At 36.7% G+C, this 72,089-nt stretch overlaps 1 protein-coding gene across 1 annotated transcript; it reads right to left on the bottom strand.

Annotated features, from left to right (window-relative positions):
- Positions 1-4,657: 4,657 nt before the first annotated feature.
- LOC126832690 (cardioacceleratory peptide receptor-like) lies at positions 4,658-42,063 on the bottom strand. The gene is made up of 6 exons (XM_050563556.1): positions 41,910-42,063; positions 24,343-24,537; positions 9,520-9,662; positions 7,175-7,325; positions 5,832-5,960; positions 4,658-4,899 (listed from the first exon to the last, which is right to left on the bottom strand). Exons 1-6 carry the CDS (start codon positions 42,061-42,063, stop codon positions 4,658-4,660), a joined length of 1,014 nt encoding a protein of 337 aa, XP_050419513.1.
- Positions 42,064-72,089: the final 30,026 nt, after the last annotated feature.

Consider the following 72,089-nt stretch of genomic DNA (forward strand, 5'->3'; position numbering starts at 1 on the left):
AGTGAAAAGAAACGATTTACTCAACAAGCAAACGATAGTTGGATTCAGGATTGAAATCAATACCCCGGCGTGTCAATCAGGGGTGATGACGTTATTCGGAGTCCTCTTAATGGCTATTTATATTCAATTTAAACCGGCAACACTTCAGAAAAATATAATAATATTAATTTCTACACTTAACAGAATTTGGTTTTGCTTTGAAATGAAATCGATACTCGATAATATAATCAGGTTTATGTGTATTCATCTTAAGTGGCGTTTAGACTTTTGTCAATACATTTGAAGAACTTTCTGAATACAAATCGTTAGTTTTATACACGGACGTTGGGTCTAAAGTGCTGAAAGTCCTTAAGGCTCTAACCCAATATTATCTATAATATTTGACATTGAAAAGACGATTTAAAAGTTCAATATTGGTCCATATCAATGCATTTAGTAAAAATATAATCTATGTACCATAGAAATATATGTCTATTTATACATAGCTATGTTCCTGATATAAGACAACATATAAGACAAAATAAACATTTTAATATCCGTTCCCGTCGTCGGGCTATTTGTAATGTGAAGACAAAACATATCCCATAACCCAACACGGAAGGAATTAAAAATGGCTTGTACACTGAACTAACTGGGCGTAAACGTCCATCATTCAATCGGGACTGCTCGCGTATTTTACCCAACATAACTGATTATAAATGACACTGTACCATATTCTTTTAACAACTCGAAAGCAACTCAGTTTATATAAATTCCTAGTACATTAGTATGTGCTGTTAGGCCCATTCATATTACATTAATATGCACTTTTCGACTTATTTTAGGGGGGTTGGATGGCCGAATGGCCGAATGGTTAGCGCGTGGGCGCTGTTTAATAAATCTGTCAGTAAGTAAACTGGTGTGGTTTCGATTCCACGGTTGTACGTGAAAAGGAGTAGGGTCGCCTGTCCAACCTCGTGCGTTTTTTTCGGGTCCACTGGTTTCCTCCCACTGCATAACACCCTACGCGCAAGCGAATTATTGAAATAAAATTGAACCATATATGTTAGTCCCGAAATAACCTGGTTTGTGTCGAGTGGACGTTAAACCCCCACCCCTCTCGCTCTCTCCCGGCTTATTTTAGTCTATTTTAGGTTCCAGCCCTTTATAATCGAACTGTGGTTTAACTTCCTACTCTAGGCTAATGAAGATGGACATGCGCCATATAGTGTGCTATGAGGGAAATTTTGCCTGGACAGCGGCACCACGACCCTACTCTGAATTCCAGCTGCCAGAATTGCTTTACAAGCATGTCAATGTGTACATTGGACCTCGGTTTTTCGTCACATCCGAGAAACTATACCCTGTCCCTTGACAGGCCCTCTGTCCTTCACCACGGACCCTTTATAATCAGAAAATAGGTAAATATTAACCCCACATAAAGAACTATGTATTTGACTGAACCGAATACGTTTGATTTATAGACGATATTAATTGATGTTATAAGAATTAACATAAAGAATGTTATTAATTGATTGGGGGGGGGGGAGTCGCCGATCCCCAAAGGAACGAAAGAAAACAAATGTAAATCAATAATATTTATTAATTTATTTAATAAACAACGGAAAACAATAATTACATATAACACAACAAATCAATAAAAATATTTAAAAATAAAACTGAGATCGCCCATTGAAACTAGGAATAATGTGAGGTTCCGTTAGGACAAACTGAAATGTCGGAATTTAAAAGGGCTAAACTCAATATTTTCCATAATATTTGAAATCAAAAACACGAATTAGAAATCAATATTCATTTTGTTATCTTGCCGGGAAAATAAGGGATCCCAATATCCAATATTTAAGACACAATAAATTGTTTTATAAGCAATACACGAGTCGTGTATTTTGGGCGTAATTTGTAATGAGACAATGCCGAAGTAATTAGTAATGAGCGATTTACAGATGACAAAAATATAATATTAAAAAAAACCGTGTAGAATGGACTAAGGAGGCGTCAACGACCATCGGTCAATTTGGACTGTAGTCATTGAGTCAACTGGCGTGGTTTCGATTCGCCGGTTGTACGTGACAAGAAGTAGGAGGGCCTGTCCAACCTCGTGGGTTTTCTCCGGGTCCTCCGGTTTCCTCCCACTACTAAAGACCCCTACGCGCCAGAGAATTATTGAAATAAAATTGAACCATATGTTGGTCCCGAGGTGGCCTAGTTTGTGTCGAGTGAACGTTAAACCCCATTTGTTAATATTGGAACGGGTGGTCTGGTGCCTTATTAACTAAAACTTAAACTAGAATAGCTCTCCGACGAAAAGTCACATCCTTTAAATATTTTAGTCTACAGCTTATATGTATGGAAATTAAGATGAAATGAAATGGGGGTTTAACGTCCTACTATTCTGCTGGAAATTAAGGTTTTGGAGCAAAAAAGTATACATATATAACCGCAAATGGTTCTTTACAAGAGACAAAATCACGATTAGCAAATTATTCCACACAAATGACTAATGGCATTCCTTCAATGATTTTGAACATAGTGTCTTGTATGGTTTTTTGTGTTTGTTATTCGTGATTTTGGAACGTCAACTTCACAGGTTAACCTTTTCTGTTCTTTCGTTTCAAGGAATTTGAGACAAGATGAACCATGCTTGTATGAATTTATCGTAGTTCCGTTTTGATTAAAGTTTAATTCCAAATTAGTTACATCACGTCGTGTTTGATTGAAGAGGACCCAGATGATTCCAAATACGTTTTCAATTACGGATTCTTCACTTTATGAAAACCACTCGAATACTCAAATTATTAAAAAAAAAGTCAATGAAAAAATGATTGATTGAACAGTATCGGAAACCGGATATGTTATTTACTTTCAAGAATTATCGATTACCAATTTGGATAATTGTGACGTAATAGTTTGTTTACAAGAACTATATTGTAGTAGCTTGATTTCTAATTCGGGTTAAACAGGATCCATTTAAATCAAACACACCGTCCTTATAATTGATGACGTCATTCATTCCAATAGAAATATCAACCAAGAACCAGGTGCGTATTTAAATTGATATGAATGACGTGATATTACAGTATGGAATACCAATTTGATTTCCTGTTCTTCCGGAACACCTGTTAAAGTTTTCTTATTTCTTCAGGAAATGGACTAAATTAATACCAAATGTACTTGGCTGCACTGTTTAAAAGCTTTTAGTACCAAATTTTTAAGTTTTGACATTTGAAACAAAATAGCTTTTACATGGTTCAAGTCATCAAGACCCCAAGAATAGAAAATCAAATTAGTTTAGCCTTAGAACAAACTGAAATCCTCGAATTGTGTATACTTAGCCCAATTGATGATCTGCTCTTAAGCGATAAAATGTATGAAAACCTGGTTGGGATAAAGAAACACAGAATCGAGTTACAGAGAGAGAGAGAAAAATGGGGTTTAACGTCAACTCGACACAAACTAGGTCATTTCGGGACTAACATATGGTTCAATTTTTATTTCAATAATTTGCTTGCGCGTAGGGGTCTTTAGCAGTGGGGGGAAACCGAAGGACCCGGAGAAAACCCACGGAGGTTGGACGGGCGACCCTAATCCAGAATCGAGTTACAGACAAACAGATTTTTGAATTTTGAATCCTTATTTGAGTTCCAAGAAGTCTGATAATCTGTGTTATTGACCTTTATTTTGCATCTGCAGAATCGACCCAACTGGGTGGATGCGCCGATTCCTGGATCTGGAACCGGATTGGAACATCTTTAGACAACAAACATAATGGATTCTCTATCTGGCAACAATCTAGATGTGGAATCGCGCCCGATCACATCGGCTCAAATAAAGACCTATTCCAGATTTGATGGGTGGCATGAAGAAACTAAACTTTAGTACATTCAGGGAGTGGGGTGAGTGAACGGGGCTTGATGTCCAATCGACACAAATTTGGCCATTTCTGAACTAACATATGATACAATTTGATTTCAATGATTCGCTTGCACAGCCAACCAACTCTCGATGTGGTCTCAATCATCAAATATGGACAAATGAATGGAAGTTTTTCACAGTGAACAATCTAAAACCGTTTAACAATTAGCGACCACTCAAAATGCTATATATATATATACAGATTATATACAAACATGTTCAGCGAATAATAACCGCGCATGACACCAACGATACCGTATCAAAAGTGATGTCATGTTGCTCTTTTAGAAATAATACCTGGTAAAATATATGAAACGAACGGATGATAAGTCTGAAGTCTTTCTTCATAACTGGATAGGCAAAAACACTGATAGAAGATATAGTATGTATCTTTCATTTGAAATCAAATCCAAGATAACAAATGGTTATAGATGTTTATGTACGTATCTTTTTAAGAACACGGCGGTGTTTTGATCCGACATTACACAACACTTAAGTCCTTTAATCTCGTTTCCTTTTTGTCCTTCAAATATTCTTTATAAATTAAACGAAACGAACATTAGAACGCGAGTAATTCATAACTGAATACAGGAAATAAAATCGTTAAAACACGAGTAATTCATCACTAGATTCAGGAAACAAAATCGTTAAAGCTGTTAACAATCTCTTTATAGGAAAACCACGGTTCTTTGATTCCATACTATTCTCGAGTTTGAGTTCTTTAATCTCATTTCTTGCCTGTCTTTTAAATACTTGTTAAGTGGGTGTTGGACATAGGAGATCCTTGGTGTTTGGGTCGATAGCGAAGTAGATAGAAACACATTTTAGTATTAAAGAGAAAATATATAATGGGGTTAGCAGCACTGTTTAAAGGAGCTAGACTCTGTATAAAAGTACTTATAGCCACTGTTTGTTGATCTGACGGCAGATGATGATAGACATCCAATAAATCGAACACGAAATACGGACTCCAACAAATAATAAACACTGAAAAGACAAGAAAATAAAGATCTTAATATAAAGTTACAATATTGGTATGGGTTCGTATATTTGAAATCATATCTAACGGAATCCAGTTAATAATTAAGACTAGAAATAAAGGAAAGAGCATCAGAAAATAAAGATGTTAATTCAAAGAAAGAATATTGTTATAGATCTATAGATCCGCATAACTGTATAATCTTTACACAGTGTAAAACATTGTTGTTATCAAATAAACGTTTCAAATCTCCAATTCATAAATTAGTACTACAAAAATATAATCTGTTTACATTTAACAACGTTATCGAGACTTTTTGGCGGTAATTATTGGATACCGGAGTTTAGGAATTGTCACAATTTCAATTGCATATTTTGAATATAATTAACGAGAGATTAATAACAGCAAGTTCAGTATAACCACTATTCAAATAGCAGTCGAATAATGACGTGGAATATTCGAATAGTAAACTCAACATTTAATATAACCACTATTCAAATAGCAGTCGAATAATGACTTTGAATATTCGAATAGTAAACTCAACATTGAATACACTATTCAAATTTCAGTCAAATAATGACTTTGAATATTCGAATAGTAAACTCAACATTCAATATAACCACTATTCAAATAGCAGTCGAGTAATGACTTTGAATATTCGAATAGTAAACTCAACATTCAATATAACCACTATTTAAATAGCAGTCGAATAATGCCTTTGAATATTCGAATAGTAACAGACAATATAACCACCTTTCAAATAGCAGTCGAATAATGACTTTGAATATTCGAATAGTAAACTCGACATTGAATATAACGACTATTGAAATAGCAGTCGAATAATGGCATGGAATATTGGAATAGTAAACGCAACATTCGATATAACCGCAACAAAATAGCCAATTGTAGAATAATAAAAAAAATAGTCATTACAACTTACCTAACACAATAACGAGGGTCATTTTAATAGTTTTTAATTTTGCTTTAGGAATAAGACCACGTGAACTACAAGCAGTCAACATTTCTTTCTTTCTGTTATTACGATTACTTCTACTCGATATATAGGAACCTGAAAATGGACATTGTATATTAGTTTATGATTACTCATCTCAGAACACCTGGTACCACTTCTCAAGTGATATTTGGTATCTATTTGTCCAGTTTTTTCAGTTTGTCCGCGTAAAATCTCCCTCATAGCACACTGCATTTCGTAAGTCCGGATAGGATAAAAAAAAAAACGTAGGCCGTATTACCCCAATTAACGTCTAAGAGACACAACACAGCGAAGCAGCGACCAGTGTAAAGTGATGACAAATATCACGTACTATCAGCTCCCCTAATGTCAGTGTTCATGTGGAGATTTTCCGCCCCCACCCCCATCCCGCCCTGACCGCGCTTGCGAATCCTTCATACGAACCCTGTCATCATAGGCTTCTGTTATCCTGATTTAGAACCTATTTAACTTCTTTGGCAAAAACGTCAGGACTTCGATTGAAACAGTCTTTTTGTGAAGAGTGATTGATATAAAACCATATAACTTACTGAATTTAATGTCCAGCGGGGTAATTGCTCTGTTATTAGTCATTTTCGTGCTATTTCTTTATGCACACAGTGGACTATATATAATTTGAGAAAAGATCCCTGTCCTGGATGGCCTTCATATTCTATTTTGCAATGTAGTTCTAATCGGTTTTACACCTTTCATTCAAACAAACACTACATAGCCATTTTCAATTTTACGAAATGGAAGCAGAATAAATACTTCTTTAAATTCTCGTAGTCTATACTAGTGTATTCGACCAACATCCTCGATTAAAATGTCGGTCAACAAGCTTCATGTCTGTTCTCAAGCGGAGATAATTGTAAGACCAGTGTCTAGTCGTTCGGATGGGGCAACAAACAGAGGTTCCGTGTACACATTAGCGTGTTAAGAACTCTTTGACAATTGGAATTTGAAATAAGATTAGACTGTAGTGCTGCTGCCTGAGCACAATTTCCCTGATAGTACACTGTATGACGTATGTCCGTCTTCATTATCCCAGTCGGTGCAGAAAAGTAGGACGTTAAACCCCATTTCATTTCATTTTCAAAGTATGTTCAAAAACCGGTACCATATATTGGTGTTATCATATAAATAGAAATTGTTCTCGATTTTTCAATCCAGGACACTCTTGGTCACTAGCCCCCCCCCCCCCTCTGTGCGATAATTAAACTGGAAGGTTTATATATATGAACAAGGTGAATTAATTAATCAATTAATGTGGTATTAGCTGTTTTACTTACTATTTGTGATGTATCTTTTCTCTGAGGTAACTGAGTTGGGTACTTGTAACGACGTTTTTCTCCATAATATAACTACTATTATAATATAGCAGACTGCAATCAATACGGCTGGTATAATAAACAGTCCTATAGCGATTATCGTTATATACAGCTGTAAATAGAAAGATTAGGACACCATCATTTTAAATAAACACAAAAGTTAAACACTAATGGCAATATATGGGAAATGCGGTGGCTCAGTAATTGATGTGCTGGCTGGGTAACCAGAAGGTTTCGGGTTCGCTCACGATGTTGGTCGAGATAGTTCCCCTTGATTTTCTGGCGTGGCTTCCCTTTGCCAGTGGTGCAAGGAACAGCGTAATGTCCTTCGGTTGGGACGCAAACAGAAGTCTCGTGTACACATTTTCTAGCATGTAAAAGATTAGACCGTAGCAAAATTCCCCTCAGTCTATTTCGTTTGCATTAGCCCGGTAAGCCCAAAAAAATAGGAAGTTAAATCTCATTTCATTTTATTTCATTTCGAAAATCAATATTATGACAGTATTAGATACACCAACTAGCCATAATTTTAGACTTCTTTGAAATAAGACGTCATCTTTTTTTAAGGTATATGCAGAAGCAGAATATATAGAAGATTGCAAAAGACGAGATCTCTTAACATTAATGATGTAAGAGTAGCAACAATATTCTTGTGTCTATACAATTTAAGAAACATATAACATTATTGCCTATTCTAGTCCATTCACGACGCCTGCCATTAGAATTCTTCCAGATCTAGAGAATTTCTCTCATCTAATTAATCTCATTTCGATCATTTATAATTTCAATGGCCTTCACAACGTTGTGTAGTGAGGACAAGCAAGACGAATTTTTTAATTATAAAAACCGAAACGAAATAGGATCTATGTTTTCATCAGATTGGAGAATTTCTATTCGATATTTTACGTTATGGTGTGATATGACAGTCAAAAATAAATCATGATTAGCAGAGGATTTTGACGAGTAAGTGGTCCCCAAGCGCTACGTACTTGTCTTGTTGTTGTTGGGGCGGGGCACTTTGACAAAAGTCTAAGACTCTGCCAATTTAAGTACGATGGATATGGAACTTGGCATGCTTATTCCTTGTCCTTGGACAATTGGGCATCGATTTACGGACATCGATGTTTGATATGCCGTCACAATTTTAAAACACTTCTGGTCCATACAGTACACAAGTCTTGATTTATTAGAATAAATATTTACTTTTTTGTGGCAATTGTGATTTACCAGAAAAAAAACCATATATTTTTCGTGGCATCACTAGTTTATATTTCAACTCATTCTACTGGTAATAAAACAAAACTAGTAACGCAACCCTTAACTGATATATCGACATTTAAAAAAAAACATAACTTCCTAATATAATCCATTTATGGCACAATATTTTTATATATAGCACTGTTCCTGAAATTGGATAATATAACTGTCAATTTCGCTAGTTGTGAAGAATTCGGTCTTAGTTGTTTTCAGGAAGTAAAGAAGATTTATTGGTCGTAGTATGAGTAAGATAAATTAATGTGCTCAATTTGCAGAAAGCAGAACATTGTTCGAAAAAATTATTTCATTTCATGGCTACTTTAATATTTCAATAAATACAACATATGACGCAGCAACATTTTGCCTAATTCATTTATGTTTTTATTTACGCAATCCTTGGACTTGGTCGTCGTGACTTTTTCTTAACCTACATTCTACAGTCCTGATTGTGGCTGGAAGCGGAAATAAAACAAAATGGGTGTAACTCAGCCTATATAAGAGCAACTCCAGTGAGAGCCTATGGGAGAGCCTATACATTTAAAAGTAAATGTCCTTCAGAAATTACCTTGGATAAAAGGAAATTGACTTCAAATTTTAAAATTTTAGGAGGAGAACCCATGTACCCCCCCCCCCCCCACACCCACCTTCTGGCTCTGCGGTCAGTCATGCGGGAGCAGGAAGACCCCCCCCCCCCCCGGCCCGAACGCGAACATTTTTCTGCACGCACCCCTGTTAATGTCCTACTTTTCGCCACCAATAGGGATAATGAACATGGGCATGTCCCGTACATGGTGCTCCGAGGGAAATTTGATTGGACCGCGCGGCACTTCGCTATGCCCTTATTTCGAATCGCATCTGTCTAGGGTTTCTTTACGTGCAGGACAAAACATTAAATCCGAGATTTCATTCAATTACATGCTGTCGCTGGATCCACTAACACTGTGAACAGACGAACGACGATCAAATGTGCGGACGGTCGTGGGCGACAACGATATACTTCATATACGCACACATTTAGAATATAATGCAAAACATAAGCTATATATTACCTTCCAATACCAAGCTTCTGGAAACTCTATCCAGCATTGGGGTCGACCGTCTACTATTATACGTTCATTAATAACAAGCATTGGTACAGAGAAAGTCAGAGCACAACCCCATGCCAACGATACCAAAATTTTGGAACGTGTTTCTGAAACGAAAAATTAAAATATTATAAATCATTGTTTCTTGGAACAGGTACTGTGTCCAAGGGTCTGCGTACTGTTCTTATTCTCCTTCTTGTTCGGGGGAGAGGGGCACACTTCGAAAAAAATCTGAATTCAAGGGCGATAGACATGAAACTTGACACGCTTGTTTCCAGGACGATTCCACATCGATTGTTACACTAACCATGATATCTGTGATGACGTAATGCTCGGTCCCGGGTCAATAGTATACTAAAACAGAATATTAATGTTATGTTTTGGTATTTTCGGTAGTGTACCAGTCGTTGCGAGAAGAAAATCGTCAATTGAAGAACATTAAAGGCTCAATACCACTCTTGTTGTAACTGAATAATATGTCCCAATATTTATTCTGGTCAACAAATTGTACTATATATTTTACAATATTCCAATTAATTGATGATACAAATTTCATCTTAACACACCTAATTTAAAAAATTGGAAAAATTCAACTAAATGATTTGAAAAGCCTGAGGTAAAGCTTTTCAAATGTGACTTGGATTTAAAAATATTTACACAACAGGTAGGACACTAACACATCTAGTACTTAGAATAAGGCTATTTTTTTATTTTCTGGAGCTGTCAAGCCAGCAAGAGTGTTATTGTCCCTTTAATATTATGTTGCGAGAAAAAAATCGTAAATAGTAACTGGGGAGAAAGAATTATAAATAGGATCTGACTTAACAAAACAAACGATAGATTATACTGAATCACGGAAACTGGTCGAAATAATATGGGAAGAAGATGAAGACATTTTGACAGCATGTATCCGTCTAGTTTTGTCTGTACAGCCATATATTTGATATGCTAAGCTCGTCATTTCCTCGACTTTTATTGAAAGGATTAGAGACGCTATAACAGGAACATAAGAATTGTGTCAGTATTCTTAGATTTTATTCGGCAAATTTCAGCGAAATTTTTATACCCTTAAACGTGTGACGTAATGTAAGAGTGGTTTCATAACATTCGCATTTTATTAAAACTAAGATCGCCAAATCATTATTGTAAACTCTGTCAAAAAACTTTAGGACATATTTTTGTGTTCATGTCACTTCTTTGATATTACATTTCTTGCAGACTTTCTTATAATCGAACGTACAAGCTGTTGTATGGCAGTGAACATGAACAATGATGCTAAGACTGGTATGTAATCTGTTTTTATCGGCTCGTAGAAACAACCTACGTGACCAATGAAATCATCAAGGGTAGATAATTTGAATTCGAGAATAACCGTGAATGTACCCAGGGGTTAGTTGAGTAGAATGGAATAATACTACTGGGGATACCGAAATGGTATTTCGCTGACATAAAACAAATGTGTGGACAGTTTTCAGCAAAAATCTGAAGTCATTTTGACAAATACTGGTAAATATTTAGATTTTTACTTGTATCCTTAAAGGTGCATCACATTGTTGAAAAGTTTGTCGTTTTCATTCGGTTAACACGGAGCAATAGTTTAAACTATATTCATTACGTTCCAGGCGCATCGGTAATTCGGTATAGGTTAAACATTCTAAGACTAAAATATGAAAATTCTTCGATTCCGTTTGGTAATCTTCGACGATGATTTTAACGTTAAACGTAAATATGGAAATAAATTCTTTGATTACAATCCACAAACTTCGGTAAAATATTTAATACTATCTTTAACGGTATATTTAACACTTTCTTTTATTTCATTCGGCCAGCTTTATATTTTCGACCGTTAACACGTCAATAGTGCACCATTCCTTACGAAAAATCTACTTTGTCTACTAAATTGTAATGATCACATTCTAATCAGTTTATCGGATACTGATTTAATATCAGTCTCTCCCAGTATGGTACTTCACCGGCATTCCGTGGCATTTAGTGACTATCAGTGGGTTCCAATTTAATTATAGTAATAGTATACAGGAAATTATCTAGACTTATTTCGTAACTTGTCCTCTTGATTTATGGACAGAAACTACTTTTCAGCTGATAGAGTCGACGTCATATTGGTCACAAAGGGGAATATCACAGACACGTGAAAACTTTCAAGAAGAGTCATTCGTAGGTGAAAAGCTCGTTTGGCGTAGTTTGGAGATTGAGGAGCGACTGAGAAATGTTATCGTCTCCATTTCCTTGCTTATGGCACAGTCTTGCCCTTTAAGTTACGGTATCCAGTGGTGATGGTAAGGATCATTCATGGTATCCTTTTGACGGCGTTAGTACAAAATGATGCTTTTGGGGATCATTAATAAAACCAAAGACGTTGCTCCTGGGTACAAGTATAATAAAGTAATGCCTAGTCTATACCACTAAAGCTCAGATCCAGCTATCTTGGCTTAAACACATTTTGTGTCTTTATATGACTTGTTTTGTAGCGCACAGGTTGCAAGTTGATGGGTATATTAAGTCGACATTACTGAGAGAGAGAGAGAGAGGGGAGAGAGATAGAGAGAGGGGGGGGGGGTAATGTCCACTAGACGCAAACAAGGACATTTCGAGACATTCAAGGCATAATTTTATTTAGAGAATTCGCTTTAACAGTGAGTGGAGATCCAGAGAAAAACCTGCGGGTTGGACGGCCCTGCCCTTGGTCACGTACATGTATGGGATCGAAACCGCGTCGCTTGACTCAAAGGCAGACCTTATGACCTAAAGGAACCAAAGCTGTTGCTAGCTTAGAACTTCAATTATTTAAAATCATCACACAATAGTGATGTTGGTTTTTTTTAATATTATTTTGGGGATGTGGGAAGCCTGGTCTGTTAACAATTTCCTTCAGCTGCCAAAGACCTGAGCTTCAGCGAATTATTATGGAAATATTAATAATAAATATACATGTATATATATGTGCGTAACGACATAACCGTATATCTTTCTTTTTTGATATATCTTCTTATTCTTCTATTAGTCGTTTAACGATACCACAGACAAACTACCTTTGAACAATTCCAACCCATGTTAAGAATGAAATCGACTTACGTTTTGAATGATGATAAGGAAGTTAAAGTTTTACATACGAGCCCGTTCATTGGATGCAAGAAATAAACATTACGGTCGCAGTATAATCATTCTTCCGGGATACGTAGAACGTAAAGTACGTGTCTATTGAATTAAATTCGGACACTCTCGTGTGGATCTTAACTTAATGAAAAGCCTCAGTGGTGCTTTGCGATAATGAACTAGGTTATGTTTGGGTAAAGGTCACGTTTATCAAGGCAACCATCGGAGTAGCAAAGATCAAATCACATCACTGTTAGAAGCATTTGAACATCTTAGTACAAGGTCGGTGCAATGCTCACAGAAACTCTGTTAGATTATTTCTAGTTCATTTGGCACCAGAAACTCGTTTTAATCCCATATAAAGCTAACAAATAACTGGCAAAGGGTGCTAACAGGCATGCGCTGAATATTAAGGTGGCAATACGCTTATACTAGCCTTTTATCACACTTATTGCTAAATATGCATATTAATTTAGAAATCCCGACAGTTCAAGGTTCGTTATATGAAACATTAATCAACCCTGTTTACCACTCGATAAAATCGTTATATGTAAACAGATGCCATATTGGGTAGTCAACTAATTTAAGTGAGAGGGGCGTTTATTTGAGAAGATGTGATCGGTTTTATGATACAGTAAGGTTTAGACGGATAAAATATTGGGCGAGCGACCCTACCACTTAATGACTCATTGGCAGACCTCATGATCTAAAGCACACACACGCGCGCGGTAGACCATACATGCCGCCACCCACAATACAAAAAGTGTCAACGGGATGAGATGGTACAGAGTCTTCGATAATGGAAAAGACTCTCTTAAGAGACGAGAATCGGTCGTTGTTTTTAGTTTTCATGTAAGCTAGTCACATACCAAAACAAAATAAAATCCCTCCCTGGAGAATGACTGTAATCAGAAGTCAAGTAGTTAAATCGAGATTACTAAGTATACACAGTTTGTATTTCCAGACTTACTCGAAATCCTACATACGTACGGTTTTCAATGCAATTAGGCAAAAACGAAAAATACACGTGCCTTACTCATAGTGAAGCAACATGACTGTCGTGTTTCGTAGAACGTCACATCAATAATTTTAGTCAAAAACGAATCGATAAATAGATCGATTCAGCTCATTCTACGTAATATTAATGTTATAGAGCCTACGCTTTTCAAACAAATCTTGCCAAATCATCAAAAAATCAAAATTCCAAGAAACCTCGCAACTTTAACAACGAGACAATAACCATTCGACCAATTTAGATCAGATCGGTTTCAAAAATAAATATCTTGTTTAAATCTTTCACAATTTCTTCTATCTTCTCTAATATTTGATTATTTGATTCACGAGTATTTCCTCAAAATAGTTTTCCGTATTTCGTAATATCAATTGATTTTTTTAGATTACATCTGGCCATTCTCAATGTCGTTAAATACCTACTCCCGAAAACATATCAACGGCTTTCTGAATAGTCTTATACTTGAATAGCCTAGGCATGTTTGTCATTTGTATTAAAGCAGAATCATGTTGAAAAATTCTCAAAATAGATTTTCATTATTTGTTTTACGGCGGTCCCCTCCTGCATCTTGCTTGTGACGTCAATATTATTGGATTGTTAAAATACACAAACAAACCGAGGTCTTTAATTAATGGCTTCAATGTTGTGATTACCGCGGTCTATTCAATATCGGCTATTCTTAAAGGATTCCGGGTATCCCTTCAGTAAGGTTTCCCCCCGAGTAAATAAAAATCTTTTAATGTTGTTACTTTATACCGTTTCAATCAATTAAGAGTCTGAAGTCTATGTCGATCGTGGTAATGGTTGATCGGAACAATGACAATCAGGATACTAACGCGAATCACTGACGCGTAAGGATCAGATGGAATTTGTCTTATAAAGTCTCTTTTATAAGTAAAAGATGAACTCGGTATTAGATCATAAGTATTATTATCCATAGAAAAAAATATAATTCTTGTCTTGAAAAGTTATATACGGATCAGCATAAAAGCTTATATCTTTAGGTGCATACTTCATTTGCCATGTTGGCGGATTATAAAGATGAATTAGGCTGTATATCCAGATATCACCATTTAATACACACGTTTCTTTCTAATTCTGAATAACGACAAACACACGAATTGCATTGCAAAATGACATAAATGAGATACATGTAAATGAGAATGGTACAATATTCCTACTTCATTATGGTAATACGACTCAACTGATTAACATGCTTTCGTTGTATCTTTAATGCTGAACTCGGTGTGTCAGAAAGTCGGCATATGAAACAAGTGTTATGATAACGTAATTGTAATCGATTGTGGTTAATCGGAAAGGCGAACGTAAAACAAATGATTAATGGGTGTAAGATTATAGTCCCAAAAATGTCAGAGTATTATCAAGAAATTCAAAACTGAGAATCTTTCAAATTGAAAAGCAAGTGCTCATACTCCATTACTGGGAGTGACGTATAGACAGACGGGTTTTAGTATTTGACAACAAGACGAAGCATACATTTCAAATCAATTTAAAATAGAAACTGAATACAATAATTATGGTTGCGTTTAACCCACAGCTAATCTGATCGAATTTGAATCCACGTCCATGTGTTATAATGAGTGCACAAAATGAAAATAATGTACGGACAATTTGGGATCATATGAAATATAGCCGTATTACTTTTTAGATAAAGCCGCATGGCGAATTTTTATTTTTCAATACAGATTTATCTGACATGAAAGACAAGATGTGCCAAAACTATCTTGACATAACTTTAGGTTTACCTTTGTACAAATATTTTGCGCATATAATATCGTCACATGAATAAAATTTACAAACCGGAAGATTTCTGTACACACCGAGACTATCATCAATAAGAGGGAACGGATACTTTTTTTAAAATTTTGTCTGTTGAATTTATTTCTGATTCAGTATCCGATTCTTCACCGTATTATGAATGCAAGGCATTAAGATAACCCCAAAGATTAACTATTCCAAAGCTTAGAAATTTGAATGTAGATACATAAATCCACATTAGGCTAATGATCAAAAACGTCCGAGTGAAATACTAATATTGCAGCATAATGTGAAATGGGGAATAAATAGAACACCCCTACACACAAGACTAATATGGCAAACTGTTATTGTCGCAAATTACTATTATCATAGCGTGATACAGATCACGTTCTAGGTGTAAACTAACTGTAAATTACTGTGACTTATGAAACTCCAGATAGACATTTAATAACCTTTATGTGACAAAGGGACATTCTCTAACAGGACATCAATAAATGGCGTCTACTTTATGTTTCTTAAGTTAAATAACGGCAATTATAGAATTAGCAAGATTGCATCCGTCTAGAACAACAACATGGTTCCAGCCAGATTCATCAAGTTCCGGTGCTAAACGGTTGATGGTTGTCACAAACGAGAGAGGGGGTGGGGGTATCTCTCCTAGATTACAATGAAAATCCAACCCGTTTTAAAATAGATCTCAATGTATCATTTCGATTATTCATGGGGTAAATTCCGTTCGAGTAAATTAATATTTTGTTGATTTATTTTACCATTATTTGTTTCTTTTCGATTTTGACAACTGACGACAATCGGTTATATCTTCCTACACTGATCGATAACAAATACTTTATTACAGCCTAAATCAAAGAGGTCTATCTCCTTTATATTTAAATGTATTGAAGTGCAATTTTGAGCAAAATGAGTGTATTGGGAATAATGTGAGCATTATGAATTCGGGGTGAACAGATAAGCTGAATGCATGGTCTATTATTTCAACATGATTGTTGATCGCATGTACTGGTTGATGGCATATTAGATATCAGTATTATTAATCCTCATGTCACTAAAAACATTTTTGATTGATTACAGCGTGAATATGGATTTGTGCTTTAAAGTGGCGATTCTGGGGATTAGATTTAAAGTAACGATGGTGGAATTTCGAGCGCGATGCATATTAGATGGCATATTGGTTGATGGCATATTAGATGTCAGTATTATTAATCCTCATGTCACTAAAAACATTTTTGATTGATTACAGTGTGAATATGGATTTGTGCTTTAAAGTGGCGATTCTGGGGATTAGATTTAAAGTAACGATGGTGGAATTTCGAGCGCGATGCCGACTGGAATCAGTGCCATGAAATATCACTGGATGATTCAAACTAAATTAACTTTATATCTTTCAGGATCGACAGTGGCCCAATGAGCAGCGCGCAGACTCCATAACCAGGAGTTTCCAGGTTAGATCAAAGTTTTCCCTTGTCAGTAGTATGGGAATATGGATCTGACTGGGTACAGCGTTTAGTTGTTTTCATGGTACGAACAATGAAGGTCTAGTGTAAAAGATCCCTTAATAGTTGGCGGAAACGATTAACATATGCCAGTCTTTATTAGTCCCGTTGTTACAAAAAAATCATGTCCCTGAAGCAACGACCACGAGTTTTACAGCATCTAGCCGTTGCTTCAATACTCAACAATTCCAGAACTTTTGCGCTCGTTGTGTTTACACGTGACTAATTAGCATTGCCCAATCAGAGGTCGTGGCACATAACACACTGTAAACAAATATGGCGGCCTCCATAGAAAAGAAACTAGAAAAGTTTACAGCCTTTGTTGATCAGCCATGATTTCCAGCAACCTTGACATTGATCGAACCTTGAACTTTGCAACTCGATTGTCACATATTGACATTTTAGCTAGAAGCGCGAGACTTGATAATCGTAACGATATTTTTAACGAAGGAAATTTATAGGATCACAAGCTGGGCTTATACCCAATCGAAATTAATGCTAAAATATGCGGGGTATTACGTGAAGGGCTTGATAAGATGTACGTAGTTAAGGCGAGATCAAGCCTTCTATTGAAGATGCATAGAAATAGGCCACTAAACCCCATGTCATTTGATGTCGCTTTTAGAGCTTGATATTCGAACAACATATGTGTTGATCGACTAAGATCTCATTCGATTGAAACTCGAATTCCATTTATATGAGTGTGAATCGCACTTCATGCTATTTTAATCAGCTAAGATCTGGTTCCGGTGTCACAAAACATTCCTAGACTTAAGAATTTACACAAAATTGTTCGCCTTATTTTTATTAAAGCATAGTCCTTTATAAAACATTTGTTTTTTTTAATATATCAGGGGGGTTGGGTGGCTGAATGGTTAGCGTGCGCGCGCTGTATCATAAAGTCTGTCATTGAGTCGACTGGCGTGGTTTCGAATCCCCGGTTGTACGTGGCAAGGAATAGGGTCCCCTGTCCAACCTCGTGGGTTTTCTCCGGGTACTCCGGTTTCCTCCCACTGCTAAAGACCCCTACGCGCAAGCGATTTATGTAAATAAAATTGAACCATAAGTTAGTCCCGAAATGACCTAGTTTGTGTCGCGTGGACGTTAAACCCCATTTCTCTCTCTCTCTCTCTCTCTTTAATGTATCAAATACATAATGAGAAACTATGTGCAAATTTTGGTGTTTCTGGATCAAAGAAATTGCTCTTAAACAGTGATTGGAAGTGGAGTAAATTCTTAACTTAAATATGAGAATATTTTGTGAAACACGGGATTTAATGGGGGGGGGGGGGCTTTAAGTAAACCCTATTTAATACTTTAATACTTGACTAAACGACAGACCTTATGTTGTTTTTGTTTTTTGTTTTTTTTTGTGTGTTTTCTTTTTCTTTCTTTCTTTTTTTTTTGGGGGGGGGGGGTATATGTGTTTACGATTAACGTGTTTGCCGTTAAATGACAATGTAACATAATGTATATAAAGAGGAGGGGCAGACATCATGAAAATTTAATTTCTCCAGGGGAAATACACCTCTCACGCAATTTGTCATATTACCGTATTCAATGTTTACTAATACGTTTTACATGTTGTTCACCTATTATGACAATTCCATGTCCATAAGAACATATAAATTACGCCGATACGATTGATACGATTAATGCAAATTTGATGTTTCGCTGTCCAAGGCCTATTGCTAATCGAATGTTTACGGATCACATTTCGGTTTGTGATGCTTACAACACGGCATGACTTTTATTGTTACGTATTCCTCACGGTCGATCACTTTGTTTTTCGTGGGGTGAGTATCCCTATAAGCCCTATAATCCATTAATCAAATCCAGCAATTAATTAAATAATTTATATTGTATGTCAATCTGTCTGAACAAGATGTAATGAACCTCTAACAGAGATATGATTGATAGTGATAGCTTTTAGCATATTACTCATAGCTTACATTGTTAAAAGCACAAGAATAAGACCATTCATATTATCCCCAAAGAGACAGAAGGGGGGGGGGGGGCTGTTGGTGTCCACTTGACACAAACTAGGTCATTTCGGGACTAACATATGGTTCAATTTTAGGGGTCTTTACCAGTGGGAGAAAACGGAAGGACCCGGAGAAAACCCACGAGTTTGGACAGGCGACCCCTACGCTATCACTTACAAGCGGGGAATCAAAACCACGCCGCTTGACTCAATGACAGATCTTATGTTCTAACGCGCACGTGAGGAAGGGGGTCTTAATCTAAGGCGTCTTCCACAACCCGGACCCACAATCATTGTCAACAATATACGTGATAAAATGCATAAAAAAACCTCGACAGTTGGAATTTGAAACAAGAGTGATCCGTGGCGCCGCTGTCCGGGCAATAGTTCCCTCATAGTACACTATGGAATATGCCCGACTTTATTTATAGCCCTGTCGGTGCAGAAAAACAGGCTTTTAAATCCCATTTCATTTCATTTCTAATACAGATACGTACCTATCACTGCATATAACCTATATTGTAACGCGTCTGGGGTCTTTTTTAGACAAATACCACAAGTATATATCTGAAGCAGTATTAAAACTCCTCAAAGACAATAGAATTTCAAGAAAACCGGTGTGCTCGTAAAAGAACGCTCGCATCCCCATCTTCGTTAACCGGGGCTGTGCAGAAACGTTGAACGTTAACTACCATTTCATTTCATTTATACACCCACATTCCAGAATCCGGAAGTAATATAAATTTCAACTATCATGAAGGAGTTTTTACTACATATCCCAATCTAAGGATTGTATGATATTCATTTGCGTGTCAAATTATAGATATATAAGGTTTTTTGTTTAATTTAAGTGAGAAGTATCTAAAGAAGACGTGTCACGCAAATTACTCGCGTATCAACAATATATCAAATAGTAGATGGGTTTTTTTTATGTAGTTAGTTGTCGGTACAATATTATCTTAAATAAATTGATCGATTATCTGTTGTCTGAAATTGATAATCTGGTCATATATTTCAATCCTTATGCCGTCAATCTAATGAAACAATGGTTCATCATTTCGACCTGAATAATATACATATAAGTCGCTGTATGGAAAAGCACGGGCGACAATAATACAAAACCGGTAAATAATCAGATTGTATTGAAACGCGATGGTCTTGAGCATGGTTTGTGATCAAATTCGTTAGATATTTGTTATTTTTATTTAATGACTTATATGATATTTGTTAAGAAAAATGACCGAGCTTATTCTCGAGTGTGGTTTCCCTTTGTCAGTGGTGCAGGTGTAACAGAGTGATTTATACCTGAAGTTGACGTTATATTATGTTCGTTAATAAATAACCTGGTGTGACAATCTGATCTATAACTGAAGTTGACGTTTAAACTCTCGACAACTTCTGTGAAGACACGTTCTTAATAAACATCTAGTTAATTCAAGATGTTCTTCAACAAGCTACACATGATCCGCGTGTAACACTAGACGGAACTTCAAAGAGAATGTATTAGTTGTCAGTTCATTATACCTTGACCTGACAATGACTTTTAAAGAAACATGCAGTTTAATTACAAACACCATAATTGATAATAAACAATACCATATATGATTATCACTCCTGTCCACCTCCGCTAAATGTTAGAGGCTTTATAAGCAGACGTTTACTGACAGCAAGTCAGACTTGGAATAGAGCTCCTCTCGATTTGTGTCTATTTCATGTTCCCAATAAAGGTCTTATATACATTATGATATTCTGTTATCTGTAAGACATAGTGTTACACATGACGGAGGGCCTGACAAGGAGCGGCGTTTGGTCGTTCGGAGGGCACGAAAAAACAAGGACGTTGTACACGTTCGAGAGAGCACTTAAAAGGATCCAAGTAAGAGTCTGCGTAGCGCATAGCACACTGCATAGCGAATGTCGGTCTACAGTATCCCGATAGTTGCAAAAATATAGGACGTCGAACCTCATTTCATTCTTCATCCTAGATGGGAACAAACATAAACACTCAGCCAACATTTCTTTCCGGTAGATTATCAATTAACAGGTTGAGCGCGACTACTCATTAACAGTCCATCAAATTAATAATCACTTGATCCAATAAAGAAGCAATCTCATCAATATAATCGTCTAATTATATCTTCTAATTTAACCTCGACTACATGGCGGTTGGGGTCGATAACTCTATTTTAACTCAATGATTGAACAGTTATTGGATATAATATGATAACACCCGCACCACGTCAAGTGACCCATAAATATATCGATATTGATATCTAATACTTCCCGAACATATGCATTTGATTTTACAGGAAATGGCTAAACAATGTATCGGATGAATGAATGAATGAAATGGTGTTTAACGTCCTATTTTCTGTCCAATGTATTGAATTCCCTTTTGCAATCAAGGTCGGGTACAATGCTATTTATATTTTTTCTATTTATTGATATTTGTTTTAAGCAGTATAGGACTATTCCTTCAGTCCACTAAACATATTCCTAATCCTTGTACAAAACAAAAATGATTTGGCTCAAACAGTATAATAAGGCCGTAATAAGATAGCAAAAGATCAAGGGGGGCAATTACTAAACTTCCGGCAAAGTCAGGTAACTAAACTGATGATAGATATAACCGATGTCTTGTACGTTGCAAGTCATAAAATGAAATGAAATACTGTTTTGCACTGATTGGGCTTATGAAAACGGGGATACGCCATACGGTGTGTTATAAGGAAAATTTTGCCCGGACAGCTTAACTACGGCCTACTATTATATCTAATTCTAACTGATAAGGGTTCTTTTACGTGAACGCCAATGTGCACACTTGACCTCGGTGCTAGTATAGAAGATATCCGGACAGTATAGACAGAAAATAATAGAATGATCAAAAGTTTTATTAGAAGCCTATCCGAGAAGCATTGCCAGGTACTTTCATGAATGCAGGTGGCGCCATTCCTCTTCGGTAGAATTGGAACGCATGCGCATTAGTTTGCACACACGTCAATTACCAGTTCCTTCTTTTCACCCGATATTATTTTTGTTTTCATTTCTAGTCTGGGTTTCTTTTTGACCTAATACTGCGGAAAGGGTTATAATTTATGAAGAATAAAGAAACAATCCCCGTCTCTGACGTCGGGCTTATTTTTAGAATCCAATCTTATAATAATGCAAAGGCCTAGTCTGCTATGACAATCCAATCAGTCTAGATTTGATTTCTGTTTTGATTTAAAGGGAAACGATGTTGGTTTATTAATATTATTAATCAAAGTTCATATCATTATCGTTAGGTTATATATTAAGACTGTTTAAATAATAAGAATCATTCATGTACTATATGTAGCCTACTTCTCACCAGTCCAGACTATTATAGCCATCATTAGCTTAGGCCAGAAGTATAATGGTTTTTGTGAATATTTGACCAAATTAAGTCAATTCTTTCAAATGGGTGTATAATTTTAATTTCTGTTTACAAGGGCATACTATATTCATATTTACGGTATATTGCTCCACAGACAGAATATTTTTTTTATGTAAACACAATATACACAGAATGTTAAATCGTGACAATTGATCGTTTCAAATCACCAGTTCCATGGGCCTTATAATTACAGACCATATGGTCCATAGGCCTACTGACTGTAAATAAAACATAGACTGTATAAGAAAATGTGGTATCTCATTTTAAAGAAATAAGTTTGGAAGCTTACAGTAATCATTTCATATTTTCTAAGAAAGTCAAAACACAACATTCTTTCTATATAATCTGTTGCTTATTAAAGATACGTGATTTAGATAAATGATATATAATAACACCAAATCGCCTTTATATTGTTTGTTTATGACTATTAACTTTATAAACACGTTAGATGAGTCAATCAATTAGTGCCTACATCGTGACGTCTCAAAAACACTATATATCCATCAGAAACGGAAATATCATTAATAACACAATGTAAGGCATCATTTAGACACCATGTATATTCTTTGGAGATCAGATACACAACCGCGTTAGTGACATCCACCCCCACCCCCTCTCCCGCCTATAAAACAATAACTTCACCCAAGTTTAATATATTACATCCCACTTCCACCTCGTTGCCAGTGGCAACCTTTGATAAAACTTTCCTGTTTATTTCCAATACAGGAATAGAAGTAGACGTGTATCAGAAATGAACAGTACGCTTTCCAGAAAGAGTACTGTTCATATCCGACAAACGACCACTTTTATAGAGGCATTGAAAATAAGCAGGATGAAAACAAACGCTTAGAAAGTCATAAATTTTATTACAAATAAATTTCAACGGACGAACCATCCGCCGATAAGCACTTCACCAGGATTGACCCACGTTTTGCAGTGTCCCAGGGACACGTTGTGATGGCTCTATGTTCACGTCATCTATCTGCGGAGTGCAGCACTCGGCAAACCTCAGCAGATTCCAGTACCCTACATCTAGCCTCGGCTGTATGTCGAAGTCCGCCATTGGAACTACTTTCAAGTTCCCGGATTACCACCGGCGTTGCCCATGACGAAGCCTTTGAAGAATGTTTTATCATACAAATATTTCAAAGTCTGAAGCTGTTTTTCTTTCAAGTTTATCCGATTTTCTTCAAACAAGGACAACTTTACACTAAAAATTCTATACACGCTTCGAACGACGCAATTTTGATAACATTTTTTTAAAAGCGGCAAGTTTTCCTAATAAGTAAACCGGTGTCGCATCGCAATTGTATAGGCGTAGGTGCATATCACTTATCGTCATACAGCCGAGGCTAGATGTAGAGTAACGGAATCTGTCGGGGTTTGCCGAGTGCGGAGTGCAGTCTAAAAAACACGTGACTGTTTTACGCTCAGGGTAACGCAGCAAGACGCACGTGTAAATGCAATACTACTCAGGTCGTTTCTCCACTGCGAAATCATTCTACCATGAAATGTAACGTGAGACACAGAAAAGGATAAATGAAAGAGGAGAAAGTATTTGTCACATTTCGCAGCAAGACGCACGTGTAAATGCAATACTACTTAGGTCGTTTTTCCATTCTGCCTTGAAATGTAACATTAGACAAAGAAAGGGATAAATGAAAGAGCAGAAAATATTTGTCACATTTCGCTTGACACGACTCGACAGAAATGTGACGTAAGTGACTTATTAGCGCCTTTCCTCGACTGGGACCCTCGATCAAAACTGGCCTGATCTTCACCGATACACCTCGGAAAGTGTGCTAATAACTACTACTTTCCTTCTAGGTAAGGTAGCGTATTAAAGCCGAAACACTGAACTACTCTAGGATTACATCAAAGGGAAACAAATGTAGTTTGATGAAATTGTTCAAAGATTAAATGTCAGTTCATACATATCGTTTTTCGGCAAAATGATAGCATTACTTACCACTTCCTGAGAATTTTAGAGGTCGTGCGATAGCATCAAGGCGATCTATGCTAAGTGCCACCAAAGCAAACGTTGCACCATACGTCACAACTCCTTGCGCATAACGTACTAGTTTACAGCCTACGTTACCACCATGCCAATCTATCGTACTCTTCCATATAATATCTGTTAAAACGTTTACTAAACCGGCTGATATATCTGAAAAGAAATAAGTGAATGAGAAATGAACATACAATATTGATATGGCGAGGAACTGTCCAAAGCTGCTAGAGGGTCTGGTGCTAGTGTTTAGAGTGACCCAGATACGATGAACGATAACGAAAACCTTAATCCCGTCGTCAAGATGTCCCATATATACTCTTTAAAAAAAAGTAGGGGATATTCAGAAACAATACAAAACTGTGGAAATGCACTGCTGTTTTTATTAGAGGTAACCAGTGTATGTTAATAACAGGCCAATTTCCTACACATGAACATAAACATTTCATGTGGGCGGCTTATCTGACGGTCCCATTTCACTCGCAAAGAGACATACCGCCAAAAGTGATAATGGACGTTTTTGATTTTTATCTTAATAATGAGTAATTGCTCCACCAATCCTCAGACATTCAGTAATTCGTCGTGGCATGCTCCTAATCAACCGTCCAATCACGATTTGGGGCAATCTGACCCACTCCTCTTGCAGTGCCACGGCGAATTCTTGCAGTGTTGTCGGTTGACGTTGACGTCGACGAACACGTCTCCCGATCAAATTAAACGTAACAAAGCAAAGATACGCTAAACAGTAAATCTATGCAAGAACCGATAGGAAAGCAAACATGGGCAGATAAACCAGCAAGGGGCAGTTTTCATCAACCCTTCCTTGAAGTGTCAAATTTGACAATGAACCCCTCCCTCGTGTATGGCGCTATTGCGTGTCGCATGTGCAGCTCAGTGGTTCTGTTGGGGCGATAAGTTCTTCATCTGTGAACATACTCTCAAAGCATGTCAAGTATCCATGACTATCATATCACAACCTGCATAGGTATTTGCATTTCAATATCCCCTACTTTTTTTTGAAGAGTATCATTTTAAATTTCCAATACAGAATTAGGAAACAAAAGACAGTAGTTTGATGAAAACTTCAAGTTGCAAACAAAGAAATGGTCAAGGTTGTTATTATAACGCATAAAACTTAACTTAAAACATAACGATTCCGTAATCGGCTCGGAAGGCTGTACTACGTCTGGTGGGATATACCGGATATTATGATGATGGCGGCAACTTAGAATGCGCTTAATGATTCCATAACCCGTTCTGGAGGACGTACTATTCCACAAAGACCCAGAGCTTGTAGGTGACAATGCCCTGTGTTGTCCCCTGCCTAATCTCGTAGGTTTTCACTCTACTGCCAGAGCAGGAGTCGACCTGACGCGTGTTTCTTTACAGGTAACTGGCAGGGTTTCGATTCCCTGGTTGTACGTGACAAGGAGTAGGGTCGAATGTCCAACCTCGTGGGTTTTCTCCGTGTCCTCCGGTTTCCTCCCACTGCTAAAGCGCCCTACGCGCAAGCGAATTATTGAAATAAAATTGACCCATGTGTTAGTCCCGAAATGACCTAGTTTGCGTCGAGTGGACGTTAAACCCCATCTCTCTCTCTCTCTCTCTCTCTCTCTCTCGACTGTTACATGTTTAATTGCATGTTACAATCGACACTGATTGAAAATGATGTAAAGACTAAGTCTGATCTAGTGGAGGGGGGTGGATGGCTGAATGGTTAGCGTGCGCGCGCTGTATCATAAAGTCTGTCATTGAGTCGACTGGCGTGGTTTCGAATCCCCGGTTGTACGTGGCAAAGAGTAGGGGCGCCTGTCAAACCTCGTGGGTTTTCTCCGGGTCCTCCGATTTCCTCCCACTGCTAAAGGCACCTACGCGCAAGCGAATTATGTAAATAAAATATGTTAGTCCCGAAATGACCTAGTTTGTGTCGAGTGGACGTTAAACCCCATTTATCTCTCTCTCTCTCTGATCTAGTGACATTTACAAATGTTAAGTTAATCTGAACTAATCCCCATGTTCACAATGACACAAGTGACAAACGGTTTAGCCACTTGCCTGTCATGACAAATACATGTAAACAATTCTCTCGTATGTTGACAACTCTGTTATCAATACATATACAGCTTGAGGTGCGTGAGACCACATGCAGGGTATTAAATAGGGTTTGTTTAAAGCCCTTAATGCCAGATCTTATCACATTAAAATAGTATGAAGCACGATTCATACTGATATCAATCGAATGAAATTCTAGTTCCAAACGAGTGAGATCTTAGTTGATCAATATAATATTTTGTTTATTAAAAGGGTGAATTTTGTTCGAATACCAAACTCTAAAAATATTAAATGAAATGGGGTTTAATGTCATACTTGTATGCACCCCCGGCCTAATGAAGACGGGCATATGCCATGCGTTTCTGTCTACTCATTAAGAATGTTTTACGGGTTAAGAGGGAAATTGTTCCCGGACTTCGGCGCTATACCTGCTACTCTGATTTCGAATTACAACACCGTCAATGGTTCTGTTACATGCACATCAATGCATACACAGGATCATGACTATAGACACTGTTCTTGTCAGCCCTCCGTCTTGGGGAACACCGGGATCGAACACAGGAACTCCAGGCTAGCGAGCCAACTTAGTCACCGCGGCTACCATGTGGTTTAAGGTCTGTTTCGAAAGTGGGTGATACGACAGAAAAGGACGTGCGCTTTTTCGTTCGATCATAGGGCTTAACACTCGCTTCCATCGGGTTGATATCGCAGACAAGTGGTGAATCCTGGTATCTGGCACCTTATATAACTTAGTGATACCATTATGTAAATGCATGTCTTTGTTGATGTCAGGTGTTTTCATTAATTCAGGGGGGGGGGGGGGTAAGGTCTGTAATTAAGGCAAGTGGCGTGGTTTCGATTCCCCGCCTATAAGTGACAAAGAATAGGGTCGCCTGCCCACTGCTAGGACCCCTACACGCAAATGATTTATTATTATTGAAATAACGTGAATCCCTTTGTTAGTCCCAAAATGACCTAGTTTGTGTCGAGTGGTCATTAAACCACGTTTATTTCTCTCGCTCTTATTATGACAAGTGTGGGTTGTAAAATATGTATACATCAGATCGCACTATGTCAATCACTAGTAAATAATTATCTAGTCTGACCCGAAAAGGTCACTGTATATACACCTTGTGATAAATCTGAAAGCTCATCATAGACGACATATGAGATACACGAACTGGGGCTCTTATGTCTCGAGTATACATTAATTCCAGGCGGTCGGCTACGGGAAAGCGACAAGACAGTATTCATGACCTCGTAACATTTTCTTCCTAAGAGAATATATTAATGTTAGTTTTTTTGCCGACGGCAATTACGGTTGGCGAACGCATTAACTATGGAAACGCTAAGAACAACGATGTTGTTGCAATAACTTGTCCACGACACAAAGAAACCAAATCTCATTACAAGTTTGTGTGTTCAAGACATAACTTGGAAATACGTTTACATTATAGAGTAAAATTACTCGAGTAGCACAAAAGGAGCTCGATCGGCATTTGCGATGATAAATGGACAGATAGAAATTAATATCGTAGATACAAACAAAATTCTTTAAGGATGATTTATGTAAGTGAAATGAAATGAAATTGGGTTTAATGTCCTACTGTTCTGCTCCTACATTGTGCTGGGGGGGGGGGCAGCGGTGCTATGGCCTATTCTTATATCGAATATTTTTGTGCATGCCAATGTGTGCACGAGACATCGTTTTTTTGTCCCATCTGAACGTCTAGACAGCTGTCCTTGTCAGGTCCTCCCGTCCCAAACCACGGACAAGGGGACCCCATGCCGGAAAATCCCGATGAAATTTCTCGGTCAACACCAGGAGCGAACCCGCTACTTCCAGACTAGCGAGCCGGCGTCTTGGTCACTTAGCCATCGTAGCTCTCAGAAATATGTAAGAGATAAATTTGCCTACTGAAGGTCTTTCATCTGGCTTCAAATTTTATATAAACTATTATTTAGACCATCGGATGATTTAAAGGAATAAGAATCCGCGAGATTCAAAAAATCTAACGTGAAATGGATAATCGAGACTTACTCTCGATTGTTAAGTACTGTTGCTTCCATAAGGAAACATCTACGCTACATCTTGTCAATCCCTTCAAACACACATAACTTCGCTCAGAATAAAGTACATGAAATATATGAATGACATATTCAAATATTCATTTTTCATTATCTATTTTTTAACTATTACAGCCAGAACGGCCATAATCTTACATAATGTATCTTTAAAGGAATCAAATTTCTTTGATTTGGGTAAAAGAATTCCGTAACAGCACCGAATTTAGTTCAAGAGACTGTGTCCTTTTAACAACGAAATACCCTTGATTTTTTTATTCATTTTTTTTTAAAGATTCAAAATTAACTGTAATGGAATTCTTTTTTTTATAACAAGTTAGGATACTGCGTTCAAGGTTAGCCATAATCTACAACTTGTCGGTTACTTTAGGTAGAAAAAATCTATGTTTCAGCTTTCAAGGACTTCACAATGTGGATAAAATGGAAATTTATAGTGTCAATTAGATAAAAAAATTAAAATATCGAATAGTTTGTATTAAAAAAATAACGTACAGATTTTACGTTCTCTTTCCATTGGTTTCCTGACATTTAGATATCCAACCGGGAAATCTTATCTTTTCAGTTTCCACTCAATGGTCTTCTTACATTCGCTCCGACGTTAATGGTTCCAGTACAAAAAATTATCATGTAATATTTCCAATCATTTCCGATTTAATCTGGTGCATTAATATGAGCTTTTAAACGGATTGAAAAGTTCGTCTTAAATGTTAAACTAATATATACCGCCCACCCAATATAATGTAAAATTAATCTTTCATAGCAAGTTGTTTTTCTAACATATCTAAGAAACCAATCCCCATCATCTCAAGAGTCGTTTTTTTGCATTGTTTTTACTGTCTCTGCGACAGGGGCAGTACCTCTGTAATAAGATCTTACTTAAAGGCTCAATACCACTCTTGTTGTAACTGAATAATATGTCCCAATCTTTATTCTGGTCAACAAATTGTACTATTTTACAATATTCCAATTAATTGGTGATACAAATTTCATCTTAACACACCTAATTTAAAAAATTGGAAAAATTCAACTAAATGATTTGAAAAGCCTAACGTAAACCTTTTCAAATGTGACTTGGATTTAAAAATATTTTCGAACCCTTTGGACAAGTAAAATAGGATTTAATGGATAATTTACACAACAGGTAAGACACTTACACATCTAGTACTTAGAATAAGGCTATTTTTTTTATTTTCTGGAGCTGTCAAGCCAGCAAGAGTGTTATTGTCCCTTTTAAAAGTCGGACCTGTCTAGCGGTTTCAGGATCTGCGAAAATTGGTTGAGCGATTCTGAAATTCCAAAAACAAAACAACATTTGTCTCATACCACATTGTCTCCGTAGCATATTCCCGTCTTCATTAGCCCAGTCGATGCGGAACAAAAGAATGTTAACCCCCATTTCATTTTTTCTCTTCAAATTCAAATTACAAATTTTCCTCTTGTCTTTTGTCTTAGTTTAATCTTTACAAGTTAGATTTCTCTGAAGACAGTTGATCAAAAACACGATAATCTCGTTTTTTTAAGTGGATTTCATTTAATCAATCTCGACTTCTAATCAAATATGTTTTCCCCACGAAATCAAATGTCTTTGAGTGCTTAACATGCCCCATTAAGCAGGGGTTTACCAGGAATAAACGCGTTGGAATTAGCCTTGAAGTGATGCGGAAATCGCTCGGATACACAGGATCACTGTACAGACACTAAACGTTTGTCAAATGAAGGTTCGGATCAGAGAAAGCAATGAGTGCTTTCGTGCGTTGAATAAGTAATTAAATAAGATTGGCGAAATTTCTAGGGACCATTAAACACACGATGAGACCAAAGCCGGGTAGCTCTGTTTCTATAGATTATCAGAAAAGATTGGATTTGATTCGCCCTAAGCGTTATCGTATTCTGTGAAAGAAAGTGTTTCCATTATGAAGAGTTTAAATGGTCATTTCGATTGGTTATTAAAATATACTCTACTGATGTATCAATCGACGATTACAAATTTCTCCCAAACTGGACAACAATTAGTTGTAAACTTTAGCCACTAAACTTGCTGTTACTTCCGGTTGAGAACAAATTTTGAATTATTATTGCTCAGCTTTGGAGTAAATCGATTAATAAATCGGATGACTCTGATAGTAATAGTTTTAATAGTAAGTGCAGGGGGGCTGCACCACACACAATTTACACAAAAACAAATACACGGACAGGGCATCATACTCAGGAAAACACAAACATACAGACAATCCAAAAATTGTGAATGGATCCAAACTACAATCTGATTAAAATACAGATCTATGTTTCGTTTGGGTTTTTTTATACTTTCGATAGCCTACACTACATGAAGATCTGACAAGTTATAGTGGGGGCTCACGTCAGGGGTCAAACGAGCGGCTTTTGACCTATGACGTCAGACATTGATTAATCAATCAGCGTTGACGTTTCTAATGGTTTACACACAATTCCTTGCTTGAAAAGGCCAAGAACCGGTAATATAACAACTCTTCCAGATCCTATAGGTGTAGTAAAGACAAGTAAAACAAAATTTTGAACTATAAAAACGAAACGAAATAGGATCTGTGTTTTAATCAGATTGCATCAAACTACTGTGTAGGTTTAATGATACGGCCCCAATTGGGATTTGCTTTCAATTTTGCTGTTTGAAGCGTATATGACCGATTATACTTTCCTTTCAACATATATGTAACACGGGCCTTGAATGACCTATTCTGTTTCAATCAAATCAACCATCTATACTAATATTTGTGACTTTTGTTTGTTTGCCTGTCTGTTCCGGGTTGGCGGCTACACTATAATAGGGCTGTCCCGGGGCTGAAATTTGGTGCATAGGGGTAACTACCGCATTAATTATCAATTTCATCATTATATACTGCACGGAGAGTAAAGAAGGAAAATCTCCACAAAGCGAGATATTTGATCAACGACAATGTAAATGTTTCTACCAATCGAGAGGCTAACTTTATTTATAGATCCTAAAAACATAGAAACATTTTCGTGCACGTAAAAGATCCCTTCACAGTTGGAATTCGAACTCCCACAAAGTCCATTGAGTGACGTATGCTCGTTTTCATTAGCCCGTTCGCTATACCCCATTTCATTTCATTTCGAACGTATAAACATATAACACAATTTATATGGAAAATAATCACTGGTTTGTATACATATATCTCGACGTTTCGATACGTTTTCAAACACAAAAGGCTAGTTACATGCCGTTAACTAATTTTGTGCATGAAAACAATAAGAGAACACTTGTCGAAACGTCGTGGTATATGTGTACAAACGTCGAACTATATTTGTATAAACCAGTGATTGTTTTCCATATAAATGGCTGTGTATTTATTATACCCAATCAATAAATGCCATATTGATATTAATATGTTTTAGTTTAGTGATCTCAATCTTATGAGAATTTACTCGATACAATAATCGAATAACCATATGCTTATAATATGTCTATCTTCAGACGTAAATCGCCACGATTAACGGACTATAAAATGAATGAGGCACTACACGCTAAACAACAGCAATCAGACAAACATGCGGACAAGATAGATAAACATTACAAGAACCTTGCAAGTAATAAACATCAAATTTCAATTCAAGTGAATGAATCCGGGGTCAGTGTTAAGCGTCAACTGTACAGTACTTATTTCAAGCAAATACTCGAGTAGTAATCCACAACTAATCGAACTATTTAGTGATTTGCCTTAGAGTAATCTCATCACGCGGCGATTATCCAGTCTTAATGAGAAATAACATCTTCTTTCTGCAGGGTTATCCATTACGCCTGTATGATTCAAATACGCCGGATAATACCGGAATTTATCGCTAAATGCCCATCCATCAGAGCTGCAAAGCAAACCTTACCTCTTGAACAACATCTTAAGTGTACCTATCACCTTCCCTTGGGTTTATGTTGGATGCATTAATCTATTATGTACGATTTAGAGAAAGGACTGATCGTTCCTGCTATAATAGTTCAAAATAGTTAATGAAAAGTGTTTGAACGTTATCCGACTATATGACGCAGATGATCTAATACATGCAATAACTCAGAAAGTTGAATCTGGGCTTGTCATGTAAATAAATGTTTAAATAATAATGTGTTTAACATTGGAAAACAGAAACAAAAGACCTGCAATAGGCAGATGAAGCTCTTGCATTACATTTTTTAAGGGTAGTTATTTCCAATACATGCATTGCCATATTGATATATTATATGGAAACTAGATACACCCAATATTAATAAAAAAAACTGGATTCCCTGAAAATCACACAGGAAATAACTTGTAAGAGTGTCACAAGGCGGTTCACTTGTTGTGAAGGACTCAAACGTACAACATACTCCATGATTATACGGCGAAAAAAGAAGTGGACAGAGGATAACTGAGACCTATTTGCGCATCTGATATATCATCATAGATGTTTATGACAATATAACAATATCTATTGCATTGCCACAAACGACGTTAAATGTTAATCAGCGACGATAACTTTTGTTAAAGGGCACATAGCACTATTCTTTAAGACATTAAAATATATACGAAATTGGTTTAAAAGAACAATTTAATATAATAATGATTGTATCAAGGGGATTAACACCCTTATTCAAATTTATATCGTAATTTCTAATCATTTAAATTCGATGAAATACGCGAGCAGTCCAAATTTAACGACAGTCGTTTGCGCCTGCTTAGTCCATTCTGTGCGTTTTATTTTTTAAATTATTATTTTGTCAGATGTGAATCAGTCATTTTTAAATTGTCTTCTGGGATAAGTTTTTCTTTGTTCATTACAAATGGCAATCGAGCCATTACATCCGTAGAATACACGTACTGATTTTAAAATGTTCACAGTGCCTTAAATTGTTAATATTTTCAACGACATAGATATTGATTGAAATGGACCACAGTTGAACTCTAATTCGTGTTTGTAATTTTGAAAATCATGGATAATACTGAATAGGAGGTTAGCTGCTTTAAAGATGCATTAAGAATCAATTCCGCCTATTGGAGTTCTTTTTTCTAGCTTCAATTGTTATATAAATTATTATTTAGATATTTATTCACATGACCAGGCTGTCTGGGACATTAAATGGATTATAATCGGTTAAAATGTATAACCAAGACTTTGTTTATTATCGAAACAATCGACATAATCAAGAGTAGTTAGGATAAATCTTGTCAAAACTTCACAAATTCATAACTTCGCTAGCAAAGGGTAATTTCTGATACACCGTAGGTCCGCATAAATACTGCGTGTTTCTGATACGTGTTGGCATATTTTTTGTTGAAACTATGCGTTTTGACATAATTTTTGTTGAAATTATATAACGGATTGTCTGTGTGTGTGTGGGGGGGGGGGGGCAAGGGGAAACTTGACGTGGGCTTTTTAGTCCATATATTTTATAATATGGTCTCACGAGGAAGGAAATGAATGAATTAAGCGTTGACATCATCTCATCATTAGTGGGTCATTTCTAAAATAACACATAATGACATTTTTCTCAATAATTTGATTGTCTACGCTATGCTAGTTAGTAGTGGGAGGAAGAGCAGATTACTCACTTGATATACGTACCCAATATGCCACAGTACGTGGAGAAATAATAATATGATTATCCACTGCCGCGACAAGTTTATATGTTTACATTTTGAGCCCACTTAATTTAGTAATAGGGGAGTGCAGAAACCCCACCAGTTTAGGAAAGATCACTCACTTCGTATATTTATCCAAATTAAATATGATATACCCAACAGGATCAATGTATATTACGTGTCAATGAGTAGGATCGCCTGTCTAACATTGTGGGTATTCTCCGAGCCAATCGCCCCGGCACTTCTAAAGGCCCCTACGCGCAAGCGAGTTAGTGAAATAAATTTACACCATGTTAGTCTCAATATGATCTAGGTTCCATCGTGTGAACGTTAAATCCTCTCTCAATTATGCCGCCCACATGCTTATGTTTAAACAATTTTTAAAACAGGGTTGTGTAGCCTTTACATTTAAAAGTTAGAATTAATTACGCATGTCATTTTATCAGGAGGAATCTATTGTGCGAGCAGAGGGTCAACTGGAACCGACCTTCTTTAGCAAACACGTTCAGAAAACCAAGATAGACCAGCTTTTCAGAAACGTTTTCTCGAACACATATAGACGGCTGAAATATTTTTAACTGATTTATTTGGCTGACCTTAAACTTGTTTACCGACCGCTGTTTTTTTGGGTTTTTTTTTTTTTTTTTTTTTTTATTAAAGCCGTTTAAGATTCTGAATGCAAATAATGCAAATAATTCTGAAAATTTGACAATAACTAATATAATTCCTTCGCAAAATATAAAGAAATTCAACACCAACGAGAAGTGTGGATGTCAACGAACTTTATTCCTGTGCAAAATAAAAAAAATACTAATGGAAATGAAAAGCGTGGATGTCTGTCAACCTGAAAAAAGTGCTACTCCATTATGGAGAATGCTTGGGGAAACACTCCTGCTAGTTGATATATGTTCCGTTTAACCTATTTATACCGATCATTAAAGATGCATTATGTAAGGGCTAAATATCTGCCAATCGCAAGTCTTTTGTTTGACCTTTAAATTACTGACAATTGCAAGTCTGGGCCCTGTTTCACTAAATTTTAACTAAAGATAAAATCGAAATTATAGTAGATACTTCAATATTGATTGGCTAAGCACTAAAATCAATCTAATATTATTCAATCAAATTACTAAAATCTGGATTTTATCTTAGTTAAAATTTCGTGAAACAGGCCCCCGGTATCTAAATTATTAATTAGACATTTATTGAATGACATGTCCATTTATTTTTCATTATCTATTTGGGACGATTATAGCAAGAAAAACGAGCGCTTTTTCTAAATCTTACATAATGCATCATTAAATCAAGTTGGCCCCAATATTCGTTTACACCTGTAAACAAAGGGTGTGTTCCCACTTAGCCGGCAGACTGTTAATCCTTTGATTGATCTTAAAACTATAGTCTGTTTAAAAATAGTCACTCAAGAACTGTTCACTAGTGTTCAGCGTTAATGAGCTCTTAAACCCTCTTAATAAAATTTATTAACCAACTAATTAATGACATTTTGAACACAGTTCATGCCGGCGTTATGATTTCAAACATGAATTCAATTCACTATATTAATATAAAAAGATGGTCGATCTGTGTCGAAATTATATTTATTTTAAAATGACAAACGTTCAGGTTAATATTCTCTTTATCTCCAATAATCGAGGTGGCCGATATTTAATACACAATGGTTATATGCATTTTTATATGTGTAAATCATTTAATGTTATTTAATAAATATTAAATTTGTTAAAATCAATATATTTTTATATGTGTAAGCTATTTAATGTTATTTAATAAAAGTTAAATTTGTTAAAATCAATACAGTTTTAGTCTTAAAAAAGATATGGACTATAGTTTATAACACCATTGTTCTAGGATTAACTCTGGATTAGCGGCAAAATTTGACATCAAAGCCTGCCGGCTAAGTGGGAACACCCCAAACAAAGAGAGAGAGAGAGAGAGAGAGGGGAGGGGGGTAACGTCCACTCGACACAAACTATGTCATTTTGGGACTAACACATGGTTCAATTTTATTTCAATAATTCGCTTGCGCGTATGGCTCTTTAGCAGTGGGAGGAAACCGGAGGACACGGAGAAAACCCACGAGGTTGGACAAGCGACCCTACTCCTTGTCACGTACAACCGGGGAATCGGAACCCCGCCAGTTGCCTGTACCTATAAACAAACACGCTTTACCATTCAGTACATGTCGGTAACAACATACCTTAATTACTGGCCAGGACTTCTAAATGTCTTCAATAAAAAATAAAATTGATATTGTATACCCCATTTGGAGACAGGGAGAGAGAGGGGTGGAGCTTAACGTCCACTCGACAAAGACTCTGGACGTTGGACAGGTGATCCTACTCCTTGTCAGGTACAACATTTGGATTGAAACCACGCTATTTGACTCGGTGACAAAACTTATGACCTGAAGTGCAAGCCTTAATTTCTTGATACGACCCTCTATATGGTGTCTCACATTAGACAACTTCCGGTTTCGATTTATCGCAAAAGACCAATTCATTAAGGGGAACTAAAACATTTTTGCTAGCAAATAAACAATAGTGTGTTTTGACAGACTGTTTTGGTGACGTTATCAAAGATGGCGTGGGTTTCGTGTAAGCGTGGTTGGAGTTTGTGCTTGATACGTCTAGTTGTACACCGCTACATCTTCTGACGTAATTACTCAAGCTTTTTCAACCATGGTCTCCGATATCTTGCCGATATCGCCCGAATGGCATTTTGAATCTAAACTTATCAATGTATATAAGATGCTGTTTGTACATCCGATGAGTCTTGACTTTCTTTTTTTTTTTTAAATATCATCCCTCAATCACTAACGCCTGAATTGAATTTCTTCGTAAAAAAAAATGGCCGCTAGGTTCACAGTTTATCAACCAAGTTTAAAATTTCATGTTGAGGCGTTGATTGGTAACTGGAGCTTTCCGATAAGTTGTCAGGGGAGTTCATATTTTAATGAGTTCATGTCGAATCAAGAAAAGAAATGTGACACTAAATTGAAAAACAAAAAGCTAACCCAGAACCATGTGATTCGTCGGAACCATTAGTTTTTGTTTTGATTTTGTACGTATAGCTCTAAATTCTATAGAAAACTAATTTGAACGGATCTATAAGTTAATCTATATTCTATGACAAATGACAAGCTAGGCTCTTGTGTATATTCTCAATATCTAGTTTACTTTCACCATAATTCCTTCGGATCTTTGTTAAAGAGGTAGCATGCGAGAGCTAAATCTGTCTATTGCAGGGCCTTTTTCTGACTTCAAATGTTATATAAATTATTATTTAGACATTTATTAACATGACAAACGGACAATCAACTCTCTATATCATGCATGACATTACGCTGGTCTGAATATTGATATTACCAATGAATTTAATTATTTAGGTCTGTAAAGCTTCATACGCTATTTTAAAAACATGTAACGAGAATTATTTTAACAAGGAAACTAAAATCTCCATATTTGATACATCACGTGTTTTAAGCTACGGATTTGAAATCTGGGGCTTTCATAAAGCGTCAGACGTAGAAAGAATTCACAGTTCATTTTGAAAAATAGTCATAAGTGTTCGTCAATCCACGCATAATTGTATAATTTATTATGAGCTTGGTTGTTATCCGCTATATATTATTAGAAAAGTTATAATATTCAAATACTTTATTAAGTTAGCTTCAACTACAAATCAGTGCATCTCCTAGAATTACCTGTATCAGTATACTGTATTGTTAATTTTTCTCTTTACGTAATATATTTATACATTTTAAATATATCAAAAATTGTTGCAAAAATTAAATTACCTGCACATAGTCTAAATATAGAAAGTGGTGGGTACAAAATATAAAAAGACAAAACAGAGTTTGTGATTTATGTAGCCTATCAGAGATTGAAGACGAAACAGATGTGGTTTTTTTACACAGTCGCTGGGTACGGAAGCGTATAGGGGCCATGCAAAATTTTATAGAACGTCTCGAGATCCTGCGATCCTGTGATACTTTCTCGAAATCCCGTGATCACCTGTTAATTTTCTCGAGATCTCAATTTAATCTTCTCGAAATCCCCTGATAATTTTCCTGAGATATTGACATCCTGTGTAAATTTTCTCGAGAATTCGAGTTAATGTTCTCGAGATGTTGACATCTTATGTAAATTTTCTCGAGATCCCGGGTTAATATAAAACTTTACATGATAGTATCTCCACGTTGTGAAGCCACCATTCGCCCAATACTTCGCACCAAATTTGATAAAAAAAAAAGTACTCTAACATTTTTTACAAAGGAAAACTGCTAACTAATGAAAGAATAAACGGACAATCGATAGGATACCCATGATTTACACTAAATTTGAAATATGATTAAAATCGATAGGGTTCATCTTCTTATGGCCCCAATACTTCACACCCAATATGAAATTCAAAACCCTGCCACGTTAGCTTTAATGTGTGAAGCTTTGAATTACAGACATGCTTGTTAAATTATTCCAATTTAATGTGTGGGCGACGTTTAATTGAAAATGTCATTTTTTGCATGGTTTTCAGACCATATATTGTTTTAGAATAAAGCTAGATATAGAGTTTATTGTCTTGTGGCACAAATGCTTCGGAGCAGATTTTAAATAAAAAATCTTGAAAAACTCTGGGCTCTAACACGTTCACAAGGTTTACCGGAAAATAGGAATTTGAACGATAGCCACGCAAAGTGTGGAGATACGCCCACGCAGCATCTATGCCTCAACAGCAAATTATTCGAAAGGAAAACTTGGTTGTTTAATAAATTGAATAAGGATCTAGCATTCATCAAGAAATTTAATCTTTATCGTGTTCACGTGATTGTTATATCTCTGGGACAGAAAACCTTATATTGCTGAAAATTAACAGGGGTCAGTCATCTTTGTCGCGGAACACTGAATATCGAAAATCCGTTAAAAACGAGGTTTCAAAGAATGGAGAGTATAACTCCGGAACGGAAGATCGCTAACCATTGAATATGAATGACCCCAAAGCTTCACACACAATTGTAAAAGCGAAGCCTCTATGACGTGAACAAGGCTTCCAGGGAGGTAAAGGGTGTGTGTGTGGGGGGGGGGGGGGGTACATTACGGAACAGAAGGTCAAAGAATGTTGTATATCGATAGGGTTCTTCCTCTCATCGTCACATTTGAAAAAAATACGGACAAAGAGGGTAACTCTCGAACAGAAGTTTGCGAAGTACTGAAAATCGAAAGGTTCTAGTGCTTCACACCACATTTGAAAAACAAAATCAGTTAAAAACTTTAGCCTCTAATGGGTTAACAACTTTTTCGGAAAAGGTGGACAACTCCAGAACGACAAGGTGCGCTAGAAGCGACAGGGACCGCCCTCTCATGGCACCAATACTTTACACTAAATTTGAAACAAATCCGTTAAAATCTGTAGGCTCTATCGTGGTATTAAGGTTTTGGGGAAAGTGTTGTGTGTGTGTGGGGGGGGGGGGTACACTACGAAACGACTGGTTGTGGGGCGCTGAGAATACGTTAAATCTACGCGCACGCATAAAAACACCTGAGATCTCGAGAAAATTTACATAGGATGGCAAGATCCCAAGAAAATTCACTCGAATTCTCAAAATCGTTAACACAGGATGGGAGATCCTCGAGAAAATTATTAGGGGATTTCGAGAACATTAAGTTGAGATCTAGAGAAAGTATCACAGGATCGCAGGATCTCGAGGTCTTCTACAAAATTTTGCGTGACCCCTATACGCTTCCGTAGCTGGGTTGTCTCACAATCGCTGTATTTTAGAAACATAACCTTTAGAAATGTTCATACAAAATGTTTTAAATTATCGGTTCAGTCTATTTTTTCAGCTTTATTTCGTAGAAAAGGGAATATTGAATAGTTATGACGTTATTATTTATTAGGAAAAGGAATAATGAATACTAATGACGTTATTATTTCGTTAAACAATCAATCATGTACAAACATGCATGGAGTAAAAACATACATTGCCGCCATTTATAGCTCCTTCAACGGCCCACGTTTATCAAAAACAGCATTTTAAAACGACATTTCTTACATTATATTATATTGCAGTAAAAATTGCTTTTGTTTGCTGTTAGCTAATTTAAACTGACAGGTTATTCTTATCCTTTCTACAGCCATTGGTGTCACGCCCTTTTCGTATCCGACAAGCTCACACACAAGTTAATATATATGTACTTTTGTGGACATCTGTTTACAGAGTGGTTATATGTCGTTGGGGGGATTGGATGACCGAATGGTTAGCACGTGCGCGCTGTATCATAAGGCCTGTCATTGAGTCAACTGGCGTGGTTTCGATTCCCTTGTTATACGTGACAAGGAGTAGGGTCGCCTGTCCATCCTTGTGGGTTTTCTCCGGGTCCTCCGGTTTCCTCCCACAACTAAAGACTCCTTCGCGCAAGCGAATTATTGAAATAAAATTATACCATATGTTAGTCCCGAAATGGCCTAGTTTGTGCCGAGTGAACGTTAACCCCCCCTCTCTCTCCTTCTCTCTCTCTCTCTCTCTCTCTCTCTCTTCCATATATATGTCGTTGGTTGGTCATTTAAGTTCGTTAAAGAAAAAAACAAAAACATGGCTCGTGATAATGCATTCTTGGATACAGTTTGAGGATGTGATGTGATGGCCTGATCATGTTCTATTGGATACCAAATAAATGGCACTCACTTAAGTATAGGCACATGAAGTGGGTTCCTGGTGGCTCAGTGAATAAGGGCACTGGCTCGCTGACCTGTGGGTTCTGAATTCGATCCAGATGTTTTCAGCGGTGTAGTACGGACGGTTTGGCGAAGAACAGCGTCTAGTCATTCGGAAGGGGTGTTGGCGTGCACGTAAAAGAATCCTTGACAGTTGAATTCGAAATAAGAGTAGGCCGTAGGCGCCGGTTTTCGGGCAAACTTACACTCATAGCACAGTATTTGGCGTATGGTCGGATTCATTAGCCGGATCGGACAGAAAAGTAGGAGGTTAAACTTCATTTAATTTTATTCCAGGTACATAAAGATCAGCCGTTATTTAAGGAACTCAGTCGGTCCTACATGACTATAATCTGGGGTTTTTTTTTAATTCAATCCCGACCTCTCAAATCGTAAACTGTTAGTCGAGATGTCGCCACCTTAAAAGCTATTCGATAATAAGCGGACTCTCGTAAAGGTAAGCACTACTAGTAAGCTCTGTGAATTACTAAGAGGACATATTCATGGCTTTAAGCATCTTCGGTATCCCCAATGGTATCTTCGGGTCTACTCCACAATACCCTGGGTTTATTCACGGAGTTTTCGCAAATTCAAATTATCTGCCCTTGATCGTAGGTTTATTCTACGAACAAATCAAAAAAAGGTTTACATACCAGTCTTATCGACATTGTTTATCTTCACCACAATAATCTTGGTTGCAAAAAAAAACGCGAGTTACTTCCCTTATCTCACTCGATTGGTCGATAAAAATAGCACAAGTATTAAAGGCGGATAATTTGACTATGTGTCTCCCCCATGAATGAACCCAGGGTTAGTGGAGGGTAACGGAACCATATCACTGGGGATACCGAGGATCGGATTTGAGTCGAATGTATGCATATTTTTAGTGGAATATTATTTCATACGCCAAAAGGTGCACCGTCCAAGGTACGTACTAGAAACACTTTCCCGGTATTAGAACCCCGGCATATTTTAGTATTTGGCCGCACAATTGGTCCACTCCAATGAAGAAATCTAATTAATACTATGATGAAAGACATTAGACTGAAATTGACTTACCTGCGATGGCTAGGTTTAATATGAAGAAATTCATCCGCGATCTTCTGTTCTTAGATAGGGATATAGACACGATAACTAGACAATTGCCAATTATAATCATGGCGAATAAAATACACAGGAACGTTATTTGTTCACTCTGAAAAAAAAAAAACATTTTTAAATAATAAAACAATCCAAGCAATTTATAGAGTTATTGTGATAGGAGAAATAGCTCTGCCAAATACATCCTCGGTTACCCAGTGTACTCATTCCGTTCTACTCCACTATACCCTGGGTTAATCTATGGGGGAGTTACGTTTTCAAGTTATCCGCCCTTGATGATTGTGCTATTTTTATCGACCAATCCCATAAATTGTTATTTGAAAAGGAAGTTGGCAAAGGTAAGTATCTCTCATCGGGCAATGTTAGGAGTTGGCCTATTCTAAATGCGTAATTATTAACAACCAATTATATATTGTGTTAATGAAGACCAGGCGTTCATATAACAATGTAAGGTCATTAGTTTTATTTAGAATCGTTCGTTCGTTCCCGGGAATTTTATGTCCACGTGATATCGTAGACAAGTTATTGTGAATCAAATTGCCAAGTATAAGTTCAATAATAATAAATATAACAGAATGACATATTTCAGACAAAGAACGAATAGTAATAATAATAACAAAAGTCAAACGTATAGATGTTATACATATTTGAAATCAACAACACATACTACAGATTTTGATAATACAATTAAATATAAATAAATTATAAATATATACATTATTTACATAAATCATTCAGTAAATGGACATGAATATGGTTATCTACCCTTATAAAAACGAAGGCGAAACGATTGGTTTGTAAACTGTTTTCTGATTGGTTCGTAGACTGTAGCTACATTCTAGGCCAGGGCAGATGATTTGAAATCGTGGAAACCCTATGGATTAACCCAGGGTATAGTGGAGTAGAACAGAATGAGTACACTGGGTAACCGAGGATGTGCCAAATATTGCTCATTGCCGAATTTCAACATCGTGCTATAAATCGTATGATTGATATAAACCGATGGTGTGATGCTGTCACCCTGCACATGGTGGTGTGTGAATGGTTTAAAGCGTGCGTGTTAGATCATAAGGTCTGCCATTGAGTCAAAAGGCGTGGTTTCGATTCACCGATTCTACGTGACAATGAGTTGGGTCGCCTCTCTCTCTCTCTCTCTCTCTCTGGAGACAACATTTAAACCCTTTAATTTAACTGTGTGTGTCTACTTCAGTGGTGTATTTTGATTTGTTGGTGGGGAGGGTGGGGGTCGTGATATAGATTTAACAAAAAGCGTCCAATAGCAAACTTGAAGATTTTATAACCTAAATAAATTTAAATCGGACCCAATAGCAACTTTTCTGCCCCCACTCCGTTTCGGAAATCCAGTTTACGCCCACAGCATGCAATTTAATCTACGGTATTCAAATAGACACCAATAGAAACGTCAAGAAACATTTCAATCTGTGAAGTTTTTATGTTCAAATGCCAGAACTTTATCTAACGAGTTCGTTTTTTAAGAGAGATCTGTGCTGGCCAACAAACTAATCGCGATTAATCTGAGGCACTCTGGCTAGTTTCAGATGTGTCACGACCTGACTGACACAGATCAACGAGTGGCTTAATTCAAAGTCACTTTTCTTTCCGCCATTGCTTCATTTCAGGGCGATTGGCTTGTGCCACTCTACTACAAAAACAATTGTAATTAAATATATGAGTGCAGATATTATCGCTAAAGGTTAAACGAATTAAAAATCCTATTATCATAACCATTGGTTCAGTTCATCATATAGACGTCATTGAGGTTTCGATGTCACGCGATTCATGTACGATTCATCAGAAACGATTAAATGAAATAAAACGAAACGAAGTTTACTTATCTCCACCAACCGAGCTAATGAAGACGGAAATGCAGCATGCGCTGTGCTATATGGGAAAATTTTCCCTGACAGCGACTCCTGGGATTTTTCTCGGTCAACACCTGGATCAAACTCGGGACCACATCATTAGTGATCCAGCGCCAGACTCACCGAGTTTCAAATGGAACGGCTCGTCAACACATTTTTAAAAAAAAATTTGTTAATTTACAGCCGCGTGCTGCATATTGGGTCTCCGAATGCCAAAGGCGCTATTTTCCCAAGAATTAAATTGACTAGGTCGATAAGAGAAGTTGGTAATAATTCTGTGACAGTACAAAATCAACTAAACAGACGTCCTTGTAATTATCCGACAATACAATATTTTAAGAATTATAAAATGTTAACTCAATATGTGCCAACCAAAATCTGTTCAAACACAATTAAGTATAATTATATAAGTAGCTCGCATTTAGAAGTTGTTCTAGAAGCAACATAATTAGGCAAACATTAAAAGCGTCGAACAACAATTTCTCAAATCTGAAAATTATTAGAGATAATCGATTTCTTGGTAAATAATCGATTTGGTTGTATTATCTTAAACTAAAATTATATATGAATAAAATATGAGAAAATGAACAGTTTTCTGTTTGAAAAGCAACTAATTTAAACAAATATTTGTCATCGCCTTAATGTCTTTAGTTGAGATATATGAAATATTTTCCTGGAAAACATTTTAAGATAAATATGTTTATAGTTAAGAAAGAAATCAATTTCTAGTTGTATCCCAGAAGTACACTTTAACCTATCAATATGCACAGTTAACGGTACAATATGGATTGCTTCCGATTAAATAAACATAGGTGGGGGGTTGGGGGCAAATTTTTGGCTCCCATCAGCAGCCCATGTTCTGCATCATGTTGTCAGTAATGTCTCTTGATGTATTTTACTATTTGCAGATTTGATTTGCTGTGTATATTAACTATTCGTTTGTGGTAAACTAAATTAAATCGTTTGGAATGCTCGTAAAGTAAGTTCCTCCCAATATTTAACGTATCAGTTAATATGACACAGGGTTTAACGTCCTACTGTTCTGCTCCTACTGGGCTAATGAAGACGGACATACGTCATGCAGTGTGCTATGAGGGGGGTTTTGCCAGGAGAGCGGCGCTACGGCTTACTCTTATTTCGAATTCCAAGTGCCAGGGATTATTTTACGTGCACGTCCCATCTGAACGACTATACTTTGCCCCTTTTAAGGTCCTCCGTCCTACATCACTGACCGGGGGGGGGGGGCCGGAAAATCCCGACGAACTTTCTCGGGCAGCGCAGGGATGGAACACGGGACCTCTAGGTTAGCGAGCCAACGTTCTTCTCACCGAGCCACCGAGGCTCGCGCCACAGCTGGAACAATGGGCCCTGTTGTGCTCTTGTATTGTATTGACAAATTATCGGATTTCTATAAACGCTAAGAAAAAATTATACGTTATTACGTGTAAATGCCATTAATATCACTTCTGGAAAATGTATGAAAAATCAATTTTTTGCTAGTGTGCACCCAGGTTGCGCAAGCAGCAACGCAATGTAATAGACTACATGTAGATGTACCAGTACCGTAATGCGGACATGCTTCTGAATACAGGGTTGTGCAACAGGGGGTGGTCACACGTAAACTGTAGATCATAAGTTCGGGGGAAAAGGGTCTGGAATTTGAAAGGATGGGGTCACCTATCGCATTCTCTTTTCTTCTAGGGGGAGGGTGGGGGAATGGTTAACGCGTGCGCGTTGGATCAGAAGTTCCGTCATTGATTCAAGTGGCGTGGTTTTGGTTATCCCTTGTACGTGACAAGGAGTAGGATCGCCTGTCCAACCTCGTGGGGTTTTTCTGTGTTTCCTCCTACAGCTAAAGACCCTTACGCTTGCGAATTATTGAAATAAAAATTGAACCATATGTTAGTCCCGAATGGCCTAGCGAATTATTGAAATAAAAATTGAACCGTATGTAAGTCCAGAAATGGCCTAGTTTGTGTCGACTTTACAGATTCAACCCTGACTCTAAATCTAGAATAATTACTTGCTGATAAGCTTAGTGTTTAAGATTCCCATTATTCACAACAATTACGGCCCTATACACCAATGTAAACAAATTGATAGGTCAATGTGTAAAAATGGAGTACAGCATTAAGAGTATATAAAAAAATGGTTATGCTTATTTGTTTTTCTTATTCGATTTTCTTTAAATGTACATATTTGTCTAAAACAAATATAAACATCGAGTTATTGATGTAGTTAATTAAATGTTTTAAAGCGTGACTTTGAATAAATAATTAAAATAAGGAAAGACATTCTTTAAACAATAACATCCCCGTAAGAAATATTTTCATCACAATTCTAAAACAATATTAATCGTGTTGTTTGCGTTTCTAAAAGCCTGCACACAACAATGATTAAATTTTCTTCGATTTTTAATCGCCCACGGGCCTCGGATGATCATTGGTCCGTGGTAAATTACAGTTTCAATGCATCACCGACAAACCATCTATAGGTAGCTAAATATCTTTCCAAATCTACTTTTTGATACCGGAAGTGTTGTTTTGTTTTGTTTGGTTTGGTTTTTTTTTTTGGGGGGGGGGGAGGGGCTAAGTCCAATGGATAATTGATTGGCCATCAATGCGTACTCCGGTAGCTCTAGTTTTCCCATCCTATCACAATCAACCCCCTCGGAACTGCCCCCGTTCGCTACTAATTTTTTGTGCATCGATTGACTGATTTCGATTTTTGATATGATGTCACAATTCCAAGATGGTGGCGATGACTTTTCAGTGAGTAAGACACTGGCTCGCTAATCTGGAGGTCCATGTTCGGAAAAGTTCCTCGGATTTTTTCGTGGTAGTTTGTGGTGTCACTGCATGGAGTTGATATATGATTGCCGTTCGTTGCAGATTTTAGTTTAATGTCTCAGCAGTGGCTATATCTTCAAATATAAACGTTTCAACGAAAGCAGATTATTATCCCACAAAACCAACCAACGTATATCTATATAAACAGAAAGTGTACCGTATACGCTATTGTCTACGATATCACCCTTGGTGGAAGTATACGTAAAACTCAAATGACCATACGCTCAAATGACCATACTGCTTCTGCCATAATGGTCCAAATCGTCTTGCGTGAAAACTTACACCATTCCAATCCATCAAGTATCGACATTTAATTATACAAAAACTACGGTGTAAAACCCAGCATGAAAAGGTTATTTGTCCGATGTCTTTGATAAACATATAATTTGGCACCATTTTCGCATTAAAGGCACTAATGTGCTACTTGCCGCATCCAATTACAACAAATTGATAACCACGAACACTAATAACAGAGTAAAGCAAAGGTTAGAAACCGGGAGAACAGAACGATAGTCTACAGTTATTCAATTTAGATATTTCATACTGGTTAGCGTTATCGAAAAAGAGTGTGATCGGGCAAAAAATACAACTGCTATAAAATTGATTAAATACTAGGCCTTTAAAGTAATGTATTTGGATAAATGGAGGTCAAAAGTGTCTACTTAAATGGAAAAGAACGGAGATAGTTATTATTTTCTAACACAAATCGACTTCTATATAGTTATCCTAAGATCGATTGGTTTGGCATCTCAAGAACAAAGTTAGCGGCTTTTATCAAAGACGGGAGTTAATAGACACCTTTATTACTCTTGCACTTCGTTTTTGTAGGCGGTAGATTCAATTACTTTAACCCCTGTAGCTTTCTAAGTGTAAAACAAATAAGAGATCAATATATAACAAAACATGATGGTGTTTCCATTAAAGAGCAACGATTTGAAGATTGTTACATTTTATTTGTGCAAGACGTGGCAGATTGAACAGGGGTCTAATCAAGACCACTCCATATTAGATTTATCATTTCGTTTTGAACTTGATATCTTCTATTGAAATGTGTTCTACTCTGAGGATATTGCTACTAAATGAAATGTGGTTTAAAATCTTACTGTCCTGCACCATGCAGTGTTTAAATTTTGCCTGGACTGTCAGTGGCTCTTTTAGGTGGGCGCCAACGTGTACACGGCCCAACGAGTAGACGCTGTTTCTTGCTAGGCTCTCTGTTCTGCCCCATTGACAAGTAGAAAACCAGAAACCACGCTGAAATCCCAGTGGTGGCTCCCAATATTGCTAAGAGAGGGGCCCCAATTAAAAATGGTGCTCAAGGCTGAAAATTGTTTGAAAATGACAAATCGACTATCTAACAACAGTGGAAACTGTAATATGAACAAAGTGAGCTTAAATCAATAATTTACGCACGTAGAGCTGGACATTGCGACAGCAGTAATGATATGACACGTATCACAACACATTTGTCGAGATACGATTCGAATCTCGATATATTAAGATCACAAAAATAAACCAGAAAAACAAGAACTTGGTAAATAGATTATTTTTTGTATTTTTAATTACGTAGCACTTATATAATCTGTTGACGTGTGTGGTTTTCAGTCAATCTGATTAAAACACGGATTCCATTTCGTTTCGTTTTTATAGTTCATAATATTTCGCTATACTTGTCTTCACTACACTAAGATCTGACAGAGTTGTTAAATAACCCGTGTTCTGGTCGATGTGAGGGATTAGCCAATCAAATGGTCTGTTGAGTTAAGGTCTTGTTGTCGCAGACATTCGCCGCGATAGAAAATAAATCAAATCCGAATACCCAGCTACAACACAAGACACTAACTGATTAATCGATTAACACACGGCATATGGTCAAAAGACGCTCACGTGGCACCTGATACGACTCCCCACTACAGACGGTAAGATCATAATGTAATGGGGGGTCATCGAAAGTTTAACAAACGAAACGAAATATAGATCTGTATTTTAATCAGACTGGGTTTCAGTGAAATACGCGTCGTTTTGTATTAGAAATTTGTCAAATTAAAATAACAATACATAACATAATGAAAATGAAATTGTCAAGTAGCGCGATCCGTACGTCATGATATACCGAGTTTTAATGAAAGGTGAACCGCGATACGTCAATTCAGGGTGTCAACGGTATGACGAAACAGCAGGTAGTAATTAACTGCACAATCTGGTTACAACAAACCCACAAGAATAAAGTATTTTTTCTCGCTTTAACAATCTTCAAGGTACATAATAAAGAGCTGCTTAAAGGTCGACATCAACTTGTTTCCAGTAACCACAGTCTTTGACTTAATTTTGTCTCCATTACCCGAGGCAGCATTTACGACACCTTCTACGTATATTGACATGTCTCAATAAAGCCTGGAGCTGCCGTACATGTGGTTATTGGGTAATATATAAACGTATACATTAATAACGTGCATTATCACCATGATGGTTTCCCCGAGATATTCGCTAAATTAAAGATGGGATCCCTTCGTCCTTTACAACAAGTTACAAATATTTATAAAGAGGGGATCATAATAATGAAATTGGGAGATTAAGTGTTCCCTTATTGTTGGTTTGTTTTTCATTTTGAATGAAGTCAGTAGCACTACAGGTCCGGGACTGTGCAGCGCACTGAACGCTTACGGCTAGCCCACGGATCCATCTGATATGTACGTTTGTTGTGTGTGGTGTTTGTATTTTGTGTCTTGTCCGTATATTTGCATTGGGCAATTGTTTATGTGTGGTGCAGTCCCCCTGCACTTACTAATAACAGTTTCCATTAACGAGAAGGGTCATCATTGATAATGGGTAGCGGTCTTTAAATAACCCAGTGCGTGATATTGTCCATACATCTACCAATCATGAAGCACTAAAATAATCTCATGTTAACTAACTGTGAATTACTTCAATATTTAGATTGTCATCTGTGAAAACAACGTTAGAAAATTACGTATGGTTTATATTTCATTTCAATTACTACATCGTTAGAGCGGCATTATTCGGTTTAGTAGAATTGTTATCTGCTAAGATGGCGTCGTTGACTTGTGTCTGGCGATGTTCTCAATTAGGATTATTCACCTAGCCATCTGTAATGTTTCGTTTAAAGTAATCTTCATAATCCTGGCCCGCCAATTAATTCTGGTTCTTTTAAACCTTGAAATTATCACTAGTACTTTTGTCGTACAAGCTTCTATACTTAATTTGAATAAAACGTCTATTTCATGGGGTTTTACATATTTAAAATCTTTCCCTTTCTCACATTTCTGAAAACTAGGCCCTATACTTGATTCTTACTGGCATACAATTGAGAAGTTTTCCCGGGTATTAAGAAACCTCTGCACGGCAGTGTATGAAATATTTTGTGAGGGGCAACGTAACATAACACAAAAAAACGTGCGCTTTCCACGAACGCCAGTTATCGGTTCAGACCGTACGTTATTTTAAAAGTCAAAACAGAATCATGGGAAATCAATTAATCGCAAAATGGCCTCGTTTGCCACATAACGATATTCGCGTCCGTATCCAGTCCGATTAAAATCGATTTATTTTTCGTTTCGTTGTTTTAATGCTATCGATGTCCTCTATTCTATATAAATTTTATAGGTAGGTCAGATAGGGGCTACTTTCACTGAATTGCGTAAAGTATTTCACCACTGTTTTGCTTGCGATTTATAGGGGTTAGCTCTATTTTGGTTAGATCTATTTGATAAGGCCAACTTCAAGTTTGGTCAAAGGTCACGAGATGTAAACAGGGCTAGGGCTAAACCCCAACCCTAAACCTAACCCTGGACCTAGTCCTAATGCTTACCCTAACCCTAACCTACAAGACTGACAACAATCAAGTGCCCTAACATTATTTACGTCTCGCAGCGACCTTAACGAAAATTGAGCTGGACTTAACAAATAGATTTAGCCATTTACAACTCTATAGATATCTTCTAGAAAGACTTCCGGTTACATCTAGAATGCAACCCAAGTAACCCCCACTCATCGAGCAGATTAAAATCTAGTGCAGGCAAGTAAAACGATATTTGAACTGTAAAAACGAAACGAAATAGAATCTTTCATATAATCAGATTGGAGAATCTGTGTTTTACCTAATTAAACTTCCAGTCCTCCAGCTGCGCCATTATCTTAAAAACGTCACGCATCCGAATGAAACTCAACTTACCCCCATTCCTCGAGCAGATTAAAATCTAGAGCAGGCAAGGAAAACGATATTTGACCTGTAAAAACGAAACGAAATAGAACCTTTGTTATAATCAGTTTGGAGAATCTGTGTTTTACCTAATTGAACTTCCAGTCCTCCAGCTACGCCATTATCTTAAAAACGTCACGCATCCGAGTCCTCAAATTTCTGCTAACGTCATTTACGGACGATAGGTTATATATTATGTGTCCATGGAATAATATATAAATTGCGCAACATCATGCCCGTCCTCGAAGAGAAGCCTGGTTGTATCTTATTTTTACTCTGTAAAAGGCTTTGTCAAATGGTATGGTTTTGGAGCCCAAGCGTGTACAAGGAGTGGTGTAGCTTCCCAATCTCGTGGCTTTTCTCTGGGTCCGGGTCCCACTCACACGTTGCTAAAGATCCCTATGGGCAAGCGAATTATTGAAATAAAACTGAACCATATGTTACTACCGAAATGACCTAGTATGTGTCTTATGGTCATTAAACCCCATTTCTTGTGGACATCGTCGACTCATTAACATGTTATACAGCGTAATAGCATCAATATATTTTGGGGAGGTCTTGGTATTCGAGCGTCAAAGGTTCAACGGACTCTCGATTAAAACTTCTAAGGTTCGAATTTAGTTCGAATTCAATTTCCGGGTTGGTGGTGGCTGTGGACGTTGTGGGGATTGCGGAGCTGACAACCATAGCATACCTAATCTTTCCGATATGATGGACACCCAATCAAAGGACTGTCCACTCTTCGGACAAAATTCTCCTATGTCGCAGTGCCAAAGTGTCAGTCTGAAACTGCCCGAAGTATGGTGCTGACGATATATGAAAACCTATTCCATTTAATAATGATAGCGGCATTGACCTTTTTTCCCTTACTTCTCGCCTTAGGCGTCCATATGTTGAATTACTAACAATCAACAAGCGGCAAGTATATTATCTGGGAGTGGTACAAGGTTTAAATCCGCTTCTAGCCTCAAACGTCCCATTTGTCCCCGGAAACAACCACTCGGTCACTCAACCCATTTTGTATAGCCAAACACTGATGACCAAAGGCCCCTATATTTAATCAAGACATTGGGATTCAAACCATCACAAAATGATCTTTCCGCACTACAAGCAAGCGAGAAAGATGGATCTCTCGGATTATTGTTTTTCCAGAGCACTCACCCTAGTTTGAAACTGAACAACAACTGAATGTTAATGGTTGACCCTGAGCTGTTGTTTTGCTTTAGACAAACATAATTATTATTATTATGTGTAAATATAAATATTATATGTTAAAATCGTCTAGTTTATACTGGATACTGTATTGGCCTTGATAGTGGCATTTAGTAATTGAGGTACACATCAACAGAAAACAATTATCATGGTAAACAATTAATGGTTTTATTATTTAATCTCGACGTTTCGACAAGCATCCTCTTAGCTTTATCTAGCACAATAATAACGATAAGAAGATAGTTGTCGAAATGTCGTGCTTGTATAATAAACTAGTGATTGATTTCAATATTTAATTGTTATGGCTACTGCATTATTTATTTAAAGGGCTTTCGCTTCGGTTAAATTTCCCAGTCTTTACTTGCATGGAAATTGACTGGTAAAGAGAACACATATTAAATTAACCCTACCAAATCCACTAACGATGTTACACGAAAGCGTTAGTGGTTGGCTTAAAGGAGATGTTCTAGCTATATTTCATGGATTAAAACTGGTTAATTCTTAGTGAACGATTCTGAGAAAACGTTATTCCTGTACTAATGTCTGCAAATCTTTAATAATACTTTTTCAGTTTCTATATGTGGCTGGTGGCAAGTCCAAAAAATCCACGATATTAAAATGCCCAAATAATCATGTCTACAGAGTCAAATTAGTTATAGTGGTAGTACGAGGTAGTCGCTGTTATTAAGACATTCATATAATTGAACAGTGGAAATCATTAAATGTGTTACTTAGTAGCCTTGTTAATCTAGCGACCATTTTTGGAATCAGCTCAATATTTTGAACTGAAACTGGCAGGCACAGTACCAGATCTATTTCTTGATTTTATGGCGATTTCATCAATGGATAGATCTAAAATCTAGGATTGTTCATTTTAAATGAAATGAAATGGGGAACTTTCTCGGCCGAGGCCGGGATCGAACCGTGGACCTCCAAGCTAGCGAGCCAGCGCCTTTATACTCACTGAACCACTCCTTTAAAACACATATGAAAATGTCACCAAGTACAATTCTATTTAAATGACAAAAACAAAGATTAATGAAAATAAGATTTCGAGAGACTAATTCGAGATTTCAAACTAATATATTTCTCGAAGGGGAAGATTATATATAGGTGTCAGATGTTAGTAGAATTAGAATAGATTATTTTTCGTTTAGAAAACTAACTGAACACCTGAACCACAGAATAACAATAAGTACAACTTTACGTCTAAATTGAAGCCATAGCCATTTTAATTAATTTACTCAAAGAGTATATTTTTTTTCATTAGCCAAAAGGTTTAGACCAATCTACTTTCCTGGTTGAAAGTAGAGATTACATATTTATATGTATTAAATTTCGTAGTAGCCGATTAGTGGGGATAACTGTTTTGTTGACGTTTTACGTGAAGTGCACTGGATGACATCATTTAAATGGTGGCTGTAAAATTTAAAATTCACAATACAATATTTAAAAATCTAAAAGTAATCTCGGTTATTTTGTCTTAAAATCTTTTGGTATTTTGAAAGAATACGGGTTTTTAAACCCGCGTTAGATATTTCACGAATTGTCATACCTTCTAAATTGTGCAAACTTTTATCCAGCTTTTTTTTCATGGGAGTTATTCTATTTAATTATTCTTGAATATTTGTATTGACTGAATGACTGCTTAATTAGATCGGAGGGTGGGATAGCACAATCGAGACTCCTCGGTTTTATTTTTTTTTCTGGGCAATATCGGTATGTTTTTGACAGCAGTTCTTAGAACCTGTTGCTTTTGAAACGTTATTAAACATATCGCCTTCGGTGAAAACGAAAGTAAATCCGTTATTATACTCTACTTTGGCACTATCACATCAAGTTTGCTCTTAATTACTTGTCTGCACCTCCTTATCGATATTTTTAAAACAACGCCATGTACCTGTATTGATAGACTCGCCATGATCGATAATCTGACATTTGGGACACAATATCTTGCTTAGTTCAAAGTTCGTTTCTTCTTCACTTATTATTACTTAATTTAACGATCAATATAATACGATGTAATCTAGACCTTATTTCTTTATTGTCCGTCATGTGATTATTCAAAGTCCGGAAATAAAATGAAACCGCTTCACGGAGCTTCAGCTCCTAACTGATTCTTTTGTGTCCTGTTTGGGATGTCTTTGATATCTTGATTTCGAAGCAATGATGCCCATTTTCTAACAAATGTAGATGTTTGAAGGGCATATTTTTGTTATTCAAATCGATCAAATCTAATGGCCGTCCAGTTTTCTCCATACTTTCTATAAACTTCGTGCCGCCATCTTGTTTTTCTCTAAGATTGCCATCCAACGTCTGATAGATATTTTAAGGACACAATATTTTTGTTATTCAAATCGATCAATCTAATGACCGTCCAGTTTTCTCCCTAAACTTTCTATAAACTTCATGTCGCCATCTTGTTTTTCTCTAAGAATGTCATCCGACGTCTGAAAGATATTCCATTTCTATCTATAACACACCAGGTAGTGATTCCTTAATCATTTTATAAAATCCAATATCATTTTCATTTATTAGAGAACTTCGCAAGGCTAATGAATGTATACTTATGTGCTTTGAACGGGGAAAAATCGTGCTTAGTAAATGTTTACAAAAATCTGTAGAATATGTTTGGTTTTCTCAGCAAGTTTTGGCTCTCAAGAATAGGGTTTGAGATTTTTTTAGATCGTCTTTTATATTCTGGACACGAAGTAAATCAACCTATGAGCTAAACTGATGCCAAAACATTCGAAATTTAATTGATATGGTGCCATTTCCGACTTTCTTCAGCTTTCCGGCTTCTGCTGGATGAAAGATAATACATGCGGTGTCTGGAAAGGGTATTAAGAATCGGTGAAATCTTTTACTTTTCAATTTATCATGTTTAGATTGCCCCTCCAAAGAGATAGATATTGAATCTTAGAATGGGCGGGCGGTGGAATGGAGGAAGGGGGGGGGGGGGTGTCAATCAATGAAACAATAACGCCTGTATATAAGTATACGTCCATTACCCGGTGGCTCAGTAGGGCGTTGGCTCGCTGACCTCGAAATTCCGGATTCGATCCCGTTGCCGGCCGAGAAAGTTCATTTGGTTTTCCAGGGTTCCTCTCGTCAGTGTTGCGGGGCGGCGAGCATGGCTAGTAACAATGTCTAGTCTTTCGGATGGGACGAAACACCGATGTCCCGTAAACACGTTGGCATACATATCAAAGATCTTGTATAGTATACATAATACTTAAAAACAAAATGGCTGTGGACGTCGGCATTGTATCCAAATGTGTAACATTGCAGTGCACTACGTATATACCAAAGTTTCGGTACGTACAACGTCATCTTGTCCAGATGCAGTTCGCATGCGGTTAGAATAGTTCACTGCTCAACAGGGTTTTCCGATTGCCAATTACCTATTCCGACGTTTTATTCGTATTGTGATTAAAGCTGAAAATGGATGGAATGGTGTCTGGTTTTAAACGTTGTTTTTTTTTATTATTATTATTTAGCATGTAGCTCCAACATTCACCTGTACATACTGTCGTCTTCAAATAGCCTTGTTTTATAACAGGAACTAATGTTCCGCAACCAAATAATTCCTCTGTAGCAATAGTGTATATAACATTTGTAGCCAAACGAATGACCTGCAATGGGCAGATTTAACTAATCCTCATTTGCTTTTGTAATCAGGGAGACACGGTAGCTGCTCAGTGGGTAGGACGCTGGTTAGGGAAATACGAGGTCCAGGCTTCGAGAAAGTTACTCGGGATAGTCCAGTAATTTCTTCTTATCAGTGATGCAGGACGGAGGGTTTGACATGGAACAGCGTGTAGTCGTTTGGATAGTGCATGTCCCTTGTACCTCATAGTTGGAATTCAATATAAGGGTAGGTCGTGGTGCCGCTGTCCAGGCAAACCCCATTTCTTTTCATTTCCTTTGAAGACTCGGCTAATTCATCACAAACTAAAGATCTATATTTCAATAACTACATATATATTGATAATATTGTGACAAGGGTAAGATCGCCTTTATTGAACAGTCTTTAATTCATCTCACGTTTTCATAAGTTAATAAATGTTGTGATAACTCAATTCCTAAACCTAATTTTATTATGATGTTGGATTAATACGACATTTATGATGACGTTGTACGTAATATGAAAGGAAACAGACCACCAATATTAATGAAGTGGAAATTACATTTATTCACATAATTATAATGTCAAATATTAGAGATCAATCCGTTTATTTTGTTATCCATTATGTGTGTTAATGAAGTGATCATCAGGTTTACATAAGGCACAGGTGGAAACAATTTGCTTAATGCCTATGGGGAAGCGGGGGCGAACGTGGGGTGACGTGTTTTCGATGCCAACGTGTACGTGACAATGCGTATGTGCGTTAATGAAGTGATCATCAAGTTTACTCAAGGTACACGTGGAAACAATTTGCTTATTGGCTATGGGGGAGCAGGGGCGAACGTCACGTGACGTATTTTCGTGATAATGGGTATGATCGCAAGCCTAACATCGTGGGTTTTCTCCAGCTATTATTCCCGGTTTGATTAATATCATTAATTGCAAACAAACAGTCCTACATCTACCCGACTATTCCTTTTAAAGGTACCATAAAAAACACAAAGGAACCCGTTTAATAGAAGTCTATCGTTTATCGTTTGTGATCTTGACTTTTATGAAGTTCAGTCAACTTGTTAAGTTTCTTCCTATCTTTCCGTCTCGTCTCTTACGACATTAGATTAGATTAGATTGTTTAAAACCCTTCACGTTTTTAACAAGCTTACCAACAATGGCGTGTCGTCATTAATCATTTGACTGTCTTCTTCTTTAACTGTCTACTTCGTGGTGTATCTCGTTACAGAAAGTAACAGCAAACATGAGAAGATACGGGAACGCACAAAGCCAGGAAGGAGCTTTTTTACCTTGAATGTTCACCTTGAAATCAATTTTTACCCATTAAGAGATACTCTAATCGTTGCATGATTATCAGAATAGATCCGATGTTACGCACCTCTAGCGCCAGATTTGTCCGAAATGTAAACATGTTCCTAACCTAGACCCTGCGATCGTTACCCCACTACTTCTTGTCACGTACAAGCGGGTAATTGAAACCATGCCATTTGACTCAATGACAGACATTGTCATCTAACGCACACGTGTTTAAGCATTCGGCCACCCAACCATACACACTTTCTTACTTATAACAATACATATACGTTACAAAGACTGGTCCAAGAGGTCTTTAATTAATCAGAAATAATATGCTTCCAATATCCCGTTTATCAAATATCATAAAGTTTAACTATTGATTCACGAGATTTTAATAATGACTTCTCCACTGATAGGTAAAATCAAGTTCAGAGATATTAATGACGGTAAGTGTTAATTGAAAACCACATCTGGCGAGCCCATTATCCTAGCGTTTGAACTCCTCCGATATAAATGTTATAATATTAAATGTTAGTTTCAGTATGTATACTAAATGACCTCTTCAGTCATTTTGGTGTTTCGGATATCGACCAACCTTGAAACTCCATTCACCTGGTAAAATCGCCTTGTTTGTTTCGGTTGTTAGTTTTGTGTACTCCATTTACTCAAAACGCGGATTCGCGGCAACGAAGCGAAGAAGTTCGGACAGACTAAAAAATATGTTTGGCTATGCACCCGCCTCCAGGATCAGCAATATGGCCTGTCTATATGCTGATGCAACAATTGATATAGAAGACGCATTGATTTACCTTTAGTTTTGATGATTTTTTAGACCCTGTCTCAATGAACCGCTATGCTCATTTAAATTGCTGGTGTATTATTGAAATGCATTAAAGGTCAAAAATCAACGCGCAAAAGGTAAAAAAAAAGGTGCGCAAATCAGAACCCGATAATATAACCAGTTCGGGGCGTTTCGAACATGTGTTGAATATACGACCTTGAAGAACTTTAGTACGTGTACTATTCTAAGTTGGCTTTTAAATGTGCATCGCTAGTGTGAGCAGATTTAGTGGAATCTGTTCTGGGACAGAAAACCCTGTTTAGGGGTAAGCATAGTTCTCGGGGCCAATCGTTTGATTTGATCGACTGAAAATAGTCGTCATAAGTTTCCATCAGATATTCTCAGGTAAGGATTAATTAAAATTAATGACTTTGATCCCTAGTTCTGAAACAGGTCAACAACGTACATCACAGAAGGGGATGATTTTGGAAGGAGTGGTGGGTGCAATTTTAGGAATATTTTTCACCAGAAACATGTGGAAGCCGCGAAACGATTCGCGGTTTCTTTTCTGATTATTGTCTTGTGCATAATATATTATTGCAGATATGTGTGAAACATTTAATTGTTGTCTCAATTTTCTACTCTACCCACCCGATAATTGCTTGATGTTATTAGCGTAAAGTTATTTCGTTTAAGGTGGTAGTAAGTTAGTGAAATATGCCGGGTGACTCCGGATCCGATAATTATAAATGATGACACATTCTAAGTTGATCAAGATCTATTTTTAAAAAAAACACTAATTAAATATGGAGTTTATGATAAAACTATGTGATGCTTGGAGTATATTCTGTTAGAGTTTTATCAAAATCTATTCAGAAGTAGTAAAGTTAATGTGTTTCCAAGACTGTGACAGACGGATAGATCAATGGACAGGCCAAATGGCATAACTAATATTTATTAGTATATGGTTATAAATATGAAACTTCAAGCGAAGAATAACACGGAGAAGTCTAATTTCTCGAAACACGCAAGACTTATTCAAAAGACGGTGACAGACGGATAGATCAATGGACAGGCCAAATGGCATAACTAATATTTATTAATAAATGGGTATAAATTTGAAACTTCAAGCGAAGAATAATACGGAGAAATCTAATTTCTCTGAAACACGCAAGACTTATTCAAAAGTATTTATTATATATAATTGGGTACAAATATTTTATCCCCTTCCTTTAACGTTTAAAACATAGGTTAAGCCTTTTCCTCAATCCCATTCCGATAACCTGAATAAAAATAATAATCTCGTTTAATGTTCAGCATCCCAGGATATAATACACAAATAGCTGATCGTCATTTTTATTTTCAGACCAATGTCTAATTTTTGTTAAGGCTTAATCCATGTTAAAATGTTGTCAAATTGGTTGTTTAACATTTAATTAAGAAACCAAAATCAACGGTAGATAATCTATTGTGCTTGGATTAAATCAAAATATAAAGGAGCACATCAAAATATTTCAGCGAAAGTTTATGGTCTGCAGTGGATGCCGAATGTTAATAAATTTTCAATACATTAAAACTTTGTAAACGGTGAATATTTAACTGTTGGAACCATACACAACTTTCACAATATTTTAGTTTACAAGAAATAATACTGGATTCACGAAAACGGGTTTTTAAAAATGTTTATAGTTAAATAAAGCAAACAAAAACAAATTATCTTTTACCTTATAGAAGTAAAACGTGTCCCCATCTGTTGAATTTCCATACAGTTCCGTTGTATCCTCCGCGTCTCCATATTCAATATTCTCCAGCTCCATCGGCGATTCCATATCCATTGCTGTTTTGTCTTAACACAGTTTTATTTCCAAACTTTAAGACGCAACATTAAAAAATAACAAAACTATCTGTCAACTTCTGACACCAATAATAGCGCGCTTCACACTGCAGGTTTCTGGTACGTCACTGGTTCTTGCGTATTAAGTTTTACCGAAGACGACTCTATGCTTTGTAAGACACTCCAAGAAAGGCGAAGTCCTCGTCTGTTTTCCCCACTATTGATTGAAAGCACTTCATCGCGGCGGTGGAAATGAATTGTATATTTCTTTGATATTTCATATAAATAGCACTAGTTAATTAATTAATCAACTTCCTCTTCTGTGCGGAGTTGTCTGAAATATAATAAAATTTATGTATAAATTAAAAATATATGTCTTTGAAATTGATATCGATACATACATAGTGACACATGAAGATGGAAGTTAATGCAGTGAATTTATATTATACCGAACATCTCATTAGGAAATTTTGATATTTGGCGGCCATTGTTTTACAGCTAATAGTTTATATTACAGCCAACATCGTGGGTATTTGTCATCCTTTTTTAACGGTATGAGTGGACATATATCTAAATGTGTACATGTACATATTTCAATATTTTCTTTTGTTTAACATATTGACTGGTGGGCCACTTATTGGCAACTAGTTTACCAATTTGTCATCCTAATCCAACCAAACCATCTAAAATATTTCAATATTAACCAAGAGATGCTTTTCTCCCTCTAAATTTTCTCGTCCAACGAATGGAGAGGGTCCCCTAGATCTCCTTGTAACAGATCCCCTTTATACTCACTTTAAATCCATTAAAAAATACCATGTTTCTCCCGCTTGTTCTACACGAGAATAATTTAAATACGAGGTAGTTGGAACTTTAACATTGGCGTACAAGTCAGGGATATTATCTGCAATATTCATAACCGTAGACAATAATACGTTATAGAATCTATGCCATAACAACCTAAGTTGAAGGGTGTTATTTTAATAAATATAGCAAAACTGTGGCAATAAGATAGACGAGCAAATCCAGTTCCATACAATTCCAGAAAATACACCTCTTTTATAAGGATAAGTTACATGCATGCGTATTGATCGTTACTACGTCTTCTTTCAAATATTTGTCATCGACGTGATGTAACATACATATTTAAATTGATTTGTCTTCTGAAAATCATTTGATGGCTTAACAGATATTTAATACGAAACTTCGACTACACGAAAAGTACTGAATGTAAAAGGTCATAAATTGACGAATAACAATGAATTCTATGACGCTTTATTTCTTTTTAATACTGATTAAGCAATGTTTTTGGAACATCAAAGAGTCTGCTTGACGTCTTTCTCTTTTGCAAGACTATATGAGGGATGGGGAAACGGTTTTATGAAACTTTTACCGTAATGACGAAACAATAAAGTTCATAGTCCGGAGATCTGATAAAAACAGCCTCATCACTCATGGTGTTGCTCGGGTTAATAGTTTGTTAAATACATGAAGGATATATGGAAAGAAGACAAACTAAAATCTCATTTGGTCATAGAATTAGTTTTAAAAAAAAATTTAATGAATTCTATATATACGACTTGCCAACTGTCTATGGTTATTATTAGGTTATTAGCTGGGGGTCGCGGTGGCACACTGAATAACCTCCTTGCTCGTTGACCAGGACGTCTTGTATTTGCCCACAGTGTTGCGCATCGACGGACGTACTTCTTTTATATACCGTCACAGGGACCTCATGCTCTTTTCATAGTCCACAGTACTATCATAATTTCTTTAAATACAAGAATTAAGGAACACCAATCTCTATCTAAGGACAACCAATCTGTAGTTGCTGAACACCTGGGGAACCACAAGAGACATAGTAGGATGCTATGGTCAGAAGTGGAAGTACTCAACCCGAACCAACACGTGAAGAAGACGAGGAAAATCATGGAAAGTATTCAGATCAGACGACATAAGCCAGTCCTAAATAGAGATGTAGGAGTCTATCTTCCCCATGCTTACGATCGAATCATTAGCCAGTAGTTCATCACATTATTCAGAATTGTTGTAGTTAGGTTGTCACAATATTGCTATTTATCACGGCATTATGTAAATTGGAACAGTATAATATATTGAATTCAATATTTTTAAGACACTGGCTCGCTATGCCTGAAGGTCGGGTGTTCGATCCCTGCATTGGCCGAGAAAGTTCATCCCGATTTTCCGGCGTGGTTTCCCCTTGTCAGTGATGCAAGGACAGCTAACTAGTCGTTCGGATGGGACGAAAAACCGAGGTCCCGTGTACACATTGGCGTGCACGTAAAAGATCCCTTGGCAGTTGGAATTCGATATAAGAGTAGGCCGTAGCGCCGCTGCCCGGGCAAAATTTCCCCCATAGCACACTGTATGGCGTATGCCCGTCTTCATTAGCCCAGGTTAGGAGCAGAACAGTAGAACGTTAAACCCCATTTCATTTCATTTCATTTTGGGATCGAAACCACGTCAAATGACTCAGTGACAGAGTGTATGGTCTAAAGCGCATGCGTTAGACCACTTGCCCCACCCCCATGCCAAGTTAAACAATACGAACTGTAAACACTATGGGTGTATTCGAAACAGTGTTCGCGTAGGTTCGTGAACGACGGAAGAACACGAGAACACTTTTACGAGTCTCGAACATGAGAGAACGGTTTCCATGGTAAAAAGTTGAATTTTAAATTTATACAATTTATTACTATAACTTGATTAGACTGTATTACGCATAAATGGCTTCGCTATTAAGCATAATTTTACTCCTTTTCACTTCTTTCGGTGACGACTACATGGAAATGTGGTCGTATATTGTCCGTCCGTCCGCCGTCCACATTTTTTGTGAAAACTCTACAGACAACATTGATCACCTGATTGTTTTGAAATTGATATATGTTGTTTACTTTAGTGAGAAGAAGAACCCTATTTAATTTCAATAATTTCCGTTAATTCCTTCTGGGGTTATGGCTCTTGTTTCACTTTGTTGCTTCTTGTGAACGCTCTAACGACAAATGTTATAATCCAATCTGTATGAAATGTATATGTATCATTTAAATTAGTGAAACGAATAATCCTATTGAATTTCAGCAATTTGCGTTTATTACGTCCAGAGTTATGGCCCTTGATCACTTTGTTGCACCTTGTGAATGCTCTGACGACAAAGTTATCATCCGATCTGTATGAAATTTTTATGCATTATTCAAATTAGTAAAACAAAAAATTCTGCCAAATTTAAAAATTTAAGGCCCTTGTTTCAGTTTGTGGAAACTTTTTAAACCCACAAATGACGAAAATTATAATCTGATTTGTATGAAATTGTCTTGTAAATGCCCCCATTACCTACAAAAGAATGAATATACGACAACCCTTGTCGACTGCGCGGACGATTTAGCTGCTGTGGGCGTATGTTTCGTTGTGTGGCAACCTATCTTGCTTGATGTTATACTGGCCACACACTACATGCAGTTTTCGAACGGTATTAAAATTTTAAATTAAAAAATCCACTCATGAGATGCAGTTGTCGACGCGTCGACCATGTTTGTTCTCGCCTCACACCAGCTAACGAGGTAGTGTGGGATTTGAGAACGGGAACGTGTTCGCGAACCCATTCCCGGCTGTTCGAGACCGACAAGAACCCATTCTCCGTCCGTTCTCTGCACCGGGGCACTGTTTCGAATACATCCTAAAATTATACGTATTCTGAAATGGGTAGTTCAGTTATCCGTGCACTTTAGAAAATGTGAAAAGTTGTCCTCATGAATGTACCTATGCTGATATGATGTTGCTGTGACATTTTGTTAATAAAATGAATCCACGCTGGCTCAGTGGGTAAGACGTTGATTCACTTATAGGAAGGTCCTAGTGGGTTCGGGTCTGGGCGATTCCTTGGCCTTTCACAGTTGACACTTAGTCTGATCTATCTGGATTATAAAAACTGATAAGGTCGACACGTATCGATGACAATAATTGATGTACTAACGCTGACTTCCCTTCAGCTGTCACCCCGTCTATTGTCTTTCAGCAGAAAGAATGGTAATCGCCTGGCAGCACGTCTAGTTATAGACAAATTGCTATACCGCTGTTAAGTCAGTATGTTGGCTAATATTGACAAAATGAAAGGTGAGCCAAGCCAGATATCACTGTGGTTAATTTGGTAATTATTAATATCGCTTGGATAGAATTCTTAGTTTGTTTTTCGGCAGCTTGTGATGGCTGCTATTCCGGGAAATTTATTAGGTTTATTTTCTACTAACCACCTTTCTAGTTGAACAGCTTTCTCAAGTTGGTGTGGACGTTCAGGATAAAAAAAAACACAACATTTTTCCATATGCTTCTGGTAACTGAACACAAAAGGGGCGGGACTGAGTGGTAAACGTGTGCGCTTTAGATGATAAGGTGTGTTATGGAGTCAGGTGGCGTCGTTTCGATCCCACGCTTGTGCGTGACAAGTAGTAGGATCACCTGTCCAAACTCATGTGTTTTCTCCGGGCCCTCCGGTTGCCTTCCACTGCTTCCACTCTTTTCATTACAGTATGTCACAATAGAAAGTGATATTTACAAGAACACCATTATAAAGAGAAATGATGTTTTAGCGTGTGTTTTACCTAGATCTAATGAACCTTAAGATTTCTGAAAATCACAACAATAGGTCATTTTATTACCAATTTATATCACTAATTTACACCACTGTATAAAAATAAATTGATTTTAATTAATTCTAAGCAAATTGGCGCTATTTTATGATAAATAAGACCGGCATTATTTTACTTGATTTATTTTTGGGGTAAAAATCTCATCAATTTATGATAGTCCAGACAGAATCTTTCTCACGTCCTTTCTAAGCTACACGCTAAATGGCAATTTATTACACCACCACTATCTATATAAGTTTGAGCCACGTGTCGAAAATCTTAAACAACAATGTCGTTGAAACACCAGTTAGTGGGTGAAGGTATATACATCATTTCTGTCCGTATCACGGGTTCCATATCGGTCGTATATGCCGGTCGAGACCGAGGGCTAAGGAAAATCACTGAAACTAGATCTGATTTATCGGTCATTCTGTACCCCGGAAAAATGGCGTATTTTTCAAAACCCAATTTACAAACATGGCTAGGATCGACATGTGTCATGTAATTATAAAATTCTACTGCCTGTACAGAATAATACATACGTATAGAAGCCACATAATCTCAAGATTGGTGTTATAGAATTGTATACATATAGTTGTCAACAGATTATAGGGAGTGTTGTGTTGATGATTTATGATGAAATGTTTGGTAGCAGAACAATAAAAATTAATTGTTTGGTAGGAATCATATCTATGACATAAAAAAAGCAGTCCATTGTTAGTCGTCATACTCTATTTGATCACCAACGTATTGTCCACGTTGTTACATAGCTGGGGATTATTTAGAAAAATGTCAATTAACACCGTATACATGAAATTGATTAAAACCTCCTTATCATATTATGTATGGAAGGGTATCGCTGCCAATATTAAATGCTCTGCGACAATGTCGTTTCCATTGATTATATGTAAAAAGTACAATGTACAAAGTCCTAATACCGATATTGATAAAGTCAAAATACCTCTAAGGTAAGAGTTAAATGTAAAACGTCAAATGTTAAGTGTTAAATGACAAATGTTTTGTGGGAAAATGCTTTTTTTGACGTGTCTACATTTTACATTCTCTCATTACATTTTACATTTGCGCTCTGCCACATCCCATTTGTCCTTCACGCTTTCTACATAGCAACTTTCGCACAGCATCAACTTGCATATGCAAATATAGGATATCACGTGACTTATTAACATATATGGAAACCCGGCACAAGCACACTATAATTTTGAATGTGCCAGGAAATAACTGATAGATTCAAGCAGCCAAAGAAACATACTTTCGAGTAATTTATAACACAATAACTGGAATTTCGTATTAATACCCGTATTTTTTTATATTTTAAACACTCCCATTCTTTCCGGTCTCTCTATAAACAGAGTTGAGTAGCCAACTTTGATCCATTAAAAACAACAATATATAAGCATTGTGCCCAAAAAATAAATAATATATTTAAAGAGAGGAATGACTATACATCTTTTTGTATGGACATAGAGAATTTTTGATTAAGCCCTGTATCTTTATTTTAGTTTAGTTTAGCCCCCCCCCCCCCTTCACTTCAACTTTAATCTTATTTTGTAAAGTTAAGCAAATATGAATGTGCCAGAAAATTATTTGCATACTTGAAAAGAGCAATCAGTGATACTTAACATGGTATCTGGAATTTTGTATTTAGACCAGTATTTTTACTTGAATACCCCTTTAATAGTGTGATATTTATTGGATTTAAATTATGAAAATACGATTGTACCAGAAAACTATTTACATATTTACAAACAGAAAGGAATGTGATTTTCACTAATATGTAACATGATACCTGAAATTTCGTATTTGGACATTGCACAGTCGCCCCCCCCCCCCCGTTATCATCATAAAGTGTCATCCAAAGTGTCAAGGTGAGTAAATTTTTATTGTGTGCTAGGCTGATTTCCTGTTATAGTGTCGTGAATATCCTTGTTCTGTGCCAGGTTTCCGTATATGTTAATAAGTCACGTGATATCCTACATTTGCATATGCAAGTTGATGCTGTGCGAAACATGCTATGTAGAATGCGCGAAGGACAAATGGGATGTGGCAGAGAGCCAATGTAAAATGTAATGAGAGAAATGTAAAATGAAGACACGTCAAAAAAAGCATTTTCCCACAAAACTTTTGTCATTTGACACCTAACATTTGACGTTTTACATTTAACTTTTGCCTTAGGGGTATTTTGACTTTATCATTACTGGTATTATGACTTTGTACATTGTACTTTTTACATATAATCAATAGAAAAGACATTGTAGCAGAACATTTAATATTGGCAGCGATACCCTTCCATAATTATGACCCACAGATGGACGACATTGGCACTGGCCTGGCACGGCCAACGGCTATGAGTTACTACCCATGGCAATATAGCCAACTGCATAATCTCTTCGACCATCCTTTGTCTAGGAGGGTGGTGGTGGTGGGGGGGGGGGGGTTGGATGGCCGAATGGTTAGCACGCGCGCGCTGTATCATACGGTCTTTCATTGAGTCAACTGGCGGGGTTTAGATTCCCCGGTTGTACGTGACAAGGAGTAGGGTCAACTGTCCAACGTCGTGGGTTTTCTCCGGGTCCTCCGGTTCCTCCGGTTTCCTCCCACTGATAAAGACCCCTACGGGCAAGCGAATGATTAAAATAAAAAAAATTGAACCATGTGTTGGTTCCGAAATTACTTAGTTTTTGTCGAGTGGGCGTTAAACCCCATCTCTCTCTCTATCTCTCTCTCTCTCTCTCTCTCTCTCTTGTCTAGGAGGAGGATTATCAGCCGGAATTCAAAGGAGATTATTTGGTCAAGGCGAGGTCGTTTGAGTTAAGACCGGTGAGCGACCATGTAAGTTACTTAGGAGTTGGCAAGCAAAGGATGCCCAGCAAGCTAGGGCAATGGCTCCCTCAAAACAAGCTAATTACGGAGTCTTATTATGTGAAGTTTTGTACATGATATGGTTAAAGATCAATAAAAGTATCAAATGAAGTTAAACCAGTGCGTCATCAAGAACTTGGTTGAAAGAACGAAAGCCGCTTTACCTTAATTACAGTCACACCTGGTGTTAACGACATTGATATGATCCTTCAAAGAAGGGAAATCAGATATGAAGTACTGCTCTTCGAATACAACTAGCTCTCGTATTAAATAGAGTGAGACAAATGGGGTTTGATTTAAACAATATTTTTTTTTATTCAAATAAGTTGGATATTGTATACATACACTGTCAAAAGGTATAAGGATTCAAAAACAAGCCAAAGGCTTATATTAAATCGTCTCCTTATTTAATAAATATACTACAAATACAATTGTAATATGTACACTTCACATATAAAAAACATTTAATAATATGGTATTTTCTATTTACTATTAATCGTGCGTGCAAGCAATTTAATAATTTGTGTCACTTACAGTATGATGTTTTGAGGACGTCAAATGTATATTAACCGAGAAAGTAATTAATTCGGCTAATATTTTACGATGGTTATTGGAATCTCTTGGATAAATGTATAAATTTACGGACTGTATTAAAATTGTGCGTATTCATTTGAAGGGTATTATTACTATCACCGTTTGTTAGAGTTTGTAAATTAAGAAAAATATTTGGTAATGTATTTATAGTTTGGAATCTAACATTGGTAAAATTTGGACAGTGTAACAATGGCCACAGGAACAAGCTGGGTTGTCCGTTAAGTGCATAGTGAATTTATGGTAGTTTAAGTTGCTTTTATTGTGACGCAGTTTTGTATGAATTATTTGAGAAGAACGCTTTCCGGCGTAAAAATATTTAGGTAGTAATATATCATTACTGGTTAAGTGTGCTTTAAAGATTTTTATAGTAGGGCATGCTTTTGTGTGCTCAGGTAAATTATTCCAGTCTTTTATTACGGACGGTAGAAAAGAGTTTTTATAGAATGTTGTATTAGCAGGAATATTTCTATATAGTTGTGAATTCCGCGTTTCGTAAGGGTTTACGTCCGAGGATTTGGGAGGAACTAGGATAGACAAGTAACCTGGAGTTATTTTATTCGCCATTTTGTAAAACAGAATTAGTTTATGGCGATAACGTCTAATTTCAAGCGAAGTGAACCCGGATTCTTTATATAATAGATTATGGGATGTACCTCTCACTAATCCGGTGATTGTTCTAAGGGCATCAAGATTTAAATTTTCAAGTAGAGTACTTTCGTGTTTAGTACAATTATTCCAAATTACGTCACCGTAGTCGAATAACGGTAGTATAAATGCTTTGTATATTGTTTCAAGGGACATTCTGCTTAAACGATATTTTAAGCTTCTGAAACAATCTATAAGTTTACTAACTTTGATTACCGTATAATTAATATGAGCAGTCCAATTACAATTACTACTTAAATAAACTCCTAGATGCTTGTGTTCTTTGCTATCAGTTAGTGCTGTTCCTTCAAAGTAAAGATTAATAAGAGTAGGGTTTTGTTTTCTCCAGAATGTAATAATCTTTGTTTTGTGCGGATTAAAGTCCATTTTCCAACTTTTTGACCAGTTACTAAGTTTCTTTAAATCTTCATTTAGAAGGGATTGGCATCCTAGTTGATCATCGATTACCATATATAGGGACGTATCATCCACAAAAAGACGGATATTTGCATTTATTCCACGCGTAATATCATTTACATAAATCAGAAATGGGGTTTAACGTCCACTCGACACAAACTAGATCATTTCGGGACTAACACATGGTTCAAGTTTATTTCAATAATTCGCTTGCGCGTAGGGGTCTTTAGCCGTGGGAGGAAACCGGAGGACCCGGAGAAAACCCACGAGGTTGGACAGGCGACCCTACTCCTTGTTACGTACAACCGGGAAATCGAAACCCCGCCAGTTGACTCAATGACAGACAGTATGATACAGCGCAGCGCGCACGTGCTAACCATTCGGCCACCCCCCCCCCCCCCCCCCGCGCCTCGTATTAAATAAAAACCGCATAGAATTGCATAAATCCTGAACAACGTATTATGAGAAAAATGCAGTAGAATTTTTTTACAGCGGTATAACAGCCTTGTAGAAATAAAAGCTAAAGATAAGTAAACTTGCTTACCCAAAAAGTAAGAAAATTACGTATGCCAGTACTAGTCAGAAAAATGGCGTGCACGTGTTAAATTTTATTATACGCGACGGTATTCTAGGGAGCGCTAGTTTCGCTAGCTGTGAAGTTGTCTGTTATTAGTTCATAAGGTATTCGTCATTAGGACTTACGTCACAACTCTGTGGTCCGTAATGCGATAAGCGATAGTCTAAAACAGATAAATGTGAGAAATATGCCATGGATTAATTATATATATTTCAAAGTTATTGTGTTACAACTCAAAATTATCACGGTCAATGTGTTTTCAATAGAGCACGTGGTAATACGTGTGAGCTACGGAATGCTATTTCTATGGACAATTCAGGCTCTCTTCATTTGCCTTTAAAAAGTAATCTCCTAGACAGTGCCCATTTGCACGGTTGCGTACAAACTGTCGATTGACGCTTCTTCCAGATTTTTTTTAGGGTGGCTCCCTATAAACTGAATCGTTCGGTTGGGGAAGACATGTTATAGTGAAAAAGGTTATCTTGTCTGTCTAAAATTAGCTAGCCGACCGCCGTTTTACTCTCATTTCAACGACTCTAAAATACTTATGGAAGATCAAACAGCTCTTTATTCAGTGTTCTTAATTCCTAGGCCTTAATTCTTATTTCTTCATTTGTTATCGTATTTCGACATTTGTACACTAAAATTAACATTTGTATCTTAAAATCCATATTTGTTTTACAAATCAGACATTTAAGTCATATCAGATTTGTAAAATGTATTTTTGTTTAATTTAATTATATTTTGATATAAAGATAAAATTTATTTTAGTAAATCAAAAAAATAATCTACATTTACATTTCATCATAGACATACAACGAAAAACAAATCTCGAACAACAAATTTCTAAATACAAATCTCCAAATACAAATCTTGCAAAACATTCCTCAAAAAACAGTTCTTCAATAACATTTCTCCAAAAGACATGTTCTTGAAATTCATCGAACCGGAACATTATGACGATATGAGCGGAAATCAACCTAGAATACAATACGTTACAAATGTTTGATTTGTAAAGCAAATATTGATTTTAAGATACAAATGTTAATTTAAGTGTTCAAATGACGAAATACGACAACAACTAAAGAAATAAGAATTAAGGACTATGAATTAAGAACTAAGAATTAAGAACACTGAATAAAGAGCTGTTTGGTCTTCCATAAATACTAAGTATACTTCGAGAAATTTGAAAAGTATTTACAGATATCTATTCTCAAAGTAGATAGTTCTCTGTGTGCAAATTGATTATAGAACATATCGCCTAATTTTGTTCCTTGGATCTAGACTAAACCCTGTCCTTCAATAACATTCGCTGTTGGTGGTTGACAGACACTGACATAAAAACAACATCCGTCTGCATTAGAGCGTTAATCCCAATTTCACTTCATAGGTATCTTTGATAGGTAATCGGCATTCGAAGAAGAATTTCTGGTATCTGCCTCAAATTCCCACACATCTAGACTAAAATCGATTTCTAAACCTCATTTGACTTTTATACTGAGTCGAGATTTCATGAAGAATTATGTAATGAAATAGGATTTGACGTCTCGTCGACACGTTACATATATGTTATATTGAGACGACTAACATACGTTAAAACGACTCCATTAATACTTATTATACTCTCTCTTCGTAACATATTATTGTAGTGGTGCCCTTTCCAAACATAAGACTTAATAAAGATCCATAGATGCTATATAGTGTCAGGTCACAAAGAAAATTTGTTGAAGGGTATGATTACTGTACTCTCCAGGGGCAACATATATCACTGCGTAGACCAAATATCAAATGTAATGCGATAGATTTTCACGTATTTCACAGAACATAATTGATTTGAAATTAAATCATTTGTTTCAAAAATTTAATATAAATTACTTTAAATACATTCATATTACATGAATAGTTGATTTTAAAACCATTTTTGTCAAATTTAAAGGTTCCAAAAAATAGAGCCATGCGCCCTTTAAACTAACACTAAAAGTAGGGGTGAATCGTGCCCACATATTACGACTTCGAGGTATGGACCTTAACGGCGACCTTCCTTCAAAACCAATGATGTAAAATATGCTGATGCTGTATGACTATATTTCACCAAGAAGAGGTCCAACTGCACGGTCACTCGCTATTTTTTCCGAGCATATTAGCCCTATTATCAAGTTTTCTGTCTGTTTGAGGTGAGTTCATTTGCGTTCATTACATTAAAGAAACTGATGGCATTACAGTAATTTGATAGAACTCTTAGCGTCAGTGGTTCCTCGGATGCTGATTCAAATATTAATTGGCCAGTTTCATAATAATACTCAAGAAGGAAAACATTTTTGTCAAATTTAAAGGTTCCAAAAAATAGAGCCATGCGCCCTTTAAACTAACACTAAAAGTAGGGGTGAATCGTGCCCACATATAACGACTTCGAGGTAGGGACCTTAACGGCGACCTTCCTTCAAAACCAATGATGTAAAATATGCTGATGCTGTATGACTATATTTCACCAAGAAGAGGTCCAACTGCACGGTCACTCGCTATTTTTTCCGAGCATATTAGCCCTATTATCAAGTTTTCTGTCTGTTTGAGGTGAGTTCATTTGCGTTCATTACATTAAAGAAACTGATGGCATTACAGTAATTTGATAGAACTCTTAGAGTCAGTGGTTCCTCGGATGCTGATTCAA

Source organism: Patella vulgata, chromosome 9 (genome assembly GCF_932274485.2).
Source record: "Patella vulgata chromosome 9, xgPatVulg1.2, whole genome shotgun sequence".
In the NCBI taxonomy this organism is placed as follows: domain Eukaryota; kingdom Metazoa; phylum Mollusca; class Gastropoda; family Patellidae; genus Patella; species Patella vulgata.

Bases quoted from the DNA above. Each gene is read 5' to 3' on its own strand.
- LOC126832690 (XM_050563556.1), bottom strand. From the start codon at position 42,063: ATGTTTTTTTTTTTTCAGAGTGAACAAATAACGTTCCTGTGTATTTTA. The intron at 7,326-9,519 runs GTAATATATAGC...TTCTATTTACAG, and splicing joins CAGAAGCTTGGTATTGGAAG to CTGTATATAACGATAATCGC. The intron at 5,961-7,174 runs GTAAGTAAAACA...GTCCATTTTCAG, and splicing joins GAAAAGATACATCACAAATA to GTTCCTATATATCGAGTAGA.